Raw genomic sequence first — 72,089 nt, 5'->3', positions numbered from 1 at the left:
GCTGTGCTGAAGCTAATATGCTTAAGTGACAAACCGCACAATGCTGAAGAGATATGGACAGCTCTGAAAGAGTCAGGCAGATCTGTGGCTGACACCGCTGAACCTACAGCCATACATGGTCATGTCTGACAATGGCCGGAAGCTGGTGGTGGCTCTGAGGCAAGCTCACACATGTACCATGCCAGGCCCATGTGCTTAACCTTGTTGTTCAACGGTTTCTCAAAAGCTACCCTGAGCTTCCGGATCTGTTTGTGAAAGTATGCCACCTGTGTGCCCATTTTTGAAAGTCAGCTACAGCTTCAGCAGCCCTTGCTGTGTTTCAGCAGCATTTGCAGCTCCCGGCTCACTGACTGTTGTGTGATATCCCCATGCATTGGAACTCTACACTGCAGATGTTGAAAATGATTTGTGAGCAGAAGAGGGCAGTTGTTGACTACCAGTATCAACAAGGCCGTAGGCATGCAGTTCAAATGCAACACATAAGACCTCAGGAGTGGACATGGATGTCATACATATGTACCATCCTCCAAAATTTTGAGGACTCCACCAAGATGGTAAGCGGCGATGGCACTATAATTAGCATCACCATCCTGCTTCTCTGTGTTATGAAACACTCTCTGCTCACAATCAAAAAGGATTCATTGCAGGCGGAGCATGATGAAATGGAGCAAGGGACCATACATGATGATTACACACAGCCCAACCTCATCTCATCCCAATGTGGATTAGGTGGTAATGAGGAATAGGAGGAGGAAGAAGAACAGGAGATAGTTTAGATGGTACTACAAGTGTTATGACCCCAATGGCGAGGGTCTCAGAGGAACGTGGAAGTCTGCAGAATACAAAAATCCAGCTCATAGGGCAGTGGTAACTGGGTTGACCATATATCTACTCCTAACGCCAACACTAGAAGTAGCTGGGGATCATTCCTACGTTGATTCTAGATGACACGCGCCAGCCGGAGAATCTAGCTACCCCTAGTAGAGGAAAACAAAGACCTTTCTTGCCTCCAGAGAAGGGGACCCCAAAGCTGGATAGAAGCCCCCCACAAATAATGACGGTGAGGTAAGAGGAAATGACAAACACAGAAATGAACCAGGTTTAGCACAGAGAGGCCCGCTTACTGATAGCAGAATAAAGAAAGGTAACTTATATGGTCAACAAAAACCCTATCAAAATCCACACTGGAAATTCAAGAACCCCCGAACCGTCTAACGGTCCGGGGGGAGAACACCAGCCCCCCTAGAGCTTCCAGCAAAGGTCAGGATATAGTTTTGGAACAAGCTGGACAAAAATACAAAACCAAAACAAATAGCAAAAAGCAAAAGGCAGACTTAGCTGATATAACTGGAACCAGGATCAGTAGACAAGAGCACAGCAGACTAGCTCTGATAACTACGTTGCCAGGCATTGAACTGAAGGTCCAGGGAGCTTATATAGCAACACCCCTAACTAACGACCCAGGTGCGGATAAAAGGAATGACAGAAAAACCAGAGTCAAAAAACTAGTAACCACTAGAGGGAGCAAAAAGCAAATTCACAACAGTACCCCCCCCCTTAGTGAGGGGTCACCGAACCCTCACCACGACCACCAGGGCGATCAGGATGAGCGGCATGAAAGGCACGAACTAAATCGGCCGCATGAACATCAGAGGCGACCACCCAGGAATTATCCTCCTGACCATAGCCCTTCCACTTGACCAGGTACTGAAGCCTCCGCCTGGAGAGGCGAGAATCCAAGATCTTCTCCACCACGAACTCCAACTCGCCCTCAACCAACACCGGAGCAGGAGGCTCAGCAGAAGGAACTACAGGCACAATGTACCGCCGCAACAAGGACCTATGAAATACATTGTGAATAGCAAACGACACAGGAAGATCCAGACGAAAAGATACAGGATTAAGGATTTCCAATATCTTGTAAGGCCCAATAAAACGAGGTTTAAATTTGGGAGAGGAGACCTTCATAGGAACAAAGCGGGAAGAAAGCCATACCAAATCCCCAACGCGTAGTCGGGGACCCACACAGCGGCGGCGGTTGGCAAAGCGCTGAGCCTTCTCCTGTGACAACTTCAAGTTGTCCACCACATGATTCCAGATCTGCTGCAACCTATCCACCACAGAATCCACCCCAGGACAGTCAGAAGGCTCCACATGACCCGAAGAAAAGCGAGGATGGAAACCAGCGTTGCAGAAAAAAGGTGAAACCAAGGTGGCGGAACTAGCCCGATTATTAAGGGCAAACTCAGCCAACGGCAAGAATGTCACCCAATCGTCCTGATCAGCAGAGACAAAACACCTCAAATAAGCCTCCAAAGTCTGATTGGTTCGCTCCGTCTGTCCATTAGTCTGAGGATGGAAAGCAGACGAAAACGACAAATCAATGCCCATCCTACTACAAAAGGATCGCCAGAACCTGGAAACGAACTGGGATCCTCTGTCAGACACAATATTCTCAGGGATGCCGTGCAAACGAACCACGTTCTGGAAAAACACAGGAACCAGATCGGAAGAGGAAGGCAGCTTAGGCAAAGGAACCAAATGGACCATCTTGGAGAAGCGATCACATATCACCCAGATAACGGACATGCCCTGAGATAGCGGAAGATCAGAAATGAAATCCATGGAGATATGTGTCCAAGGTCTCTTCGGGACAGGCAAGGGCAAGAGCAAACCGCTGGCACGAGAACAGCAAGGCTTAGCTCGAGCACAAGTCCCACAGGACTGCACAAATGACCGCACATCCCTTGACAAGGAAGGCCACCAAAAGGACCTGGCCACCAGATCTCTGGTGCCAAAAATTCCCGGGTGACCTGCCAACACCGAGGAATGAACCTCGGAAATGACTCTGCTGGTCCACTTATCCGGGACAAACAGTCTGTCAGGTGGACAAGACTCAGGCCTATCAGCCTGAAATCTCTGCAACACACGTCGCAGATCCGGAGAAATAGCTGACAAGATAACTCCATCTTTAAGAATACCAACAGGATCAGCGACTCCAGGAGCATCAGGCACAAAGCTCCTAGAAAGAGCATCGGCCTTCACATTCTTTGAACCAGGTAAATACGAGACAACAAAATCAAAGCGGGAGAAAAACAATGACCAGCGGGCCTGTCTCGGATTAAGGCGTTTAGCAGACTCGAGATACATCAGATTTTTGTGATCAGTCAAGACCACCACACGATGCTTAGCACCCTCGAGCCAATGACGCCACTCCTCAAATGCCCATTTCATGGCCAACAACTCCCGATTGCCCACATCATAATTTCGCTCGGCAGGCGAAAACTTCCTAGAGAAAAAGGCACAAGGTTTCATAACAGAGCAACCAGGGCCTCTCTGCGACAAAACGGCCCCTGCCCCAATCTCCGAAGCATCCACCTCAACCTGAAAGGGAAGTGAGACGTCAGGCTGGCACAAAACAGGCGCCGAAGTAAACCGGCGTTTCAACTCCTGGAAAGCCTCCACGGCAGCAGGAGCCCAGTTAGCTACATCGGAGCCCTTCTTGGTCATATCCGTCAAAGGTTTCACAATGCTAGAAAAATTAGCGATAAAACGACGGTAGAAGTTAGCGAAGCCCAAGAACTTCTGAAGACTCTTAACTGACGAGGGCTGAGTCCAATCAAGAATAGCTCGGACCTTGACTGGGTCCATCTCCACAGCAGAAGGGGAAAAAATGAACCCCAAAAAGGGAACCTTCTGTACACCAAAGAGACACTTTGAGCCCTTGACAAACAAAGAATTTTCATGCAAAATTTTAAAGACCAACCTGACCTGCTCCACATGCGAATCCCAATTATCAGAAAAAACCAAAATATCATCCAGATAAACAATCAAAAATTTATCCAGATACTTCCGGAAAATGTCATGCATAAAGGACTGAAAAACTGAAGGCGCATTGGAGAGACCAAAAGGCATCACCAAGTACTCAAAATGACCTTCGGGCGTATTGAATGCGGTTTTCCATTCATCACCTTGCTTAATGCGCACAAGGTTGTACGCACCACGAAGGTCTATCTTGGTGAACCACTTGACACCCTTAATCCGGGCAAACAAGTCAGACAACAGCGGTAAAGGATACTGAAATTTGACAGTGATCTTATTTAAAAGCCGATAATCAATACAAGGTCTCAAAGATCCGTCCTTTTTTGCCACAAAAAAGAATCCCGCACCAAGAGGGGAAGAAGACGGACGAATATGTCCTTTCTCCAGAGACTCCTTGATATATGAACGCATAGCGGTATGTTCAGGTACCGACAGATTAAACAGTCTTCCCTTAGGAAATTTACTGCCTGGGATCAAATCTATAGCACAGTCACAGTCCCTATGAGGAGGCAGTGCACTGGACTCAGACTCACTGAAGACGTCCTGATAATCAGACAAATACTCCGGAACTTCCGAAGGCGTAGAAGAAGCAATAGACACAGGCAGGGAATCCCCATGAATCCCACGACAGCCCCAACTTGAGACTGACATAGCCTTCCAGTCCAGGACTGGATTATGGGTCTGTAACCATGGCAGCCCTAAAACAACCAAATCATGCATTTTATGTAAAACCAGGAAACGTATCACCTCGCGGTGTTCAGGAGTCATGCACATGGTAACCTGTGTCCAATACTGCGGTTTATTTGCAGCCAATGGTGTAGCATCAATACCCCTAAGAGGAATAGGATTTTCTAATGGTTCAAGAGTAAAACCACAGCGCTTAGCAAATGAGAGATCCATGAGACTCAAGGGCAGCACCTGAATCTACAAACGCCATGACAGGATAAGATGACAGTGAGCAAATCAAAGTTACAGACAGAATAAACTTAGGTTGCAAATTACCAACGGTGACAGGACTAACAACCTTAGCTATACGTTTAGAGCATGCTGAGATAACATGTGTAGAATCACCACAGTAGTAGCACAAGCCATTCCGGCGTCTATGAATTTTCCTCTCATTTCTATTCAGGATTCTATCACATTGCATTAAATCAGGTGTCTGTTCAGACAACACCATGAGGGAATTTGCGGTTTTTCTATCACATTGCACCGAATTAGGTGTCTGTTCAGACAACACCATGAGGGAATTTGCGGTTTTGCGCTCCCGCAACCGCCGGTCAATTTGAATAGCCAGTGCCATAGTATCATTCAGACCTGTGGGAATGGGAAAACCCACCATAACATTCTTAATGGCTTCAGAAAGGCCATTTCTAAAATTAGCGGCCAGTGCACACTCGTTCCAATGTGTCAGCACGGACCATTTCCGAAATTTTTGGCAATACACTTCAGCCTCGTCCTGCCCCTGAGACATAGCCAGCAAGGCCTTTTCTGCCTGAATCTCAAGATTGGGTTCCTCATAAAGTAAACCGAGCGCCAGAAAAAACGCATCAAGATCAGCCAATGCCGGATCTCCTGGCGCCAGCGAAAAAGCCCAATCCTGAGGGTCGCCCCGTAAGAACGAAATAACAATTTTTACTTGCTGAGCAGAATCTCCAGATGAACAGGGTCTCAGGGACAAAAACAATTTACAATTATTCACGAAATTCCTAAACTTAAACCTGTCTCCGGAAAACAGTTCAGGAATCGGTATTTTAGGTTCTGACCTAGGATTTCTGATAACATAGTCTTGTATGCCCTGCACACGAGTAGCCAGCTGGTCCACACTTGTAATCAAGGTCTGGACATTCATGTCTGCAGCAAGCATAGCCACTCTGAGGTAAAGGGGAAGAAGAAAAAAAAAAAAAAAAAACTCAGAATCTTCTTTCTTATAATCCCTCTTCTGCAATGCATTAAACATTTAATACTGGCCTGGCAAACTGTTATGACCCTAATGGCGAGGGTCTCAGAGGAACGTGGAAGTCTGCAGAATACAAAAATCCAGCTCATAGGGCAGTGGTAACTGGGTTGACCATATATCTACTCCTAACGCCAACACTAGAAGTAGCCGGGGATCATTCCTACGTTGATTCTAGATGACACGCGCCAGCCGGAGAATCTAGCTACCCCTAGTAGAGGAAAACAAAGACCTTTCTTGCCTCCAGAGAAGGGGACCCCAAAGCTGGATAGAAGCCCCCCACAAATAATGACGGTGAGGTAAGAGGAAATGACAAACACAGAAATGAACCAGGTTTAGCACAGAGAGGCCCGCTTACTGATAGCAGAATAAAGAAAGGTAACTTATATGGTCAACAAAAACCCTATCAAAATCCACACTGGAAATTCAAGAACCCCCGAACCGTCTAACGGTCCGGGGGGAGAACACCAGCCCCCCTAGAGCTTCCAGCAAAGGTCAGGATATAGTTTTGGAACAAGCTGGACAAAAATACAAAACCAAAACAAATAGCAAAAAGCAAAAGGCAGACTTAGCTGATATAACTGGAACCAGGATCAGTAGACAAGAGCACAGCAGACTAGCTCTGATAACTACGTTGCCAGGCATTGAACTGAAGGTCCAGGGAGCTTATATAGCAACACCCCTAACTAACGACCCAGGTGCGGATAAAAGGAATGACAGAAAAACCAGAGTCAAAAAACTAGTAACCACTAGAGGGAGCAAAAAGCAAATTCACAACATACAAGCACATCTGTCATGCAGTCTGTTTTGCGTGGATGACCTGAGGACAGGGAGGAGGAAGAGAACATGGTCAGTTGTCCTCTTGGTGAGAACACAGGAGCCTTACCTGTTAACAGTCTGGCACGCATGGCTGAGTTTATTTTATGCTGCCTTTCCCGTGACCCTCGCATTCTCAAAATTTTGGGTAACAGACATTACTGGTTGGTGGCACTTCTAAAACCACGCTACAAGGAGAACTTTCTCTCTCTTATTCCAGAGGCAGACAGGTGTTCGAAAATGGTGCAGTAGCAGGGGGCCATTGCTGCGGATTTATTAAAAAAATTCCCATCTGAAAACGCTGGTGGCAGAGGTCACATTTCGTTGGACAACCAAGGAATATAGACGAGAGCGACTCAACTCCAAACCAGCAGAGGCAGGGGAACACTGGCAAAGTTCTGGGAGAGTTTTTACTGACCTACCTATCGCACAGGCCCTGAGGTGCGGTGTGCCCTCAAAAGGACTGCTAAGTTTTGGAAGATGCTGAAGAAGTACCTTGCTGTCTGTACCAACATCCTTGGAGATCCTGGCTTGCCTTGCGGTAGCGTTTTGTCAGAGTGGGTATTTAGTGCCACTGGTGGAATTATAACTGATAAGTGCATCTGACTGTCAACTGAAAATGCTGACAGGCTAACTCTTATAAAAATGGACAAGGGTTGGATTTGGCCAGACTTCTCAACACCAGCGAATGATAGCAGTGTAACATAAACTCAAATCCAGTGTCTCTTTTGGAAGGTCTATTACCTTTCAGTTTTTCACACATACACATGGGTATATGCTTCCTGATTTGGCCTATTTGCTGATTTCCTCCTCCTTCTCCTTATCCTCATCATCCACCGCCACTAGATCACCAGGGTGACCATGGTCCATGATGCAATACCCACATTAGTGTTGTAAAGGGTGTTTATGATGCCTGTCAACTAAATTTTTAGAGAGTATGTTGCTGTATACCCCCATGGGTAAATGTTTGCCAGCCCATACACTTAGTGTATGAGCATTAAAAGTATAGGAGACCTACTCCTTTGTAATTGGAGCAGATTTTTTGGAGGCCCTCCACCATATCTGTTCCTAGGGGTATTGGGGTGCATCCAAATTTGGGGCAGGTCTTGCATTCAATGCATAAGCAAACAGTATGGGAGACCCACTTCCTAATAATGTGAACTTTGTTGGTTTGTCAGCTTCGACAATACAATTCTCCACTGGTAGTTCTTTATCCTCAACACTGCAATGCTCCACTGCCGGGGGTTCAGCCTCAACACTGCAATGCTACAATGCAGGTTCTTCAGGTTCAACACTGCAATGCTCCACTGCCAGTTCTTCATCCTCAACACTGCAATGCTCCATTGCCGGGTGTTTAGCCTCAACATTGAAATTCTCCACTGCTGGTTCTTCAGGCTCACCACTGCAATTCACCAATGCAGGTTCTTCAGCCTCTACACTGAAATTATCCGCTGCAGATTTTCCAGCCTCAACGCTGACATTCTCCACTGCTGGCTCTTCATCATCAACAATGCAATTCTCCACTGCATTTTCTTTAGCCTCAATGCTGCAATGCTCCACTGACAGGTGTTCAGCCTCAACACTGCAATGCTCTACTGTCGGGTCTTCATCCTGAACACCGACATTCTCCAATGCAGGTTCTTCTGGCTCAACAATTCACTGCATATCCCAACAGTATGGGAGTAGGGTTGAGCGAAACGGGTCGATCATTTTCAAAAGTCGCCGACTTTTGGCTAAGTCGGCGTCTCATGAAACCCGATCCGACCCCTGTGCTTGTCGGCCATGCGGTACGCGACTTTCGCGCCAAAGTCGCGTTTCAATGACGCGAAAAGCGCCATTTCTCAGCCAATGAAGGTGAACGCAGAGTGTGGGCAGCGTGATGACATAGATCCTGGTCCCCACCATCTTAGAGAAGGGCATTGCAGTGATTGGCTTGCTGTCTGCGGCGTCACAGGGGCTATAAAGGGGCGTTCCCGCCGACCGCCATCTTACTGCTGCTGATCTGAGCTTAGGGACAGGTTGCTGCCGCTTCATCAGAAGCAGGGAGAGCGTTAGGCAGGGTCCACTAACCACCAAACCGCTTGTGCTGCAGCGATTTCCACTGTCCAACACCACCTTCGGTGTGCAGGGACTGTGGAAGCTATTTTTTTTTTTTTTTCCCCTCAGCGCTGTAGCTCATTGGGCTGCCCTAGAAGGCTCCGTGATAGCTGTATTGCTGTGTGTACGCCACTGTGGAAACCAACTGCTTTTTTCAAAGCACATATCCTCTTGTTCCTTCCTTTCTGCACAGCTATCTTTTCTGTTTTTCCACACTTTTTATTTAATTTGTGCATCAGTCCACTCCTATTGCTGCCTGCCATACCTGGCTTACATTACTGCAGGGAGATAGTAATTGTAGGACAGTTTTTTTTTTTTTTTTGTTTTTTTTTTTTGTGGGAGATTAAGATTGGCATTTCTGCTACAGTGCCATCCCTGTGTGTGCCATCTCTCACTGAGTGGGCCATAGAAAGCCTATTTATTTTTTCCGTGATTTGTGTTCTAAAATCTACCTCAACACAAAAACAGTACATCAATCAGTGGGAGAAAAATATTGGCCTCAGTCAGGGCTTGTGTGCCACTGCTGTGTGTGCTATCTCTCATTCAGTGGGCTATAGCAAGCCTATTTTTTTTTTTTTTTTTTAATATTATTTGGTTTCTAATTCTCCCTGAAAAAAAAAAAAAAAACCTAAAAAAACAGTGGGAGAATAATATTGCCCTTTCAGCTTGTGTGCCAGTCTTGACTCCTGGGTGTGCCACCTCTCTCCCTCTCATTCAGTGGGCCATAGAAAGCCTATTTATTTTTTTTTTTAAATATTATTGGGTTTCTAAAGTCTCCCTGAAAAAACAAAAAATACATAAAAAAACAGTGGGAGAGTAATATTGCCCTTTCAGCTTGTGTGCCAGTCTTGACTCCTGGGTGTGCCACCTCTCTCCCTTTCATTCAGTGGGCCATAGAAAGCCTATTTATTTTTTCCGTGATTTGTGTTCTAAAATCTACCTCAACACAAAAACACTACATCAATCAGTGGGAGAAAAATATTGGCCTCAGTCAGGGCTTGTGTGCCACTGCTGTGTGTGCTATCTCTCATTCAGTGGGCTATAGCAAGCCTATTTTTTTTTTTTTTTTTTTTTTTTAATATTATTTGGTTTCTAAAGTCTCCCTGAAAAAAAAAAAAAAACATAAAAAAACAGTGGGAGAGTAATATTGCCCTTTCAGCTTGTGTGCCAGTCTTGACTCCTGGGTGTGCCACCTCTCTCCCTTTCATTCAGTGGGCCATAGAAAGCCTATTTATTTTTTGGTTTTTTTAATATTATTTGGTTTCTAAAGTCTCCCTGAAAATAAAAAAAAAAAATACATAAAAAAACAGTGGGAGAGTAATATTGCCATTTCAGCTTGTGTGCCAGTCTTGACTCCTGGGTGTGCCACCTCTCTCCCTCTCATTCAGTGGGCCATAGAAAGCCTTGTTTTTTTTTTTTTTTTTTAATATTATTTGGTTTCTAAAGTCTCCCTGAAAATAAAAAAAAAAAACATAAAAAAACAGTGGGAGAGTAATATTGCCATTTCAGCTTGTGTGCCAGTCTTGACTCCTGGGTGTGCCACCTCTCTCTCTAATTGTGGGCCATAGAAAGCCTATTTATTTTTTGGTTTTTTTAATATTATTTGGTTTCTAAAGTCTCCCTGAAAATAAAAAAAAAAAATACATAAAAAAACAGTGGGAGAGTAATATTGCCCTTTCAGCTTGTGTGCCAGTCTTGACTCCTGGGTGTGCCACCTCTCTCCCTTTCATTCAGTGGGCCATAGAAAGCCTATTTATTTTTTGGTTTTTTTAATATTATTTGGTTTCTAAAGTCTCCCTGAAAATAAAAAAAAAAAATACATAAAAAAACAGTGGGAGAGTAATATTGCCATTTCAGCTTGTGTGCCAGTCTTGACTCCTGGGTGTGCCACCTCTCTCCCTCTCATTCAGTGGGCCATAGAAAGCCTTGTTTTTTTGTTTTTTTTTTAATATTATTTGGTTTCTAAAGTCTCCCTGAAAATAAAAAAAAAAAACATAAAAAAACAGTGGGAGAGTAATATTGCCATTTCAGCTTGTGTGCCAGTCTTGACTCCTGGGTGTGCCACCTCTCTCTCTAATTGTGGGCCATAGAAAGCCTATTTATTTTTTGGTTTTTTTAATATTATTTGGTTTCTAAAGTCTCCCTGAAAATAAAAAAAAAAAATACATAAAAAAACAGTGGGAGAGTAATATTGCCCTTTCAGCTTGTGTGCCAGTCTTGACTCCTGGGTGTGCCACCTCTCTCCCTTTCATTCAGTGGGCCATAGAAAGCCTATTTATTTTTTGGTTTTTTTAATATTATTTGGTTTCTAAAGTCTCCCTGAAAATAAAAAAAAAAAATACATAAAAAAACAGTGGGAGAGTAATATTGCCATTTCAGCTTGTGTGCCAGTCTTGACTCCTGGGTGTGCCACCTCTCTCCCTCTCATTCAGTGGGCCATAGAAAGCCTTGTTTTTTTGTTTTTTTTTAATATTATTTGGTTTCTAAAGTCTCCCTGAAAATAAAAAAAAAAAACATAAAAAAACAGTGGGAGAGTAATATTGCCATTTCAGCTTGTGTGCCAGTCTTGACTCCTGGGTGTGCCACCTCTCTCTCTAATTGTGGGCCATAGAAAGCCTATTTATTTTTTGGTTTTTTTAATATTATTTGGTTTCTAAAGTCTCCCTGAAAATAAAAAAAAAAAATACATAAAAAAACAGTGGGAGAGTAATATTGCCCTTTCAGCTTGTGTGCCAGTCTTGACTCCTGGGTGTGCCACCTCTCTCCCTTTCATTCAGTGGGCCATAGAAAGCCTATTTATTTTTTGGTTTTTTTAATATTATTTGGTTTCTAAAGTCTCCCTGAAAATAAAAAAAAAATACATAAAAAAACAGTGGGAGAGTAATATTGCCATTTCAGCTTGTGTGCCAGTCTTGACTCCTGGGTGTGCCACCTCTCTCTCTAATTGTGGGCCATAGAAAGCCTTTTTATTTTTTTCCTTCATTTGTGTTTTAAAATCAACCTCAACACAAAAACACTACATCAATCAGTGGGAGAAAAATATTGGCCTCAGTCAGGGCTTGTGTGCCACTCCTGTGCGTGCCATCTCTCATTCAGTGGGCCATAGAAAGCCTTGTTTTTTTGTTTTTTTTTTAAATATTATTTGGTTTCTAAAGTCTCACAGAGAAAAAAAAAAAAATAAATTAGGTGGGAGATTAATATTGACATTAGTGCTTGAGTGACAGTCCTGCGTGTGTGTCATCTCTGTGATTTGGTGTCACAGAAAACAGAGTGTGTAACATTGTGCCTGATTTTCCTTGTGGTCTCACCAACCTGTTAAGGGATATTGAAATCATACTGAAGTTATAGCTCACCGTGTAAGTTGTTTGACAGCAACAAATAAAGTTAGTTTGGTTACGATTTTTAAACAATGAGGAAGTCTGGTGCAAGAGGTCGTCGTGGGCGTTCATTGTCAGCTGGTAATGATGGTAGTGGTAGTGGAGCATCAGGTGGTCGTGGGGATAAAAATATTCCACCTAAGTCTGGAGCTGTGGAGCCAGTTTCGTCGTCAGGCTACACAAGGCCTCGAACGCTCTCTTTTCTGGGAGTAGGAAAACCGCTTTTAAAGGCTGAGCAGCAACAGCAAGTTTTGGCTTACATTGCAGACTCAGCCTCTAGCTCTTTTGCCTCCTCTTCCGAAACTGGTAAATGTAAAAGCAGCGCGTCGCTTGTGGATGTTCACGGTCAGGGACAAGTCGCTTCCTTGTCCTCCTCAGCAAAAACTACAACAAGAGAGAAGGATGCAGCAGGCGACACAACGGGTCACTCCATGGAGCTCTTTACACATACCGTCCCTGGCTTAGAAAGTGAAACATTTAACAGGCCATGCCCATTACAAGTAGATTCTGACATGGAGTGCACTGATGCACAGCCACAGCCAGAGTACTATGCTGCTCCTTTGACTCAGACCACCACATTGCCCTCTCAGGGTACAGATCCACAATCAGACCCTGATGAGACTATGTTGCCCCGCCACGAACGCTATACCACCGACCGACACAGTGACACAGACGAAGTTGCACACGAGCTCGAAGAGGAGGTAATAGATGACCCAGTTATTGACCCCGATTGGCAGCCATTGGGGGAACAGGGTGCAGGCGGCAGTAGTTCAGAAGCGGAGGTGGAGGAGGGGCCGCAGCAGGCATCAACATCGCAACAGGTTCCATCTGCCGGGCCCGTATCTGGCCCAAAACGCGTGTCAAAGCCAAAACCTGTTGGAGGACAGCGTGGCCATCCGGTTAAAGCTCAGTCTGCAATCCCTGAAAAGGGATCCGAGTCTAGGAAGAGTGCAGTCTGGCATTTTTTTAAACAACATCCAACTGATCAGCGCAAAGTCATCTGTCAAAAATGTTCAACTAGCTTAAGCAGAGGTCAGAATCTGAAAAGTCTAAATACTAGTTGCATGCATAGACACTTAACCACCATGCATTTTCAAGCCTGGACTAACTACCAAACGTCCCTTAAGGTTGTAGCACCCTCGGCCAATGAAGCTAGTCAGCAACGCAACATCCCTTCCGTCACTGTAAGGCCACCATTTTCCGCACCACCGGCAGTATCTGTGCAGGTTTCTTTGCCAGCCAAAAGCAGTCAGGGTCAGGGAATCACCAGTTTAGTAGGAGGAAATATTGCATCTAGGGCACCGGCGGAAACAATACCGTCTCCAACCGTCTCTCAGTCTGCCATGTACACCGGCACACCCGAAAGTTCCACGATCTCCTGCTCTCCAGTCCAGCTCACCCTACATGAGACTCTGGTTAGAAAAAGGAAGTACTTATCCTCGCATCCGCGTACACAGGGTTTTAACGCCCACATAGCTAGACTAATCTCGTTAGAGATGATGCCCTACCGTTTAGTTGAAAGCGAAGCTTTTAAAGCCCTGATGGAGTACGCTGAACCACGATACGAGCTACCTAGTCGACACTTTTTTTCCAGAAAAGCCATCCCAGCCCTGCACCAGCATGTTAAACAGCGCATCGTCCATGCACTTAGGCAATCTGTGAGTACAAAGGTGCACCTGACTACAGATGCATGGACCAGTAGGCATGGCCAGGGACGTTATGTGTCCATCACGGCACACTGGGTGAATGTGGTGGATGCAGGGTCCACAGGCGACATCAATTTAGGGACAGTTGTGCCTAGCCCACGGTCTAGGAAACAGTTGGCTGTAGGCGTTCGCACCCCCTCCTCCTCCTCCTCGTCCTCCTGCAGAAGCTACAGCTCTTCCACAGAACGCAGTCGGCCAACCACTCCATCGGCAGATGACACTGTTGCACACCAGTTGTCCCATTATGGGCCAGCTACTGCCAAGCGTCAGCAGGCTGTATTGGCTATGAAGTGTTTGGGCGACAACAGACACACCGCGGAAGTTCTGTCCGAGTTCTTGCAACAAGAAACGCAGTCGTGGCTGGGCACAGTAGATCTTGAGGCAGGCAAGGTAGTGAGTGATAACGGAAGGAATTTCATGGCTGCCATCTCCCTTTCCCAACTGAAACACATTCCTTGCCTGGCTCACACCTTAAACCTGGTGGTGCAGTGCTTATTGAAAACTTATCCTGGGTTCTCCGACCTGCTCCTCAAAGTGCGTGCACTTTGCTCACATATCCGACGTTCGCCTGTACACGCCAGCCGTATGCAGACCTATCAGCGGTCTTTGAACCTTCCCCAGCATCGCCTAATCATAGACGTTGCAACAAGGTGGAACTCAACACTGCACATGCTTCAGAGACTGTGCGAACAGAGGCGTGCTGTTATTTATTTGTGGGAGGATACACGGGCAGGCAGTAGGATGGCAGACATGGAGTTGTCAGGTGTGCAGTGGTCGAAGATACAAGACATGTGTCAAGTCCTTCAGTGTTTTGAGGAATGCACACGGCTGGTTAGTGCAGACAACGCCGTAATAAGCATGAGCATCCCCCTAATGCGTCTGCTGATGCAAAGTTTGACGCACATAAAGGAGCAGGCGTCTGCACCAGAGGAAGAGGGAAGCCTTGATGACAGTCAGCCATTGTCTGGTCAGGGCAGTGTACAGGACGAGGTAGCGGGCGAAGAGGAGGTGGAGGACGAGGAGGATGATGGGGATGAGTATATTTTTAATGCGGAAACTTTCACGGGGGCACAGGAAATTGGTTGCGTGTCACGGCCGGGTTCTGGTTTTTTGAGGGACACAAGTGACGTAGATTTGCCTGCAACTGCCCCTCAACCAATCACAACCGGAGATTTGACAACTGGAACTTTGGCCCACATGGCGGATTATGCCTTACGTATCCTAAAAAGGGACACACGCATTACGAAAATGATGAACGATGACGATTACTGGTTGGCCTGCCTCCTTGATCCACGCTATAAAGGCAAATTGCAAAATATTATGCCACATGAGAACTTGGAACTAATATTAGCAACCAAACAATCAACTCTTGTTGACCGTTTGCTTCAGGCATTCCCAGCACACAGCGCACGTGATCGTTCTCACACAAGCTCCAGGGGGCAGCAGACTAGGAGTGTTAGGGGTGCACACATCAGAAGTGGCGTTGGACAGAGGGGTTTTCTGACCAGGTTGTGGAGTGATTTTGCTATGACCGCAGACAGGACAGGTACTGCTGCATCAATTGAAAGTGACAGGAGACAACATTTGTCCAGTATGGTTACTAACTATTTTTCATCCCTTATCGATGTTCTCCCTCAACCGTCATTCCCATTTGATTACTGGGCCTCCAAATTAGACACCTGGCCAGAATTGGCAGAATATGCATTGCAGGAGCTTGCTTGCCCGGCAGCAAGTGTCCTATCAGAAAGAGTATTCAGTGCTGCAGGTTCAATATTAACCGAAAAAAGGACTCGTCTGGCTACCCAAAATGTTGACGATCTAACATTCATTAAAATGAACCACAACTGGATTTCGAAATCTTTTGCCCCACCTTGCCCGGCCGACACCTAGCTTTCCTATGAAAAGCTCTTGCCTGTGAATTACTTTTCTAATGTCTAATTTGCTGCAGCTGATTGTACAGCATACGACATGTTTACACCTCCCTAAATGGCAAAACTCCCCACACGGGGCCGTGGTATCGCGACTTGGCGCAAGCACCCGTGAGACTGCTGTTTGTCTGAAGAGGTGGGTGTGCTCGCTTTTGGTTGACGGCATTGCTACTGGGTCCCTCATAGTACAATGTAGTGTCTCTGGCGGTGGTGGTGCGCACCCAACGTCAGACACACCGTTGTAACATGAGGGGCCCTGGGGCGGTCCCGCCGGCCTCAAGAGAGTTCCCCCCTACCCCAGCTCAAAATGTGCTCTACCACGTGCAAAATTATGTCGCACAGCTCCACCAATCTTTAGTCTATTCGCTGACATCATTCAATGTCTGGCACTGACAATACAAATTTGTAGACATCTATGATGCAACTTAAAGTAGTCTGTGTCTGTGTCCTATATTGGCACCATTAAATAGTTACTGCCAAATTACAATGTCAGAAACTCAGTAGATGAGCCCACCCCTGTACCTAAGTATGCCACCTTTTTTTTTTGTTTTGGTTGTTTTGCGAGACATTAACATCTATTTATATTTTGGGAGTACTGGGACAGACACTCCTTGCACTACTCCTCCACTCACCACCAAGCTGCCTGTGTATCCATGTAACCGCTGTAAAACTGCCATGAGCCTATTGTTTGTTATTTTAGGCCTTTGATAGCCTGTCTGCGGTCCCTACTTTAAATACTCCTCCACTGACCACCAAGCTGCCTGCCCGTGTATCCATGTAACCGCTGTGAAACTGCCATGAGCCTATTGTTTGTTATGTTAGGCCTTTGATAGCCTGTCTGCGGTCCCTACTTTAAATACTCCTCCACTGACCAGACCACTGCTGCCCGTGTACCCCTGGAACCAATTATAAAGTGCCTACAGCCAGCCCATTTTCTTATGTTAGGCCTTTGAAGCCTGTCTGCGGTCCCTACTTTAAATACTCCTCCACTGACCAGACCACTGCTGCCCGTGTACCCCTGGAACCAATTATAAAGTGCCTACAGCCAGCCCATTTTCTTATGTTAGGCCTTTGAAGCCTTTCTGCGGTCCCTACTTTAAATACTCCTCCACTCACCACCACCAAGCTGCCTGCCCGTGTATCCATGTAACCGCTGTGAAACTGCCATGAGCCTATTGTTTGTTATTTTAGGCCTTTGATAGCCTGTCTGCGGTCCCTACTTTAAATACTCCTCCACTCACCACCAAGCTGCCTGTGTATCCATGTAACCGCTGTAAAACTGCCATGAGCCTATTGTTTGTTATTTTAGGCCTTTGATAGCCTGTCTGCGGTCCCTACTTTAAATACTCCTCCACTGACCAGACCACTGCTGCCCGTGTACCCCTGGAACCAATTATAAAGTGCCTACAGCCAGCCCATTTTCTTATGTTAGGCCTTTGAAGCCTGTCTGCGGTCCCTACTTTAAATACTCCTCCACTCACCACCACCAAGCTGCCTGCCCGTGTATCCATGTAACCGCTGTGAAACTGCCATGAGCCTATTGTTTGTTATTTTAGGCCTTTGATAGCCTGTGTGCGGTCCCTACTTTAAATACTCCTCCACTCACCACCAAGCTGCCTGCCCGTGTATCCATGTAACCGCTGTGAAACTGCCATGAGCCTATTGTTTGTTATTTTAGGCCTTTGATAGCCTGTGTGCGGTCCCTACTTTAAATACTCCTCCACTCACCACCAAGCTGCCTGCCCGTGTATCCATGTAACCGCTGTGAAACTGCCATGAGCCTATTGTTTGTTATGTTAGGCCTTTGATAGCCTGTCTGCGGTCCCTACTTTAAATACTCCTCCACTGACCAGACCACTGCTGCCCGTGTACCCCTGGAACCAATTATAAAGTGCCTACAGCCAGCCCATTTTCTTATGTTAGGCCTTTGATAGCCTGTCTGCGGTCCCTACTTTAAATACTCCTCCACTCACCACCAAGCTGCCTGCCCGTGTATCCATGTAACCGCTGTGAAACTGCCATCATGAGCCTATTGTTTGTTATGTTAGGCCTTTGATAGCCTGTCTGCGGTCCCTACTTTAAATACTCCTCCACTGACCAGACCACTGCTGCCCGTGTACCCCTGGAACCAATTATAAAGTGCCTACAGCCAGCCCATTTTCTTATGTTAGGCCTTTGAAGCCTGTCTGCGGTCCCTACTTTAAATACTCCTCCACTCACCACCACCAAGCTGCCTGCCCGTGTATCCATGTAACCGCTGTGAAACTGCCATGAGCCTATTGTTTGTTATTTTAGGCCTTTGATAGCCTGTGTGCGGTCCCTACTTTAAATACTCCTCCACTCACCACCAAGCTGCCTGCCCGTGTATCCATGTAACCGCTGTGAAACTGCCATGAGCCTATTGTTTGTTATTTTAGGCCTTTGATAGCCTGTGTGCGGTCCCTACTTTAAATACTCCTCCACTCACCACCAAGCTGCCTGCCCGTGTATCCATGTAACCGCTGTGAAACTGCCATGAGCCTATTGTTTGTTATGTTAGGCCTTTGATAGCCTGTCTGCGGTCCCTACTTTAAATACTCCTCCACTGACCAGACCACTGCTGCCCGTGTACCCCTGGAACCAATTATAAAGTGCCTACAGCCAGCCCATTTTCTTATGTTAGGCCTTTGAAGCCTGTCTGCGGTCCCTACTTTAAATACTCCTCCACTGACCAGACCACTGCTGCCCGTGTACCCCTGGAACCAATTATAAAGTGCCTACAGCCAGCCCATTTTCTTATGTTAGGCCTTTGAAGCCTGTCTGCGGTCCCTACTTTAAATACTCCTCCACTGACCAGACCACTGCTGCCCGTGTACCCCTGGAACCAATTATAAAGTGCCTACAGCCAGCCCATTTTCTTATGTTAGGCCTTTGAAGCCTGTCTGCGGTCCCTACTTTAAATACTCCTCCACTGACCAGACCACTGCTGCCCGTGTACCCCTGGAACCAATTATAAAGTGCCTACAGCCAGCCCATTTTCTTATGTTAGGCCTTTGAAGCCTGTCTGCGGTCCCTACTTTAAATACTCCTCCACTCACCACCACCAAGCTGCCTGCCCGTCTATCCATGTAACCGCTGTAAAACTGCAATGAGCCTATTGTTTGTTATTTTAGGCCTTTGATAGCCTGTCTGCGGCCCCTACTTGCAATACTCCTCCACTGACCACAATGCTGCCTGGAGTGCCTGCCTGTGTATCCATGTAACCGATGTAAAACTGCCATGACTGCCTACTGTTTGTTATTTTAGGCCTTTGATAGCCTGTCTGCAGCCCCTACTTGCAATACTCCTCCACTGACCACACCAATGCTGCCCGTGTACCCCTGGAACCTATTTAAAAGTTCATAGAGCCTAGTTATATATTTTATTTACTATTAATAAGGCCATGATGGACTACGCTGTACCACGCTACAAGCTAACCAGTCGACACTTCTTTTGCGAGAAAAGCCATCCCAACCCTCCACCAGCATGTAGAAGACCGCATTGTCCATGCACTCTGGCAATCTGTGAGTACAAAGGTGCACCTGACAACAGACGCATGGACCTGTAGGCATGGCCACGGAAGATTACGTGTCCATTACGGCGCAATGGGTTAATGTGGTGGATGCATGGTCCACAGGGGACAGCCTACTAAGTCTGTCTGCAGTCCCTAATTCAAATTGTGCTCCACTGTCTAAATCGGAACTTCCACCTTCTGGCTTTCGGCCTATAGTATCAGAAATTAAACTGCATTTGGCCTTCAACTTTGGTTAGGGCCTACTAACGGCTTCTGCCCCTCCCTGGTGTTGCCCTCAACTAAATAAAGCTGAGCTTCAACCTTCTGCTCCAAATTACCATTTTGAAAAATGCAATAGGCTTTTCAGGCCTACTAAAGGAGTCTGTCTGTGTGCCCCTCCCTGGTGTTGTCCTCAACTAAATAAAGCTGAGCTTCAACCTTCCGGCTCTCATTATGTGGTTTTAAAAAAAAAAAAGGTGGTTAGGGCCTACTAACGGCTTCTGCCCCTCCCTGGTGTTGTCCTCAACTAAATAAAGCTGAGCTTCAACCTTCCGGCTCTCATTATGTGGTTTTAAAAAAAAAAATGGTGGTTAGGGCCTACTAACGGCTTCTGCCCCTCCCTGGTGTTGTCCTCAACTAAATAAAGCTGAGCTTCAACCTTCCGGCTCTCATTATGTGGTTTTAAAAAAAAAAAAGGTGGTTAGGGCCTACTAACGGCTTCTGCCCCTCCCTGGTGTTGTCCTCAACTAAATAAAGCTGAGCTTCAACCTTCCGGCTCTCATTATGTGGTTTTAAAAAAAAAAAGGTGGTTAGGGCCTACTAACGGCTTCTGCCCCTCCCTGGTGTTGTCCTCAACTAAATAAAGCTGAGCTTCAACCTTCCGGCTCTCATTATGTGGTTTTAAAAAAAAAAAATGGTGGTTAGGGCCTACTAACGGCTTCTGCCCCTCCCTGGTGTTGTCCTCAACTAAATAAAGCTGAGCTTCAACCTTCCGGCTCTCATTATGTGGTTTTAAAAAAAAAAAAGGTGGTTAGGGCCTACTAACGGCTTCTGCCCCTCCCTGGTGTTGTCCTCAACTAAATAAAGCTGAGCTTCAACCTTCCGGCTCTCATTATGTGGTTTTAAAAAAAAAAAAGGTGGTTAGGGCCTACTAACGGCTTCTGCCCCTCCCTGGTGTTGTCCTCAACTAAATAAAGCTGAGCTTCAACCTTCCGGCTCTCATTATGTGGTTTTAAAAAAAAAAAAGGTGGTTAGGGCCTACTAACGGCTTCTGCCCCTCCCTGGTGTTGTCCTCAACTAAATAAAGCTGAGCTTCAACCTTCCGGCTCTCATTATGTGGTTTAAAAAAAAAAAAAGGTGGTTAGGGCCTACTAACGGCTTCTGCCCCTCCCTGGTGTTGTCCTCAACTAAATAAAGCTGAGCTTCAACCTTCCGGCTCTCATTATGTGGTTTTAAAAAAAAAAATGGTGGTTAGGGCCTACTAACGGCTTCTGCCCCTCCCTGGTGTTGTCCTCAACTAAATAAAGCTGAGCTTCAACCTTCCGGCTCTCATTATGTGGTTTTAAAAAAAAAAAAGGTGGTTAGGGCCTACTAACGGCTTCTGCCCCTCCCTGGTGTTGTCCTCAACTAAATAAAGCTGAGCTTCAACCTTCCGGCTCTCATTATGTGGTTTTAAAAAAAAAAAGGTGGTTAGGGCCTACTAACGGCTTCTGCCCCTCCCTGGTGTTGTCCTCAACTAAATAAAGCTGAGCTTCAACCTTCCGGCTCTCATTATGTGGTTTTAAAAAAAAAAAATGGTGGTTAGGGCCTACTAACGGCTTCTGCCCCTCCCTGGTGTTGTCCTCAACTAAATAAAGCTGAGCTTCAACCTTCCGGCTCTCATTAAGTGGTTTTAAAAAAAAAATGGTGGTTAGGGCCTACTAACGGCTTCTGCCCCTCCCTGGTGTTGCCCTCAACTAAATAAAGCTGAGCTTCAACCTTCTGCTCCAAATTACCATTTTAAAAAATGCAATAGGCTTTTCCGGCCTACTAAAGGTGTCTGCCCCTCCCTGGTGTTGTCCTCAACTGAACAAAGCTGAGCTTCCACATTCTGGCTTTCGCCCTATACTATCAGATATTAAACTGCATTTGGCCTACTAGTGTGGTTAGGCCCTTGAAACAGTGTCTGCTGCTCTTGGGTTTGCTACTCCACTGAACAAAGCAATGCCGCCTGTTTAGTCCTGTTACCAATTTTGAACTGCATGTAGCCTACTTTATTCTTTGGCCCTATATCTGTTTCCTCCTCATCCTGCCCATTGCCCAGCCACTGCTAAATGAGTCTGCTGGTACATTGACCGAGACCACTACATTCCCCTTGTACTCTACACAGCCAGAATCTGTCCCTGCTGAAAGTAAGGTTCCCCTTCCCGCATGTTATACCACCTTACACAGGGACAAAGAGGAAGGTGCAGATGAAAGTGCAGGTTCCTTCATCAGGTGGGGGGGCATACTCGTTGGCGACGTCACTGGCACAGGGCCCCTCAGAGTACGCAAAAGTGTCGCTGCTGGTGGGAGGCGCCCCCGCCATGCAAACACACCGCCGTACTTTGAGGGGCCCTGTGCCAGTGGCAATGCGAACGAGTGGGCCCCCCCCCTGCTTGCTCAGGATCACAGCACTTGCAACTTTTAAATAATTACCTTTCCCTGCAACACCGCCGTGACGTAGTCCGCATTTCCTGGGCCCACGAAAAACTTGAGCCGGCCCTACTCCCCCCACAACTTTTGCCAAATGACCCCCAATTCCCTATGCCCAACTATTATTATAAAGTTAATTAAGATTGACAAGCTTCAGAAACAAGAATGGATGTTTTTGGCATTAAAATGGGCACTGTAGGTGTTTTCCTGGCCTCCACTCACTGCCGACTATGCTTCCCCATTGACTTGCATTGGGTTTCGTGTTTCGGTCGATCCCCGACTTTTAGCGATAATCGGCCGACTGCACTCGACTCGACTCTGGACAAAATCGGGTTTCCCAAAACCCTACTCGATCTTAAAAAAATGAAAGTCGCTCAACCCTATATGGGAGTACCAAATTACAAATAATGGGAACAATGCTTTCAGGTGGTCATCCAGGAAGTCTGTTCAAAGGTTTTTTGGGGTGCGTTTAACTTTGGGGCAGGACATGTCTTGCATTAAATACATAGGTAAACTATATGGGAGTACAAAAATCATAATAATGGGAACTTTGGTTTCATGTGGACATCCAGCATGTCTGCTTTTTTGGGTTATTGGGGTGTGTCCAAATTTGGAGCAGGCCTTGCATTCACTTGATGTGCAAACTTTATGGGAGTAAAAAAAATTATAATAATGGGTACTTTTTTTATGTGGCCATCCAGGATGTCTGTTCAAAGGGTTTTTGTGGTGCGGTAAACTTTGTGGCAGGTCAGGCCTTCCATTAAATTCATTGGCAAACAGTATGGGACTACCAAATTTATAATAATGGTAACTTTGGTTTCATGTGGCCAGTCAGGACGTCTGTTCAATGAGCTATTGGGGTGGATCCAAATTTGGAGCAGGCCTTGTATTTACTTCAAGGGCAAACTTTGTGGGAGTAAAAAAGTCATAATAATGGGAACTTTCGTTTCATGTTGTTAGGGCTAGTGGAACCAAATAATATAAAGGGAGATATGAAGTGTGTTCATAGCCCGGGGTCCACCGTGCAGAGATGGAACTTGCTGCTGATTAATGGCGGATAAACGCTTGCTCACACATGGGTTATACCTCACCCAGTGTGAATGTAAGTGAACTATATTGCTTCACAGAGTCGCTTAAATGAACGCTGTGCCCTGTTAATAATCACAGGGTGCATCTGGTGGATGCTGGTGGGATTCACCCCCTCTATGCTGGTGATTGGACTCGCTCTGACCCTCGGTGGTGATGGGACTCGCTCTGACCCTCGGTGGCTTTTGAGCCTGCGCCTGAGGACGCCCTGAGTCAGATGCTGTGTCTAAGTGGGAGTTCACACCCTACACTGACCGGTTGTCAGGACTAACAAAAGATTTACCGCACAGAATGCATACAAAGCCGCTCTGTCGGACGCCACTAGCCACACTACCTGGGGCTAGGAAAGCGCACTGGTTGCACATTGCACCACAGTGGTGGTGGCTGCTAATTGATGCAGTAATTTGGGTCTAGTGCTGGATGGCACAATCTGGCGCTAGGTAGCTCAATCACCCAATTACTTTCAACAACACTAGGGATTGGAATGATTAAGGAGTAGTGTTGAGCGATACCGTCCGATACTTGAAAGTATCGGTATCGGAAAGTATCGGCCGATACCGGCAAAGTATCGGATCCAATCCGATACCGATACCCGATACCAATACAAGTCAATGGGACTCAAGTATCGGACGGTATTCCTGATGGTTCCCAGGGTCTGAAGGAGAGGAAACTCACCTTCAGGCCCTGGGATCCATATTAATGTGTAAAATAAAGAATTAAAATAAAAAATATTGCTATACTCACCTGTCCGACGCAGCCTGGACCTCAGCGAGGGAACCGGCAGCGTTGTTTGTTTAAAATTCGCGCTTTTACTTGGTTACATGAAGTCCCGGCTTGTGATTGGTCAGGGCGGCCATGTTGCCGGGACGCGTGTTGTGAATTTGCTTTTTGCTCCCTCTAGTGGTTACTAGTTTTTTGACTCTGGTTTTTCTGTCATTCCTTTTATCCGCACCTGGGTCGTTAGTTAGGGGTGTTGCTATATAAGCTCCCTGGACCTTCAGTTCTATGCCTGGCAACGTAGTTATCAGAGCTAGTCTGCTGTGCTCTTGTCTACTGATCCTGGTTCCAGTTATATCAGCTAAGTCTGCCTTTTGCTTTTTGCTATTTGTTTTGGTTTTGTATTTTTGTCCAGCTTGTTCCAAATCTATATCCTGACCTTTGCTGGAAGCTCTAGGGGGGCTGGTGTTCTCCCCCCGGACCGTTAGACGGTTCGGGGGTTCTTGAATTTCCAGTGTGGATTTTGATAGGGTTTTTGTTGACCATATAAGTTACCTTTCTTTATTCTGCTATTAGTAAGCAGGCCTCTCTGTGCTAAACCTGGTTCATTTCTGTGTTTGTCATTTCCTCTTACCTCACCGTCATTATTTGTGGGGGGCTTCTATCCAGCTTTGGGGTCCCCTTCTCTGGAGGCAAGAAAGGTCTTTGTTTTCCTCTACTAGGGGTAGCTAGATTCTCCGGCTGGCGCGTGTCATCTAGAATCAACGTAGGAATGATCCCCGGCTACTTCTAGTGTTGGCGTTAGGAGTAGATATATGGTCAACCCAGTTACCACTGCCCTATGAGCTGGATTTTTGTATTCTGCAGACTTCCACGTTCCTCTGAGACCCTCGCCATTGGGGTCATAACAGTTATATGGTCAACCCAGTTACCACTGCCCTATGAGCTGGATTTTTGTATTCTGCAGACTTCCACGTTCCTCTGAGACCCTCGCCATTGGGGTCATAACAGTTTGCCAGGCCAGTATTAAATGTTTAATGCATTGCAGAAGAGGGATTATAAGAAAGAAGATTCTGAGGTTTTTTTTTTCTTTTTCCCCTTTACCTCAGAGTGGCTATGCTTGCTGCAGACATGAATGTCCAGACCTTGATTACAAGTGTGGACCAGCTGGCTACTCGTGTGCAGGGCATACAAGATTATGTTATCAGAAATCCTAGGTCAGAACCTAAAATACCGATTCCTGAACTGTTTTCCGGAGACAGGTTTAAGTTTAGGAATTTCGTGAATAATTGTAAATTGTTTTTGTCCCTGAGACCCTGTTCATCTGGAGATTCTGCTCAGCAAGTAAAAATTGTTATTTCGTTCTTACGGGGCGACCCTCAGGATTGGGCTTTTTCGCTGGCGCCAGGAGATCCGGCATTGGCTGATCTTGATGCGTTTTTTCTGGCGCTCGGTTTACTTTATGAGGAACCCAATCTTGAGATTCAGGCAGAAAAGGCCTTGCTGGCTATGTCTCAGGGGCAGGACGAGGCTGAAGTGTATTGCCAAAAATTTCGGAAATGGTCCGTGCTGACACATTGGAACGAGTGTGCACTGGCCGCTAATTTTAGAAATGGCCTTTCTGAAGCCATTAAGAATGTTATGGTGGGTTTTCCCATTCCCACAGGTCTGAATGATACTATGGCACTGGCTATTCAAATTGACCGGCGGTTGCGGGAGCGCAAAACCGCAAATTCCCTCATGGTGTTGTCTGAACAGACACCTGATTTAATGCAATGTGATAGTATCCTGACTAGAAATGAGCGGAAAATTCATAGACGCCGGAATGGCTTGTGCTACTACTGTGGTGATTCTACACATGTTATCTCAGCATGCTCTAAACGTATAGCTAAGGTTGTTAGTCCTGTCACCGTTGGTAATTTGCAACCTAAGTTTATTCTGTCTGTAACTTTGATTTGCTCACTGTCATCTTATCCTGTCATGGCGTTTGTAGATTCAGGTGCTGCCCTGAGTCTCATGGATCTCTCATTTGCTAAGCGCTGTGGTTTTACTCTTGAACCATTAGAAAATCCTATTCCTCTTAGGGGTATTGATGCTACACCATTGGCAGCAAATAAACCGCAGTATTGGACACAGGTTACCATGTGCATGACTCCTGAACACCGCGAGGTGATACGTTTCCTGGTTTTACATAAAATGCATGATTTGGTTGTTTTAGGGCTGCCATGGTTACAGACCCATAATCCAGTCCTGGACTGGAAGGCTATGTCAGTGTCTAGTTGGGGCTGTCGTGGTATTCATGAGGATTCCCTGCCTGTGTCTATTGCTTCCTCTACGCCTTCGGAAGTTCCGGAGTATTTGTCTGATTATCAGGATGTCTTCAGTGAGTCTGAGTCCAGTGCACTGCCTCCTCATAGGGACTGTGACTGTGCTATAGATTTGATCCCAGGCAGTAAATTTCCTAAGGGAAGACTGTTTAATCTGTCGGTGCCTGAACATACCGCTATGCGTTCATATATCAAGGAGTCTCTGGAGAAAGGACATATTCGTCCGTCTTCTTCCCCTCTTGGTGCGGGATTCTTTTTTGTGGCAAAAAAGGACGGATCTTTGAGACCTTGTATTGATTATCGGCTTTTAAATAAGATCACTGTCAAGTTTCAGTATCCTTTACCGCTGTTGTCTGACTTGTTTGCCCGGATTAAGGGTGCCAAGTGGTTCACCAAGATAGACCTTCGTGGTGCGTACAACCTTGTGCGCATTAAGCAAGGTGATGAATGGAAAACCGCATTCAATACGCCCGAAGGTCATTTTGAGTACTTGGTGATGCCTTTTGGGCTCTCCAATGCGCCTTCAGTTTTTCAGTCCTTTATGCATGACATTTTCCGGAAGTATCTGGATAAATTTTTGATTGTTTATCTGGATGATATTTTGGTTTTTTCTGATAATTGGGATTCGCATGTGGAGCAGGTCAGGTTGGTCTTTAAAATTTTGCGTGAAAATTCTTTGTTTGTCAAGGGCTCAAAGTGTCTCTTTGGTGTACAGAAGGTTCCCTTTTTGGGGTTCATTTTTTCCCCTTCTGCTGTGGAGATGGACCCAGTCAAGGTCCGAGCTATTCTTGATTGGACTCAGCCCTCGTCAGTTAAGAGTCTTCAGAAGTTCTTGGGCTTCGCTAACTTCTACCGTCGTTTTATCGCTAATTTTTCTAGCATTGTGAAACCTTTGACGGATATGACCAAGAAGGGCTCCGATGTAGCTAACTGGGCTCCTGCTGCCGTGGAGGCTTTCCAGGAGTTGAAACGCCGGTTTACTTCGGCGCCTGTTTTGTGCCAGCCTGACGTCTCACTTCCCTTTCAGGTTGAGGTGGATGCTTCGGAGATTGGGGCAGGGGCCGTTTTGTCGCAGAGAGGCCCTGGTTGCTCTGTTATGAAACCTTGTGCCTTTTTCTCTAGGAAGTTTTCGCCTGCCGAGCGAAATTATGATGTGGGCAATCGGGAGTTGTTGGCCATGAAATGGGCATTTGAGGAGTGGCGTCATTGGCTCGAGGGTGCTAAGCATCGTGTGGTGGTCTTGACTGATCACAAAAATCTGATGTATCTCGAGTCTGCTAAACGCCTTAATCCGAGACAGGCCCGCTGGTCATTGTTTTTCTCCCGCTTTGATTTTGTTGTCTCGTATTTACCAGGTTCAAAGAATGTGAAGGCCGATGCTCTTTCTAGGAGCTTTGTGCCTGATGCTCCTGGAGTCGCTGATCCTGTTAGTATTCTTAAAGATGGAGTTATCTTGTCAGCTATTTCTCCGGATCTGCGACGTGTGTTGCAGAGATTTCAGGCTGATAGGCCTGAGTCTTGTCCACCTGATAGACTGTTTGTCCCGGATAAGTGGACCAGCAGAGTCATTTCCGAGGTTCATTCCTCGGTGTTGGCAGGTCACCCGGGAATTTTTGGCACCAGAGATCTGGTGGCCAGGTCCTTTTGGTGGCCTTCCTTGTCAAGGGATGTGCGGTCATTTGTGCAGTCCTGTGGGACTTGTGCTCGAGCTAAGCCTTGCTGTTCTCGTGCCAGCGGTTTGCTCTTGCCCTTGCCTGTCCCGAAGAGACCTTGGACACATATCTCCATGGATTTCATTTCTGATCTTCCGCTATCTCAGGGCATGTCCGTTATCTGGGTGATATGTGATCGCTTTTCCAAGATGGTCCATTTAGTTCCTTTGCCTAAGCTGCCTTCCTCTTCCGATCTGGTTCCTGTGTTTTTTCAGAACGTGGTTCGTTTGCACGGCATCCCTGAGAATATTGTGTCAGACAGAGGATCCCAGTTCGTTTCCAGGTTCTGGCGATCCTTTTGTAGTAGGATGGGCATTTATTTGTCGTTTTCGTCTGCTTTCCATCCTCAGACTAATGGACAGACGGAGCGAACTAATCAGACTTTGGAGGCTTATTTGAGGTGTTTTGTCTCTGCTGATCAGGACGATTGGGTGACATTCTTGCCGTTGGCTGAGTTTGCCCTTAATAATCGGGCTAGTTCCGCCACCTTGGTTTCGCCTTTTTTCTGCATCTCTGGTTTCCATCCTCGTTTTTCTTCGGGTCATGTGGAGCCTTCTGACTGTCCTGGGGTGGATTCTGTGGTGGATAGGTTGCAGCAGATCTGGAATCATGTGGTGGACAACTTGAAGTTGTCACAGGAGAAGGCTCAGCGCTTTGCCAACCGCCGCCGCGGTGTGGGTCCCCGACTACGCGTTGGGGATTTGGTATGGCTTTCTTCCCGCTTTGTTCCTATGAAGGTCTCCTCTCCCAAATTTAAACCTCGTTTTATTGGGCCTTACAAGATATTGGAAATCCTTAATCCTGTATCTTTTCGTCTGGATCTTCCTGTGTCGTTTGCTATTCACAATGTATTTCATAGGTCCTTGTTGCGGCGGTACATTGTGCCTGTAGTTCCTTCTGCTGAGCCTCCTGCTCCGGTGTTGGTTGAGGGCGAGTTGGAGTACGTGGTGGAGAAGATCTTGGATTCTCGCCTCTCCAGGCGGAGGCTTCAGTACCTGGTCAAGTGGAAGGGCTATGGTCAGGAGGATAATTCCTGGGTGGTCGCCTCTGATGTTCATGCGGCCGATTTAGTTCGTGCCTTTCATGCTGCTCATCCTGATCGCCCTGGTGGTCGTGGTGAGGGTTCGGTGACCCCTCACTAAGGGGGGGGTACTGTTGTGAATTTGCTTTTTGCTCCCTCTAGTGGTTACTAGTTTTTTGACTCTGGTTTTTCTGTCATTCCTTTTATCCGCACCTGGGTCGTTAGTTAGGGGTGTTGCTATATAAGCTCCCTGGACCTTCAGTTCTATGCCTGGCAACGTAGTTATCAGAGCTAGTCTGCTGTGCTCTTGTCTACTGATCCTGGTTCCAGTTATATCAGCTAAGTCTGCCTTTTGCTTTTTGCTATTTGTTTTGGTTTTGTATTTTTGTCCAGCTTGTTCCAAATCTATATCCTGACCTTTGCTGGAAGCTCTAGGGGGGCTGGTGTTCTCCCCCCGGACCGTTAGACGGTTCGGGGGTTCTTGAATTTCCAGTGTGGATTTTGATAGGGTTTTTGTTGACCATATAAGTTACCTTTCTTTATTCTGCTATTAGTAAGCGGGCCTCTCTGTGCTAAACCTGGTTCATTTCTGTGTTTGTCATTTCCTCTTACCTCACCGTCATTATTTGTGGGGGGCTTCTATCCAGCTTTGGGGTCCCCTTCTCTGGAGGCAAGAAAGGTCTTTGTTTTCCTCTACTAGGGGTAGCTAGATTCTCCGGCTGGCGCGTGTCATCTAGAATCAACGTAGGAATGATCCCCGGCTACTTCTAGTGTTGGCGTTAGGAGTAGATATATGGTCAACCCAGTTACCACTGCCCTATGAGCTGGATTTTTGTATTCTGCAGACTTCCACGTTCCTCTGAGACCCTCGCCATTGGGGTCATAACAGTTATATGGTCAACCCAGTTACCACTGCCCTATGAGCTGGATTTTTGTATTCTGCAGACTTCCACGTTCCTCTGAGACCCTCGCCATTGGGGTCATAACAGACGCGGACCAATCACAGCAAGCCGTGACGAAATTACGTCACGGCTTGCTGTGATTGGTCCGCGTCCCGGCAACATGGCCGCCATTAACCAATCACAAGCCGTGACGTCACGGGAGGCTGGACACGCGCGCTTTTTAAAATACGCGCATGTCCAGCCTCCCGTGACGTCACGGCTTGTGATTTGTTAATGGCGGCCATGTTGCCGGGACGCGGACCAATCACAGCAAGCCGTGATGTAATTTCGTCACGGCTTGCTGTGATTGGTCCGCGTCCCGGCAACATGGCCGCCCTGACCAATCACAAGCCGGGACTTCACGTAACCAAGTAAAAGCGCGAAATTTAAACAAACAACGCTGCCAGTTCCCTCGCTGAGGTCCAGGCTGCGTCGGAGAGGTGAGTATAGCAATATTTTTTATTTTAATTCTCTCTTTTACACATTATTACATTAATGTTGTTGCGATACCCGATACCCGATACCACAAAAGTATCGGATCTCGGTATCGGAAATTCCGATACAGCAAATATCGGCCGATACCCGATACTTGCAGTATCGGAATGCTCAACACTATTAAGGAGCTTTCACCAGTTTCAGTCATATATCCACACAAACACGATTTCAGATTTATACTAGCGCATGGCCAAGTGGCCATGCGGGCCTTTTATTGATGTAGCCTTCCGGGACCTTCCTAGTGGTCCAGTCGGAGCCGCTACAGGACCTGAGTATGTGACCTCCATCCTCCACAGAGGTTGTCCCACGGGCATGCTCAGTAGATGAAAAGCAGGACTTAGTCCCTGGAATGTCTGCTTGCCACTGATCAATGCTGGCTACAAAGGCTGAACCTGGGGCGGCAGCTGTAACCAGATGCGCAGTGTCAGCTTAAGCAAGACGCTGGGACAGATGTCTCTGCTGAGCAGACTCCACTGCAGCTCGGGAAGAATGGGACACCGCAGAGGACATGGATCGAGATTCCCCTTGTGCAGCGACGGGAAATCGTCACTTAACACATGTGGCCATCAAGGACATCTGTTTTTTTGAGTTATTGGGGTGCATCCTAATTTGGAGCAGACCTTGCATTCACTTCATGGGCAAACTTTCTGGGAGTACAAAAATCATAATAATTAGTGATGAGCGAGCACTAAAATGCTCTAGTGCTCATTGCTCGGGTCAAGCAGATTGGTATACTCGGGTACTCGGCCAGAACAACAAGCACAATGTAAGTCTATGGGAGACGTGAGTATTTTTACAATGATCCCCCGGGGGTCCTTTTAAGGTTTAAAAACTAGAGTTGAGCGACTTTTACTTTTTTAGGATCGAGTCGGGTGAAATCGGCCGATTATTGCGAAAAGTCGGGGGCCGACTGAAACACGAAACCCAATGCAAGTCAATGGGGAATCAAAGTCGGCAGAAAGTGGAGGACAGGAAAACACCTACAGTGCCCATTTTAATGCCAAAAACATCAATTCTTATTACTGAAGCTTGTCAATCTTAATTTACTTTATAATAATAGTTAGGCATTGAAAACTGGGGGTCATTTGGCTAAAGTTGTGGGGGGTAGGGCTGGCTCAAGTTTTTCGTGGGCCTAGGAAACACGGAATACGTCACAGCGGTGGAGCAGGGAGAGGTAAGTATTTCAACTTTGGAAGTGATGTAATCCTGAGCAAGCAGTGGGGTCCCACTCGTTGGCATTGGCACTGGCACAGGGCCCCTCATAGTACAGCAGAGTGTTTGACGGCGGGTGGCGCCTCCCACTGGCAGAGACACTTTTGCGTACTATGAGGGGCCCTGTGCCAGTGATGTCACCAACGAGTATGCCCCCCCACCTGATGAAGGAACCTGCACTTTCATCTGCACCTTCCGCTTTGTCCCCGTGTAAGGTGATGTATAGTATGCGGGAAGGGTCAGATTCTGGCTGTGTAGAGTGCAAGGGGAATGTAGTGGTCTGGGTTAATGTACCAGCAGACTCATCTAGCAGTGGCTGGGCAATGGGCAGGATGAGGAGGAAATACAGATATAGGCCAAAATAATAAAGTCTAAATGCAGTTCAAAATTGGTAACAGGACTAAACTGGCGGCATTGCTTTGTTCAGCGGAAGACAATTGGAAGGAGTGGCTGACACATTTAGTAGGCCCAAATAAGTAAGTAGGCTAAAAGCAGTTCAAAATTGGTAACAGGACTAAACTGGTGGCATTGCTTTGTTCAGCGGAGGACAATTGTAAGGAGTGGCTGACACAGTGAGTAGGCCCAAATAAGTAAGTAGGCTAAAAGCAGTTCAAAATTGGTAACAGGAATAAACAGGCGGCATTGATTTGTTCAGCAGAGGACAACTGTAAGGAGTGGCTGACACAGTGAGTAGGCCCAGGCACAGGGCCCCTCATACTACGACGGTGTGTCTGATGTTGGTTGTGCACCACCACCATCAGAGACACTTCATTGTACTATGAGGGACCCTGTGCCAGTGCCGTCGCCCAAGAGTGGGCCCACCCACCTGTCCAGGCAAATGGCACTCGCACGGGTGCTTGCGCCAGGTGGTGACCACGGCCCTGTGGGGGGAGTCAGCCCATTTAGGGAGGTATAAAAATGGCCTATGGTGGACATTCAGCAGCTGCAAATGGAGGAATTGGAGAAGTCAGTAAGAGGAGGCCAAAAGCAAGGCACTTTTGATGCAAGCTACGTGTCAGCAGGGGAAGGTGGGGCCAAATAATTTGAAATTCATTATTGGTTCATTTTAATGAAGGTTAGATCATCAACATTTCGGGTAGCCAGACGTGTCCTTTTTTCGGTCAGTATTGAACCAGCACCACTGAATACTCTTTCTAATAGCACACAAGCAGCAGGACAAGCAAACTCCTGTAATGCATATTCTGCCAATTCAGGCTAGGTGTCTACTTTAGATGCCCAGTAATCAAAGGAGAATGACCTGTGAGGGAGAACATCGATAAGGGTGGAAAAGTAGTTTGTAACCATACTGGAAAAATGCTGTCTCCTGTCACTTTGAATCGATGCAGCAGTACCTGTCGTGTCAGCGGTCATTGCGAAATCACTCCACAACCTGGTCATAAAACCCCTCTGTCCAACGCCACTTTGGATTTGTGCACCTCTAAGGGTACCGTCTCACAGTGGCACTTTGGTCGCTACGACGGCATGATCCGTGACGCTCCAGGGTCGCTCCATTATCGCTCCAGCATCGTAGACTTCAGTCACACTTCGCAATGCACGGCGCTGGAGCGATAATTTCATGACGTATTTGCGATGTAGAAGTTGTACGGGACAGTCGTATGGGCATGTCACACAGGAGGTGCTCTCACATTTCAGAGCACATTTTGCATAATCTATGAGTGAAGTTGTTCACGAGGGGCGTGTTGTGCTGCTATCTAACTACACCTGTAATGTGCTGATTGGCTGTTGGTTACTGTGCGCGCATTGGTTGGAGAGAAAAGAATACAGCGCTCGAGAGCCGCAGTTTTATCGGCCGAGAACAATAGTACCACGTCTGTCAAATGAGCGCACAGTATTGTACTGCCCATTCAGCACACAGGAGGTGGAGAATTTGGCGCTCCTACGTATCAAGCTCCTCCACCCATTACATCGTATACAATATCGTGCACACCTTTGTTACACGATGCGATCATGCCGCCACAGCGGGACACTTGACGACGAAAGAAAGTTTCAAACGATCTGCTACGACGTATGATTCTCAGCGGGGTCCCTGATCGCAGTAGCTTGTCAGACACAGCGAGATCGTAAGTATATCGCTGGAACATCACGGATCATGCCGTCATAGCGACCAAAGTGCCACTGTGAGACGGTACCCTAACACCTCTGCCATGTTGCCCCCTACGGCTCATGTGAGAACCACCACCGCTGCTGTGTGCTGGGAATGCCTGAACCAAACGGTCTACAAGAGTTGCTTGTTTGGTAGCCAATATTTGCTCAAGGTTCTCATGTGGCATAATATTTTGTAATTTTCCTTTATATCGTGGATCCAGGAGGCAGGCCAACCAGTAATTTTCATTGGTCATCATTTTGATACTGTGGGGGTCCCTTTTTAGGATACACAAGGCATACTCAGCCATGTGGGCCAATGTTCCAGGTGTCAATTCACTGCTTGTGCTGGGTTGAGGAGCACTTTCTTGAAAATCAACATCACTTGTGTCCTGCAAAAACCCTGTACCTGACCTTGCAATGCCACCAGTTTCTATTGCCCCCTGAGAAGCATCCTCCTCCCATAAATATTCATCCCCATCATCCTCCTCCTCCTCCTCTTCATCCGCCACCTCGTCCAGGAGAGTTCCCTGAGCAGACAATGGCTGACTGTCATCAAGGCTTCTCTCCTCCTTGGCTGCAGATGCCTGCTCCTTAATGTGCGTCAAACTTTGCATCAGCACACGCATTAGTGGGATGCTCATGCTTATGATGGCATCATCTGCACTTACCAGCCATGTGCATTCCTCAAAACACTGAAGGACTTGACAGAGGTCTTGTAGCTTCGACCACTGCACACCAGACAACTCCATGTCTGCCATTCAAGTGCCTGCCCGTGTAAGTGTATCCTCCCACAAATAAATTACAGTATGCTTCTGTTCGCACAGCCTCTGAAGCATGTGCAGCGTGGAGTTCCACCTTGTTGCAACGTCAATTATTAGGTGGCGCTGGGGAAGATTCAGCGATCGCTGATGATTCAGTGATCGCTGATGGTTAAGCACACGGCTGGAGTGTACGGGCGACCGGCAGATGTGCGAGCAAAGTCTTCACACCTTCAGGAGCAGGGCTGGTAACCCTGGATAATTTTTCAGGAAGCACTGCACCCCCAGGTTCAAGGTGTGAGCCAGGCAAGGCATGTGTTTTAGTTCTGAAAGGGCTATGGCAGCCATGAAATTCCTTCTGTTATCACTGACTACCTTGCCTGCCTCAAGATGTACACTGCCCAGCCATGACTGAGTTTCTTGCTGCAAGTACTCGGCCAGTACTTCCGCGGTGTGTCTGTTGTCGCCCAAACACTTCATTTCCAACACAGCCTGCTGACGCTTACCACTAGCTGTTCCATAATGGGACACCTCGTGATCAACACTGGCAGCTGCGGATGGAGTGCTCGTGCAACTGCGCTCTGTGGATGAGCTTTCACTTCTGGAGGAGGAGGAGGAGGGGTGGCGAACGCCTACAGCCAACTGTTTCCTAGACCGTGGGCTAGGCAGAACTGTCCCACTATGGCTGTCCCCAGTGGACCCTGCATCCACCACATTAACCCAGTGCGCCATGATGGACATGTAATTCCCTGGCCATGCCAACTGGTCCATGCATCTGTTGTGAGGTGCACCTTTCCACTGACTGCCTCAGTGCATGGACAATGCGGTCTTTGACATGCTGGTGGAGGGCTGGGTTGGCTTTTCTCGCAAAGAAGTGAGTACTTTCTTTTCCTAACGAGAGTCTCTTGTAGGGTGAGCTGGACTGGAGAGCTGCATATGGTGGAACTAGCAGTGGTGGTGGTGGACATGGTGGATTGAGAGAGGGTTGGTGATGGCATTCTTGATGTTGGCCTACATACAGTGTTTCCTACCAATAACCTTGTGATTCCCTGACTGCTTTGGCCTTGCGACAATACCTCCACATTTGCTGCTGGTGGTGTCCTAACCGGTGGGCTTACAGTGAGGGAAGCAATGTAGCATTGCTGACTACCTTCATTCCGAGCAGGTGCACCAACGGTACGGGACGTTTGGTAGTTAGTCCAGGCTTGCAAGTGCATGCTGGTTAAATGTCTACGCATGCACGTTGTATTTAAATTTTGAAGATTCTTCCCTCTGCTAAAGGTCTTTGAGCATTTCTTACAGATAACTTTTGACTGATCATTCGGATCTTGGTTAAAAAATTGCCACACTGCACACTTCCTACTATCGAATACCTTTTCAGGCATTGCACGCTGTGCTACTTTCACTGGATGGCCACGCTGTCCTAAAACTGTTTTTGTTTTTGACACACGTTTTTGGCCTGATACGGGCCTGCCAGATGACAGCTGTTGTGATGTAGATGGCTGCTGCGGATCACCCTCCTTCGCTTCTGAGCTACTGGCAGCGGCACCCTCTTCCCCCAATGGCTGCCAATCTGGGCACCATAGTCTCATCAGGGTCAGATTCTGGCTCAGTACACTGCGAGGGCAATGTAGTGATCTGAGTCAATGGAACAGCATAATAATCTAGCTGTGGCTGTGCATCAGTGCAATCCATGTCCGATTCATCTTGTAATGGGTAGTTAACAATTTCCCTTTCTAACCCAGGCACGGTATGTGTAAAGAGCTCCATGGAGTAACCTGTAGTGTCGCCTGACCCATCCTTCACTTTTGGTTTGGGTGAAGTACACAAGGAAACGTCTTGCCCCTGACCGGGAGCATCCACTGACGACTCGCTGCTTTTATATTTTGAACTTTCTGAAGAGGAGGCGAAACAGCTAGAGGCTGAGTCAGCAATGAAAGCCAAAACTTTTTCCTGCTGCTCCCGCTTTAAAAGCGGTTTTCCTACTCCAAGATAAGGGAGCCTTTGAGGCCTTGTGTAGCCAGACGATGACGCTGGCTCAACACCTCCAGCCTTAGGTGCTATTTTGCTTTTCCCACTACCACCAGATGCTCCACCACTACCACCACCATCAGTACCAGCTGGCAACGACCGCCCACGGCCTCTTCCAACAGACTTTCTCATTTTTGGGAAAATGTTACCAAAATAACAACCGTTATATGGTAATGTAAAACAAGGTAGAAGGTGTATATAAACTTGTTGAGAATTTAAATCTCCCTTTTTATTTTGGGGAGAATGAACCAAAACTCAGGCCCAGTGTATATCACAACACAATGTAAGTGGCAGAACGTGGCTGGCTGATATACGACAAACTAACAGAATTCATGTATATCCACTTTGTGACAATTTGAATCTCCCTTTTTTGGGGCGGAGACTGCACCACAACTCAGGCCCACTGTATATCACAACACAGTGTAAAGGTACCGTCACACTAGGCGATATCGCCAGCGATCCGTGACGTTGCAGCGACCTGGATAGCGATATCGCTGTATTTGACACGCAGCAGCGATCTGGATCCCGCTGTGAAATTGCTGGTCGCTGCTAGAAGGTCTGCACTTTATTTGGTCGCTAGGTCGCCGTGTATCGCCGTGTTTGACAGCAAAAGCAAGGATACCAGCGATATTTTACACTGGTAACCAGGGTAAACATCGGGTTACTAAGCGCAGGGCCGCGCTTAGTAACCCGATGTTTACCCTGGTTACCAGCGTAAAAGTTAAAAAAACAAACAGCACATACTCACCAGCGCGTCCCCCAGCCTCTGCTTCCTGACACTTACTGAGCGCCGGCCCTAAACTGAAAGTGAAAGCACAGCGGTGACGTCACCGCTGTGCTGTTAGGGCCGGAGCTCAGTCAGTGTCAGGAAGCAGAGGCTGGGGGACGCGCTGGTGAGTATGTACTGTTTGTTTTTTTAACTTTTACGCTGGTAACCAGGGTAAACATCGGGTTACTAAGCGCGGCCCTGCGCTTAGCAACCCGATGCTTACCCTGGTTACCCGGGGACCTCGGCATCGTTGGTCGCTGGAGAGCGGTCTGTGTGACAGCTCTCCAGCGACCAAACAGCGACGCTGCAGCGATCGGCATCGCTGTCGCTATCGCTGCAGCGTCGCTTAATGTGACGGTACCTTAAGTGGCAGAACATGGCGGGCTGATAAACGACAAACTTAGAGGACTGAGGTATATCCACTTCGTGAGAATTTCAATCTCACTTTTTTTTGGGACACAGAACCCAAACTCAGGCCCAGTGTATAAAACAATGCAATGTGAGTGGCAGCAAGTGGCTGGCTGATATACGACAAACTAAGAGGACTGAGGTATTTCGACTTTGTGAGAATTTCAATCTCAATTTTTTTGGGGGGAGTCTGAACACAAACTCAGGCCCAGTGTATAAAACAATGCAATGTGAGTGGCAGCAAGTGGCTGGCTGATATATGACAAGCTAAGAGGACTGAGGTATATCCACTTTGTGAGAATTTGAATCTCACTTTTTTTGGGGGGAGACTGAACACAAACTCAGGCCCAGTGTATAAAACAACGCAATGTGAGTGGCAGCATGTGGCTGGCTGATATACGACAAACTAAGTGGACTGAGATATATCCACACTGAGAATTTCAATCTCTCTTTTTTTTGGGGGGAGACTGAACCCAAACTCAGGCCCAGTGTATAAAACAATGCATTGTGAGTGGCAGCAAGTGGCTGGCTGATATACGACAAACTAAGAGGACTGAGGTATATCCACTTTGGGAGAATTTGAATCTCACTTTTTTTGGGGGGGAGACTGAACCCAAACTCAGGCCCAGTGTATAAAACAACGCAATGTGAGTGGCAGCATGTGGCTGGCTGATATGCGACAAACTAAGAGGACTGAGGTATAACCACTCTGTGAGATTTTCGATCTCTCTTTTTTTGGGGGGAGACTGAACACAAACTCAGGCCCAGTGTATAAAACAACGCAATGTGAGTGGCAGCAAGTGGCTGGCTGATATACGACAAACTAATTGGACTGAGGTACATGCACGTTGGGAGAATTTGAATCTCACCTTTTTTTGGGGGAGACTGAACACAAACTCAGGCCCAGTGTATAAAACAACACAATGTGAGTGGCAGCAAGTGGCTGGCTGATATACGACAAACTAAGAGGACTGAGGTATATCCACTTGTGAGAATTTCAATCTCACTTTTTTGGGGGGAGACTGAACCCAAACTCAGGCCCAGTGTATAAAACAATGCAATGTGAGTGGCAGCAAGTGGCTGGCTGATATACGACAAACTAAGTGGACTGAGGTATATCCACTTTGTGAGAATTTGAATCTCACTTTTTTTGGGGGGGAGAATGAACCCAAACTCAGGCCCAGTGTATAAAACAACGCAATGTGAGTGGCAGCAAGTGGCTGGCTGATATACGACAAACTAAGAGGACTTAGGTATATCCACTTTGGGAGAATTTCAATCTCACTTTATTTTTTGGACACAGAACACAAACTCAGGCCCAGTGTATAAATCAATGCAATGTGAGTGGCAGCAAGTGGCTGGCTGATATATGACAAACTAAGAGGACTGAGGTATATCCACTTTGTGAGAATTTCAATCTCACTTTTTTGGGGGGAGACTGAACCCAAACTCAGGCCAGTGTATAAAACAATGCAATGTGAGTGGCAGCAAGTGGCTGGCTGATACACGACAAACTAAGAGGACTGAGTTATAACCACTTTGTGACAATTTCAATCTCACTTTTTTGGGGGGAGACTGAACCCAAACTCAGGCCCAGTGTATAAAACAACGCAATGTGAGTGACAGCAAGTGGCTGGCTTATATACGACAAACTAAGAGGACTGAGGTATATCCACTGTGTGAGAATTTCAATCTCAATTTTTTTTGGGGGGAGACTGAACCCAAACTCAGGACCAGTGTATAAAACAACACAATGTGAGTGGCAGCCTGTGGCTGGCTGATATACGACAAACTAAGAGGACTGAGGTATATCCACTTTGTGAGAATTTCATTCTCACTTTTTTGGGGGGAGAGACTGAACCCAAACTCAGGCCCAGTGTATAAAACAATGCAATGTGAGTGGCAGCAAGTGGCTGGCTGATATATGACAAACTAAGTGGACTGAGGTATATCCACTTTGAGAGAATTTGAATCTCACTTTTTTGGGGGGGAGACTGAACACAAACTCAGGCCCAGTGTATAAAACAACACAATGTGAGTGGCAGCAAGTGGCTGGCTGATATACAACAAACTAAGAGGACTGAGGTATATCCACTTTGTGAGAATTTGAATCTCACTTTTTTTGGGGGGGAGAATGAACCCAAACTCAGGCCCAGTGTATAAAACAACGCAATGTGAGTGGCAGCAAGTGGCTGGCTGATATACGACAAACTAAGAGGACTTAGGTATATCCACTCTGTGAGAATTTCAATCTCACTTTTTTTTGGGGGGAGAATGAACCCAAACTCAGGACCAGTGTATAAAACAACGCAATGTGAGTGGCAGCATGTGGCTGGCTGATATACGACAAACTAAGAGGACTGAGGTATATCCACTCTGTGAGAATTTCGATCTCTCTTATTTTGGGGGGAGACTGAACACAAACTCAGGCCCAGTGTATAAAACAACGCAATGTGAGTGGCAGCAAGTGGCTGGCTGATATACGACAAACTAATTGGACTGAGGTATATTCACTTTGGGAGAATTTGAATCTCACTTTTTTGAGGGGGAGACTGAACACAAACTCAGGACCAGTGTATAAAACAACACAATGTGAGTGGCAGCAAGTGGCTGGCTGATATACGACAAACTAAGAGGACTGAGGTATATCCACTTGTGAGAATTTCAATCTCACTTTTTTTGGGGGAGACTGAACCCAAACTCAGGCCCAGTGTATAAAACAACGCAATGTGAGTGGCAGCAAGTGGCTGGCTGATATACGACAAACTAAGTGGACTGAGGTATATCCACTTTGGGAGAATTTGAATCTCACTTTTTTTGGGGGGAGACTGAACACAAACTCAGGCCCAGTGTATAAAACAACACAATGTGAGTGGCAGCAAGTGGCTGGCTGATATACAACAAACTAAGAGGACTGAGGTATATCCACTTTGTGAGAATTTGAATCTCACTTTTTTTTGGGGGGAGAATGAACCCAAACTCAGGCCCAGTGTATAAAACAACGCAATGTGAGTGGCAGCAAGTGGCTGGCTGATATACGACAAACTAAGAGGACTGAGGTATATCCACTTTGGGAGAATTTCAATCTAACTTTTTTTTTGGACACAGAACCCAAACTCAGGCACAGTGTATAAAACAATGCAATGTGAGTGGCAGCAAGTGGCTGGCAGATATATGACAAACTAAGAGGACTGAGGTATATCCACTTTGTGAGAATTTCAATCTCACTTTTTGGGGGGAGAGACTGAACCCAAACTCAGGCCCAGTGTATAAAACAACACAATGTGAGTGGCAGCAAGTGGCTGGCTGATATACGACAAACTAAGAGGACTGAAATTTATCCACTCTGTGAGAATTTCAATCTCACTTTTTTTGGGGGGGAGACTGAACCCAATCTCAGGACCAGTGTATAAAACAACACAATGTGAGTGGCAGCATGTGGCTGGCTGATTTACGACAAACTAAGAGGACTGAGGTATATCCACTCTGTGAGAATTTCAATCTCACTTTTTTGGGTGGAGACTGAACCCAAACTCAGGCCCAGTGTTTATAACAACGCAATGTGAGTGGCAACAAGTGGCTGGCTGATATACGACAAACTAAGGGGACTGAGGTATAACCACTCTGTGAGAATTTGAATCTCACTTTTTTGGGTGGAGACTGAACCCAAACTCAGGCCTAGTGTATAAAACAATGCAATGTGAGTGGCAGCAAGTGGCTGGCTGATATACGACAAACTAAGAGGACTGAGGTATGTACACTTTGTGAGAATTTCAATCTCACTTTTTCGGGGGTTGACTGTACCCAAACTCAGGCCCAGTGTATAAAACAACACAATGTGAGTGGCAGCAAGTAGCTGGCTGATATACGACAAACTAAGAGGACTGAGGTATATCCACTCTGTGAGAATTTCAATCTCTCTTTTTTGGGGGGGAGACTGAACACAAACTCAGGCCCAGTGTATAAAACAATGCAATGTGAGTGGCAGCAAGTGGCTAGCTGATATACGACAAACTAAGAGGACTGAGGTATATCCACTTTCTGAGAATTTCAATCTCACTTTTTCGGGGGGAGACTGTACCCAAACTCAGGCCCAGTGTATAAAACAACACAATGTGAGTGGCAGCAAGTGGCTGGCTGATATACGACAAACTAAGAGGACTGAGGTATATCCACTCTGTGAGAATTTCAATCTCACTTTTTGGGGGGGAGACTGAACCCAAACTCAGGCCCAGTGTATAAAACAATGCAATGTGAGTGGCAGCAAGTGGCTGGCTGATATACGACAAACTATGAGGACTGAGGTACAGTATATCCACTTTGTGAGAACTTGAATCTCACTTTTTTTGGGGGGGAGACTGAACACAAACTCAGGCACAGAGCATAAAACAACGCAATGTGAGTGGCAGCAAGTGGCTGGCTGATATACGACAAACTAAGAGGACTGAGGTATATGCACTTTGTGAGAATTTGAATCTCACTTTTTTGGGGTGGAGACTGAACCCAAACTCAGGCCCAGTGTATAAAACAATGCAATGTGAGTGGCAGCAAGTGGCTGGCTGATATACGACAAACTAAGAGGACTTAGGTATATCCACTTTGGGAGAATTTCAATCTCACTTTTTTTTTGGGACACAGAACCCAAACTCAGGCCCAGTGTATAATACAATGCAATGTGAGTGGCAGCATGTGGCTGGCTGATATATGACAAACTAAGAGGACTGAGGTATATCCACTTTGTGAGAATTTCAATCTCACTTTTTCGGGGGGAGACTGAACCCAAACTCAGGCCAGAGTATAAAACAATGCAATGTGAGTGGCAGCAAGTGGCTGGCTGATATACAACAAGCTAAGAGGACTGAGGTATATCCACTTTGTGAGAATTTCAATCTCACTTTTTTGGGGGGGAGACTGAACCCAAACTCAGGCCCAGTGTATAAAACAACGCAATGTGAGTGGCAGCATGTGGCTGGCTGATATACGACAAACTAAGAGGACTGAGGTATATCCACTCTGTGAGAATTTCAGTCTCTCTTTTTTTGGGGGGAGACTGAACACAAACTCAGGCCCAGTGTATAAAACAACGCAATGTGAGTGGCAGCAAGTGGCTGGCTTATATACGACAAACTAAGTGGACTGAGGTATATCCTCTTTGGGAGAATTTGAATCTCACTTTTTTTGGGGGGAGACTGAACACAAACTCAGGCCCAGTGTATAAAACAACACAATGTGAGTGGCAGCAAGTGGCTGGCTGATATACGACAAACTAAGAGGACTGAGGTATATCCACTTTGTGAGAATTTCAATCTCACTTTTTTGGGGTGGAGACTGAACCTAAACTCAGGCCCAGTGTATAAAACAATGCAATGTGAGTGGCAGCAAGTGGCTGGCTGATATACGACAAACTAAGAGGACTTAGGTATATCCACTTTGGGAGAATTTCAATCTCACTTTTTTTTTTGGACACAGAACCCAAACTCAGGCCCAGTGTATAAAACAACGCAATGTGAGTGACAGCAAGTGGCTGGCTGATATGCGACAAACTAATTGGACTGAGGTATATGCACGTTGGGAGAATTTGAATCTCACCTTTTTTGGGGGGAGACTGAACACAAACTCAGGCCCAGTGTATAAAACAACACAATGTGAGTGGCAGCAAGTGGCTGGCTGATATACGACAAACGAAGAGGACTGAGGTATATCCACTTGTGAGAATTTCAATCTCACTTTTTTGGGGGGAGACTGAACCCAAACTCAGGCCCAGTGTATAAAACAATGCAATGTGAGTGGCAGCAAGTGGCTGGCTGATATACGACAAACTAAGTGGACTGAGGTATATCCACTTTGGGAGAATTTGAATCTCACTTTTTTGGGGGGAGACTGAACACAAACTCAGGCTCAGTGTATAAAACAACACAATGTGAGTGGCAGCAAGTGGCTGGCTGATATACGACAAACTAAGAGGACTGAGGTATATCCACTTTGGGAGAATTTCAATCTAACTTTTTTTTTGGACACAGAACCCAAACTCAGGCCCAGTGTATAAAACAATGCAATGTGAGTGGCAGCAAGTGGCTGGCTGATATACGACAAACTAAGAGGACTGAGGTATATCCACTTGTGAGAATTTCAATCTCACTTTTTTGGGGGGAGACTGAACCAAAACTCAGGCCCAGTGTATAAAAAACGCAATGTGAGTGGCAGCAAGTGGCTGGCTCATATACGACAAACTAAGTGGACTGAGGTATATCCACTTTGTGAGAATTTGAATCTCACTTTTTTTGGGGGGGAGAATGAACCCAAACTCAGGCCCAGTGTATAAAACAACACAATGTGAGTGGCAGCAAGTGGCTGGCTGATATACGACAAACTAAGAGGACTTAGGTATATCCACTTTGGGAGAATTTCAATCTCACTTTTTTGGGGGGAGAGACTGAACCCAAACTCAGGCCCAGTGTATAAAACAATGCAATGTGAGTGGCAGCAAGTGGCTGGCTGATATACGACAAACTAAGAGGACTGAGGTATATCCACTTGTGAGAATTTCAATCTCACTTTTTTGGGGGGAGACTGAACCAAAACTCAGGCCCAGTGTATAAAAAACGCAATGTGAGTGGCAGCAAGTGGCTGGCTGATATACGACAAACTAAGTGGACTGAGGTATATCCACTTTGTGAGAATTTGAATCTCACTTTTTTTGGGGGGGAGAATGAACCCAAACTCAGGCCCAGTGTATAAAAGAACGCAATGTGAGTGGCAGCAAGTGGCTGGCTGATATACGACAAACTAAGAGGACTTAGGTATATCCACTTTGGGAGAATTTCAATCTCACTTTTTTTTTTGGACACAGAACACAAACTCAGGCCCAGTGTATAAAACAATGCAATGTGAGTGGCAGCATGTGGCTGGCTGATATATGACAAACTAAGAGGACTGAGGTATATCCACTTTGTGAGAATTTCAATCTCACTTTTTTGGGGGGAGACTGAACCCAAACTCAGGCCCAGTGTATAAAACAACGCAATGTGAGTGACAGCAAGTGGCTGGCTTATATACGACAAACTAAGAGGACTGAGGTATATCCACTCTGTGAGAATTTCAATCTCACTTTTTTGGGGGGGGAGACTGAACCCAAACTCAGGACCAGTGTATAAAACAACGCAGTGAGTGGCAGCATGTGGCTGGCTGATATACGACAAACTAAGAGGACTGAGGTATATCCACTTTGTGAGAATTTCAATCTCACTTTTTTGGGGGGAGAGACTGAACCCAAACTCAGGCCCAGTGTATAAAACAATGCAATGTGAGTGGCAGCAAGTGGCTGGCTGATATACGACAAACTAAGAGGACTGAGGTATATCCACTTGTGAGAATTTCAATCTCACTTTTTTGGGGGGAGACTGAACCAAAACTCAGGCCCAGTGTATAAAAAACGCAATGTGAGTGGCAGCAAGTGGCTGGCTGATATACAACAAACTAAGAGGACTGAGGTATATCCACTTTGTGAGAATTTGAATCTCACTTTTTTTTGGGGGGAGAATGAACCCAAACTCAGGCCCAGTGTATAAAACAACGCAATGTGAGTGGCAGCAAGTGGCTGGCTGATATACGACAAACTAAGAGGACTTAGGTATATCCACTTTGGGAGAATTTCAATCTCACTTTTTTTTTTGGACACAGAACCCAAACTCAGGCCCAGTGTATAAAACAATGCAATGTGAGTGGCAGCAAGTGGCTGGCTGATACACGACAAACTAAGAGGACTGAGTTATATCCACTTTGTGGCAATTTCAATCTCACTTTTTTGGGGGGAGACTGAACCCAAACTCAGGCCCAGTGTATAAAACAATGCAATGTGAGTGACAGCAAGTGGCTGGCTTATATACGACAAACTAAGAGGACTGAGGTATATCCACTCTGTGAGAATTTCAATCTCACTTTTTTTGGGGGGAAGACTGAACCCAAACTCAGGACCAGTGTATAAAACAACGCAATGTGAGTGGCAGCATGTGGCTGGCTGATATACGACAAACTAAGAGGACTGAGGTATATCCACTCTGTGAGAATTTCGATCTCTCTTTTTTTGGGGGGAGACTGAACACAAACTCAGGCCCAGTGTATAAAACAACGCAATGTGAGTGGCAGCAAGTGGCTGGCTGATATACGACAAACTAATTGGACTGAGGTATATTCACTTTGGGAGAATTTGAATCTCACTTTTTTTGAGGGGAGACTGAACACAAACTCAGGCCCAGTGTATAAAACAACACAATGTGAGTGGCAGCAAGTGGCTGGCTGATATACGACAAACTAAGAGGACTGAGGTATATCCACTTGTGAGAATTTCAATCTCACTTTTTTTGGGGGAGACTGAACACAAACTCAGGCCCAGTGTATAAAACAACGCAATGTGAGTGGCAGCAAGTGGCTGGCTGATATACGACAAACTAAGTGGACTGAGGTATATCCACTTTGGGAGAATTTGAATCTCACTTTTTTGGGGGGGAGACTGAACACAAACTCAGGCCCAGTGTATAAAACAACACAATGTGAGTGGCAGCAAGTGGCTGGCTGATATACAACAAACTAAGAGGACTGAGGTATATCCACTTTGTGAGAATTTCAATCTCACTTTTTTTTTTGGGGTGGAGACTGAAACCAAACTCAGGCCCAGTGTATAAAACAACACAATGTGAGTGGCAGCAAGTGGCTGGCTGCTATACGACAAACTAAGAGGACTTAGGTATATCCACTTTGGGAGAATTTGAATCTAACTTTTTTTTTGGACACAGAACCCAAACTCAGGCACAGTGTATAAAACAATGCAATGTGAGTGGCAGCAAGTGGCTGGCTGATATATGACAAACTAAGAGGACTGAGGTATATCCACTTTGTGAGAATTTCAATCTCACTTTTTCGGGGGAGACTGAACCCAAACTCAGGCCCAGTGTATAAAACAATGCAATGTGAGTGGCAGCAAGTGGCTGGCTGATATACAACAAACTAAGAGGACTGAGGTATATCCACTTTGTGAGAATTTCAATCTCACTTTTTTTTGGGGGGGGGAGACTGAACCCAAACTCAGGCCCAGTGTATAAAACAACGCAATATGAGTGGCAGCAAGTGGCTGGCTGATATACGACAAACTAAGAGGACTGAGGTATATCCACTTTGGGAGAATTTCAGTCTCACTTTTTTGGGGTGGAGACTGAAACCAAACTCAGGCCCAGTGTATAAAACAACACAATGTGAGTGGCAGCAAGTGGCTGGCTGATATACGACAAACTAAGAGGACTTAGGTATATCCACTTTGGGAGAATTTGAATCTAACTTTTTTTTTGGACACAGAACCCAAACTCAGGCACAGTGTATAAAACAATGCAATGTGAGTGGCAGCAAGTGGCTGGCTGATATATGACAAACTAAGAGGACTGAGGTATATCCACTTTGTGAGAATTTCAATCTCACTTTTTCGGGGGAGACTGAACCCAAACTCAGGCCCAGTGTATAAAACAATGCAATGTGAGTGGCAGCAAGGGGCTGGCTGATATACGACAAACTAAGAGGACTGAGGTATATCCACTTTGTGAGAATTTCAATCTCACTTTTTTGGGGGGAGAGACTGAACCCAAACTCAGGCCCAGTGTATAAAACAACACAATGTGAGTGGCAGCAAGTGGCTGGCTGATATACGACAAACTAAGTGGACTGAGGTATATCCACTTTGGGAGAATTTGAATCTCACTTTTTTGGGGGGGAGACTGAACACAAACTCAGGCCCAGTGTATAAAACAACACAATGTGAGTGGCAGCAAGTGGCTGGCTGATATACAACAAACTAAGAGGACTGAGGTATATCCACTTTGTGAGAATTTGAATCTCACTTTTTTTGGGGGGGAGAATGAACCCAAACTCAGGCCCAGTGTATAAAACAACGCAATGTGAGTGGCAGCAAGTGGCTGGCTGATATACGACAAACTAAGAGGACTTAGGTATATCCACTTTGGGAGAATTTCAATCTCACTTTTTTTTTTGGACACAGAACCCAAACTCAGGCCCAGTGTATAAAACAATGCAATGTGAGTGGCAGCAAGTGGCTGGCTGATACACGACAAACTAAGAGGACTGAGTTATATCCACTTTGTGGCAATTTCAATCTCACTTTTTTGGGGGGAGACTGAACCCAAACTCAGGCCCAGTGTATAAAACAATGCAATGTGAGTGACAGCAAGTGGCTGGCTTATATACGACAAACTAAGAGGACTGAGGTATATCCACTCTGTGAGAATTTCAATCTCACTTTTCTTGGGGGGAAGACTGAACCCAAACTCAGGACCAGTGTATAAAACAACGCAATGTGAGTGGCAGCATGTGGCTGGCTGATATACGACAAACTAAGAGGACTGAGGTATATCCACTCTGTGAGAATTTCGATCTCTCTTTTTTTGGGGGGAGACTGAACCCAAACTCAGGCCCAGTGTATAAAACAACGCAATGTGAGTGGCAGCAAGTGGCTGGCTGATATACGACAAACTAATTGGACTGAGGTATATTCACTTTGGGAGAATTTGAATCTCACTTTTTTTGGGGGGAGACTGAACACAAACTCAGGCCCAGTGTATAAAACAACACAATGTGAGTGGCAGCAAGTGGCTGGCTGATATACGACAAACTAAGAGGACTGAGGTATATCCACTTGTGAGAATTTCAATCTCACTTTTTTGGGGGGAGACTGAACACAAACTCAGGCCCAGTGTATAAAACAACGCAATGTGAGTGGCAGCAAGTGGCTGGCTGATATACGACAAACTAAGTGGACTGAGGTATATCCACTTTGGGAGAATTTGAATCTCACTTTTTTGGGGGGGAGACTGAACACAAACTCAGGCCCAGTGTATAAAACAACACAATGTGAGTGGCAGCAAGTGGCTGGCTGATATACAACAAACTAAGAGGACTGAGGTATATCCACTTTGTGAGAATTTCAATCTCACTTTTTTTTTGGGGGGGGAGACTGAACCCAAACTCAGGCCCAGTGTATAAAACAACGCAATGTGAGTGGCAGCAAGTGGCTGGCTGATATACGACAAACTAAGAGGACTGAGGTATATCCACTTTGGGAGAATTTCAGTCTCACTTTTTTGGGGTGGAGACTGAAACCAAACTCAGGCCCAGTGTATAAAACAACACAATGTGAGTGGCAGCAAGTGGCTGGCTGATATACGACAAACTAAGAGGACTTAGGTATATCCACTTTGGGAGAATTTGAATCTAACTTTTTTTTTGGACACAGAACCCAAACTCAGGCACAGTGTATAAAACAATGCAATGTGAGTGGCAGCAAGTGGCTGGCTGATATATGACAAACTAAGAGGACTGAGGTATATCCACTTTGTGAGAATTTCAATCTCACTTTTTCGGGGGAGACTGAACCCAAACTCAGGCCCAGTGTATAAAACAATGCAATGTGAGTGGCAGCAAGTGGCTGGCTGATATACGACAAACTAAGAGGACTGAGGTATATCCACTTTGTGAGAATTTCAATCTCACTTTTTTGGGGGAGAGACTGAACCCAAACTCAGGCCCAGTGTATAAAACAACACAATGTGAGTGGCAGCAAGTGGCTGGCTGATATACGACAAACTAAGTGGACTGAGGTATATCCACTTTGGGAGAATTTGAATCTCACTTTTTTGGGGGGGAGACTGAACACAAACTCAGGCCCAGTGTATAAAACAACACAATGTGAGTGGCAGCAAGTGGCTGGCTGATATACAACAAACTAAGAGGACTGAGGTATATCCACTTTGTGAGAATTTGAATCTCACTTTTTTTGGGGGGGAGAATGAACCCAAACTCAGGCCCAGTGTATAAAACAACGCAATGTGAGTGGCAGCAAGTGGCTGGCTGATATACGACAAACTAAGAGGACTGAGGTATATCCACTTTGGGAGAAATTCAATCTAACTTTTTTTTTGGACACAGAACCCAAACTCAGGCCCAGTGTATAAAACAATGCAATGTGAGTGGCAGCAAGTGGCTGGCTGATATATGACAAACTAAGAGGACTGAGGTATATCCACTTTGTGAGAATTTCAATCTCACTTTTTCGGGGGGAGACTGAACCCAAACTCAGGCCCAGTGTATAAAACAATGCAATGTGAGTGGCAGCAAGTGGCTGGCTGATATACGACAAACTAAGAGGACTGAAATTTATCCACTCTGTGAGAATTTCAATCTCACTTTTTTTGGGGGGGAGACTGAACCCAAACTCAGGACCAGTGTATAAAACAACACAATGTGAGTGGCAGCATGTGGCTGGCTGATTTACGACAAACTAAGAGGACTGAGGTATATCCACTCTGTGAGAATTTCAATCTCACTTTTTTGGGTGGAGACTGAACCCAAACTGAGGCCCAGTGTTTATAACAACGCAATGTGAGTGGCAACAAGTGGCTGGCTGATATACAACAAATTAAGGGGACTGAGGTATATCCACTTTGTGAGAATTTCAATCTCACTTTTTTTTTGGGACACAGAACACAAACTCAGGGCCAGTGTATAAAACAATGCAATGTGATTGGCAGCAAGTGGCTGGCTGATATACGACAAACTAAGAGGACTGAGGTATGTCCACTTTGTGAGAATTTCAATCTCACTTTTTCGGGGGGAGACTGAACCCAAACTCAGGCCCAGTGTATAAAACAACACAATGTGAGTGGCAGCAAGTAGCTGGCTGATATACGACAAACTAAGAGGACTGAGGTATATCCACTCTGTGAGAATTTCAATCTCTCTTTTTTGGGGGGGAGACTGAACACAAACTCAGGCCCAGTGTATAAAACAATGCAATGTGAGTGGCAGCAAGTGGCTAGCTGATATACGACAAACTAAGAGGACTGAGGTATATCCACTTTGTGAGAATTTCAATCTCACTTTTTCGGGGGGAGACTGTACCCAAACTCAGGCCCAGTGTATAAAACAACACAATGTGAGTGGCAGCAAGTGGCTGGCTGATATACGACAAACTAAGAGGACTGAGGTATATCCACTCTGTGAGAATTTCAATCTCACTTTTTGGGGGGGAGACTGAACCCAAACTCAGGCCCAGTGTATAAAACAATGCAATGTGAGTGGCAGCAAGTGGCTGGCTGATATACGACAAACTAAGAGGACTGAGGTATATCCACTTTGTCAGAATTTCAATCTCACTTTTTGGGGGGAGAGACTGAACCCAAACTCAGGCCCAGTGTATAAAACAACACAATGTGAGTGGCAGCAAGTGGCTGGCTGATATACGACAAACTAAGAGGACTGAAATTTATCCACTCTGTGAGAATTTCAATCTCACTTTTTTGGGGGGGGAGACTGAACCCAAACTCAGGACCAGTGTATAAAACAACACAATGTGAGTCGCAGCATGTGGCTGGCTGATTTACGACAAACTAAGAGGACTGAGGTATATCCACTCTGTGAGAATTTCAATCTCACTTTTTTGGGTGGAGACTGAACCCAAACTGAGGCCCAGTGTTTATAACAACGCAATGTGAGTGGCAACAAGTGGCTGGCTGATATACAACAAATTAAGGGGACTGAGGTATATCCACTTTGTGAGAATTTCAATCTCACTTTTTTTTTGGGACACAGAACACAAACTCAGGGCCAGTGTATAAAACAATGCAATGTGATTGGCAGCAAGTGGCTGGCTGATATACGACAAACTAAGAGGACTGAGGTATGTCCACTTTGTGAGAATTTCAATCTCACTTTTTCGGGGGGAGACTGAACCCAAACTCAGGCCCAGTGTATAAAACAACACAATGTGAGTGGCAGCAAGTAGCTGGCTGATATACGACAAACTAAGAGGACTGAGGTATATCCACTCTGTGAGAATTTCAATCTCTCTTTTTTGGGGGGGAGACTGAACACAAACTCAGGCCCAGTGTATAAAACAATGCAATGTGAGTGGCAGCAAGTGGCTAGCTGATATACGACAAACTAAGAGGACTGAGGTATATCCACTTTGTGAGAATTTCAATCTCACTTTTTCGGGGGGAGACTGTACCCAAACTCAGGCCCAGTGTATAAAACAACACAATGTGAGTGGCAGCAAGTGGCTGGCTGATATACGACAAACTAAGAGGACTGAGGTATATCCACTCTGTGAGAATTTCAATCTCACTTTTTGGGGGGGAGACTGAACCCAAACTCAGGCCCAGTGTATAAAACAATGCAATGTGAGTGGCAGCAAGTGGCTGGCTGATATACGACAAACTATGAGGACTGAGGTACAGTATATCCACTTTGTGAGAACTTGAATCTCCCTTTTTTGGGGGGGGAGACTGAACACAAACTCAGGCACAGAGCATAAAACAACGCAATGTGAGTGGCAGCAAGTGGCTGGCTGATATACGACAAACTAAGAGGACTGAGGTATATGCACTTTGTGAGAATTTGAATCTCACTTTTTTGGGGTGGAGACTGAACCCAAACTCAGGCCCAGTGTATAAAACAATGCAATTTGAGTGGCAGCAAGTGGCTGGCTGATATACGACAAACTAAGAGGACTTAGGTATATCCACTTTGGGAGAATTTCAATCTCACTTTATTTTTTGGACACAGAACCCAAACTCAGGCCCAGTGTATAATACAATGCAATGTGAGTGGCAGCATGTGGCTGGCTGATATATGACAAACTAAGAGGACTGAGGTATATCCACTTTGTGAGAATTTCAATCTCACTTTTTCGGGGGGAGACTGAACCCAACTCAGGCCAGAGTATAAAACAATGCAATGTGAGTGGCAGCATGTGGCTGGCTGATATATGACAAACTAAGAGGACTGAGGTATATCCACTTTGTGAGAATTTCAATCTCACTTTTTTTGGGGGGAGACTGAACCCAAACTCAGGCCTTGTGTATAAAACAATGCAATGTGAGTGGCAGCAAGTGGCTGGCTGATATACGACAAACTAAGAGGACTGAGGTATATCCACTCTGTGAGAATTTCAATCTCTCTTTTTTAGGGGGGAGACTGAACCCAAACTCAGGCCCAGTGTATAAAACAATGCAATGTGAGTGGCAGCAAGTGGCTGGCTGATATACGACAAACTAAGAGGACTGAGGTATATCCACTTTGTGAGAATTTCAATCTCACTTTTTCGGGGGGAGACTGTACCCAAACTCAGGCCCAGTGTATAAAACAACACAATGTGAGTGGCAGCAAGTGGCTGGCTGATATACGACAAACTAAGAGGACTGAGGTATATCCACTCTGTGAGAATTTCAATCTCACTTTTTTGGGGGGAGACTGAACCCAAACTCAGGCCCAGTGTATAAAACAATGCAATGTGAGTGGCAGCAAGTGGCTGGATAATATACGACAAACTATGTGGACTGAGGTACAGTATATCCACTTTGTGAGAACTTGAATCTCACTTTTTTTTGGGGGGACACTGAACACAAACTCAGGCCCAGAGCATAAAACAACGCAATGTGAGTGGCAGCAAGTGGCTGGCTTATATACGACAAACTAAGAGGACTGAGGTATATCCACTCTGTGAGAATTTCAATCTCACTTTTTTGGGGGGGGAGACTGAACCCAAACTCAGGACCAGTGTATAAAACAACGCAGTGAGTGGCAGCATGTGGCTGGCTGATATACGACAAACTAAGAGGACTGAGGTATATCCACTTTGTGAGAATTTCAATCTCACTTTTTTGGGGGGAGAGACTGAACCCAAACTCAGGCCCAGTGTATAAAACAATGCAATGTGAGTGGCAGCAAGTGGCTGGCTGATATACGACAAACTAAGAGGACTGAGGTATATCCACTTGTGAGAATTTCAATCTCACTTTTTTGGGGGGAGACTGAACCAAAACTCAGGCCCAGTGTATAAAAAACGCAATGTGAGTGGCAGCAAGTGGCTGGCTGATATACAACAAACTAAGAGGACTGAGGTATATCCACTTTGTGAGAATTTGAATCTCACTTTTTTTTGGGGGGAGAATGAACCCAAACTCAGGCCCAGTGTATAAAACAACGCAATGTGAGTGGCAGCAAGTGGCTGGCTGATATACGACAAACTAAGAGGACTTAGGTATATCCACTTTGGGAGAATTTCAATCTCACTTTTTTTTTTGGACACAGAACCCAAACTCAGGCCCAGTGTATAAAACAATGCAATGTGAGTGGCAGCAAGTGGCTGGCTGATACACGACAAACTAAGAGGACTGAGTTATATCCACTTTGTGGCAATTTCAATCTCACTTTTTTGGGGGGAGACTGAACCCAAACTCAGGCCCAGTGTATAAAACAATGCAATGTGAGTGACAGCAAGTGGCTGGCTTATATACGACAAACTAAGAGGACTGAGGTATATCCACTCTGTGAGAATTTCAATCTCACTTTTTTTGGGGGGAAGACTGAACCCAAACTCAGGACCAGTGTATAAAACAACGCAATGTGAGTGGCAGCATGTGGCTGGCTGATATACGACAAACTAAGAGGACTGAGGTATATCCACTCTGTGAGAATTTCGATCTCTCTTTTTTTGGGGGGAGACTGAACACAAACTCAGGCCCAGTGTATAAAACAACGCAATGTGAGTGGCAGCAAGTGGCTGGCTGATATACGACAAACTAATTGGACTGAGGTATATTCACTTTGGGAGAATTTGAATCTCACTTTTTTTGAGGGGAGACTGAACACAAACTCAGGCCCAGTGTATAAAACAACACAATGTGAGTGGCAGCAAGTGGCTGGCTGATATACGACAAACTAAGAGGACTGAGGTATATCCACTTGTGAGAATTTCAATCTCACTTTTTTTGGGGGAGACTGAACACAAACTCAGGCCCAGTGTATAAAACAACGCAATGTGAGTGGCAGCAAGTGGCTGGCTGATATACGACAAACTAAGTGGACTGAGGTATATCCACTTTGGGAGAATTTGAATCTCACTTTTTTGGGGGGGAGACTGAACACAAACTCAGGCCCAGTGTATAAAACAACACAATGTGAGTGGCAGCAAGTGGCTGGCTGATATACAACAAACTAAGAGGACTGAGGTATATCCACTTTGTGAGAATTTCAATCTCACTTTTTTTTTTGGGGTGGAGACTGAAACCAAACTCAGGCCCAGTGTATAAAACAACACAATGTGAGTGGCAGCAAGTGGCTGGCTGCTATACGACAAACTAAGAGGACTTAGGTATATCCACTTTGGGAGAATTTGAATCTAACTTTTTTTTTGGACACAGAACCCAAACTCAGGCACAGTGTATAAAACAATGCAATGTGAGTGGCAGCAAGTGGCTGGCTGATATATGACAAACTAAGAGGACTGAGGTATATCCACTTTGTGAGAATTTCAATCTCACTTTTTCGGGGGAGACTGAACCCAAACTCAGGCCCAGTGTATAAAACAATGCAATGTGAGTGGCAGCAAGTGGCTGGCTGATATACAACAAACTAAGAGGACTGAGGTATATCCACTTTGTGAGAATTTCAATCTCACTTTTTTTTGGGGGGGGGAGACTGAACCCAAACTCAGGCCCAGTGTATAAAACAACGCAATATGAGTGGCAGCAAGTGGCTGGCTGATATACGACAAACTAAGAGGACTGAGGTATATCCACTTTGGGAGAATTTCAGTCTCACTTTTTTGGGGTGGAGACTGAAACCAAACTCAGGCCCAGTGTATAAAACAACACAATGTGAGTGGCAGCAAGTGGCTGGCTGATATACGACAAACTAAGAGGACTTAGGTATATCCACTTTGGGAGAATTTGAATCTAACTTTTTTTTTGGACACAGAACCCAAACTCAGGCACAGTGTATAAAACAATGCAATGTGAGTGGCAGCAAGTGGCTGGCTGATATATGACAAACTAAGAGGACTGAGGTATATCCACTTTGTGAGAATTTCAATCTCACTTTTTCGGGGGAGACTGAACCCAAACTCAGGCCCAGTGTATAAAACAATGCAATGTGAGTGGCAGCAAGGGGCTGGCTGATATACGACAAACTAAGAGGACTGAGGTATATCCACTTTGTGAGAATTTCAATCTCACTTTTTTGGGGGGAGAGACTGAACCCAAACTCAGGCCCAGTGTATAAAACAACACAATGTGAGTGGCAGCAAGTGGCTGGCTGATATACGACAAACTAAGTGGACTGAGGTATATCCACTTTGGGAGAATTTGAATCTCACTTTTTTGGGGGGGAGACTGAACACAAACTCAGGCCCAGTGTATAAAACAACACAATGTGAGTGGCAGCAAGTGGCTGGCTGATATACAACAAACTAAGAGGACTGAGGTATATCCACTTTGTGAGAATTTGAATCTCACTTTTTTTGGGGGGGAGAATGAACCCAAACTCAGGCCCAGTGTATAAAACAACGCAATGTGAGTGGCAGCAAGTGGCTGGCTGATATACGACAAACTAAGAGGACTTAGGTATATCCACTTTGGGAGAATTTCAATCTCACTTTTTTTTTTGGACACAGAACCCAAACTCAGGCCCAGTGTATAAAACAATGCAATGTGAGTGGCAGCAAGTGGCTGGCTGATACACGACAAACTAAGAGGACTGAGTTATATCCACTTTGTGGCAATTTCAATCTCACTTTTTTGGGGGGAGACTGAACCCAAACTCAGGCCCAGTGTATAAAACAATGCAATGTGAGTGACAGCAAGTGGCTGGCTTATATACGACAAACTAAGAGGACTGAGGTATATCCACTCTGTGAGAATTTCAATCTCACTTTTCTTGGGGGGAAGACTGAACCCAAACTCAGGACCAGTGTATAAAACAACGCAATGTGAGTGGCAGCATGTGGCTGGCTGATATACGACAAACTAAGAGGACTGAGGTATATCCACTCTGTGAGAATTTCGATCTCTCTTTTTTTGGGGGGAGACTGAACCCAAACTCAGGCCCAGTGTATAAAACAACGCAATGTGAGTGGCAGCAAGTGGCTGGCTGATATACGACAAACTAATTGGACTGAGGTATATTCACTTTGGGAGAATTTGAATCTCACTTTTTTTGGGGGGAGACTGAACACAAACTCAGGCCCAGTGTATAAAACAACACAATGTGAGTGGCAGCAAGTGGCTGGCTGATATACGACAAACTAAGAGGACTGAGGTATATCCACTTGTGAGAATTTCAATCTCACTTTTTTGGGGGGAGACTGAACACAAACTCAGGCCCAGTGTATAAAACAACGCAATGTGAGTGGCAGCAAGTGGCTGGCTGATATACGACAAACTAAGTGGACTGAGGTATATCCACTTTGGGAGAATTTGAATCTCACTTTTTTGGGGGGGAGACTGAACACAAACTCAGGCCCAGTGTATAAAACAACACAATGTGAGTGGCAGCAAGTGGCTGGCTGATATACAACAAACTAAGAGGACTGAGGTATATCCACTTTGTGAGAATTTCAATCTCACTTTTTTTTTGGGGGGGGAGACTGAACCCAAACTCAGGCCCAGTGTATAAAACAACGCAATGTGAGTGGCAGCAAGTGGCTGGCTGATATACGACAAACTAAGAGGACTGAGGTATATCCACTTTGGGAGAATTTCAGTCTCACTTTTTTGGGGTGGAGACTGAAACCAAACTCAGGCCCAGTGTATAAAACAACACAATGTGAGTGGCAGCAAGTGGCTGGCTGATATACGACAAACTAAGAGGACTTAGGTATATCCACTTTGGGAGAATTTGAATCTAACTTTTTTTTTGGACACAGAACCCAAACTCAGGCACAGTGTATAAAACAATGCAATGTGAGTGGCAGCAAGTGGCTGGCTGATATATGACAAACTAAGAGGACTGAGGTATATCCACTTTGTGAGAATTTCAATCTCACTTTTTCGGGGGAGACTGAACCCAAACTCAGGCCCAGTGTATAAAACAATGCAATGTGAGTGGCAGCAAGTGGCTGGCTGATATACGACAAACTAAGAGGACTGAGGTATATCCACTTTGTGAGAATTTCAATCTCACTTTTTTGGGGGGAGAGACTGAACCCAAACTCAGGCCCAGTGTATAAAACAACACAATGTGAGTGGCAGCAAGTGGCTGGCTGATATACGACAAACTAAGTGGACTGAGGTATATCCACTTTGGGAGAATTTGAATCTCACTTTTTTGGGGGGGAGACTGAACACAAACTCAGGCCCAGTGTATAAAACAACACAATGTGAGTGGCAGCAAGTGGCTGGCTGATATACAACAAACTAAGAGGACTGAGGTATATCCACTTTGTGAGAATTTGAATCTCACTTTTTTTGGGGGGGAGAATGAACCCAAACTCAGGCCCAGTGTATAAAACAACGCAATGTGAGTGGCAGCAAGTGGCTGGCTGATATACGACAAACTAAGAGGACTGAGGTATATCCACTTTGGGAGAAATTCAATCTAACTTTTTTTTTGGACACAGAACCCAAACTCAGGCCCAGTGTATAAAACAATGCAATGTGAGTGGCAGCAAGTGGCTGGCTGATATATGACAAACTAAGAGGACTGAGGTATATCCACTTTGTGAGAATTTCAATCTCACTTTTTCGGGGGGAGACTGAACCCAAACTCAGGCCCAGTGTATAAAACAATGCAATGTGAGTGGCAGCAAGTGGCTGGCTGATATACGACAAACTAAGAGGACTGAAATTTATCCACTCTGTGAGAATTTCAATCTCACTTTTTTTGGGGGGGAGACTGAACCCAAACTCAGGACCAGTGTATAAAACAACACAATGTGAGTGGCAGCATGTGGCTGGCTGATTTACGACAAACTAAGAGGACTGAGGTATATCCACTCTGTGAGAATTTCAATCTCACTTTTTTGGGTGGAGACTGAACCCAAACTGAGGCCCAGTGTTTATAACAACGCAATGTGAGTGGCAACAAGTGGCTGGCTGATATACAACAAATTAAGGGGACTGAGGTATATCCACTTTGTGAGAATTTCAATCTCACTTTTTTTTTGGGACACAGAACACAAACTCAGGGCCAGTGTATAAAACAATGCAATGTGATTGGCAGCAAGTGGCTGGCTGATATACGACAAACTAAGAGGACTGAGGTATGTCCACTTTGTGAGAATTTCAATCTCACTTTTTCGGGGGGAGACTGAACCCAAACTCAGGCCCAGTGTATAAAACAACACAATGTGAGTGGCAGCAAGTAGCTGGCTGATATACGACAAACTAAGAGGACTGAGGTATATCCACTCTGTGAGAATTTCAATCTCTCTTTTTTGGGGGGGAGACTGAACACAAACTCAGGCCCAGTGTATAAAACAATGCAATGTGAGTGGCAGCAAGTGGCTAGCTGATATACGACAAACTAAGAGGACTGAGGTATATCCACTTTGTGAGAATTTCAATCTCACTTTTTCGGGGGGAGACTGTACCCAAACTCAGGCCCAGTGTATAAAACAACACAATGTGAGTGGCAGCAAGTGGCTGGCTGATATACGACAAACTAAGAGGACTGAGGTATATCCACTCTGTGAGAATTTCAATCTCACTTTTTGGGGGGGAGACTGAACCCAAACTCAGGCCCAGTGTATAAAACAATGCAATGTGAGTGGCAGCAAGTGGCTGGCTGATATACGACAAACTAAGAGGACTGAGGTATATCCACTTTGTCAGAATTTCAATCTCACTTTTTGGGGGGAGAGACTGAACCCAAACTCAGGCCCAGTGTATAAAACAACACAATGTGAGTGGCAGCAAGTGGCTGGCTGATATACGACAAACTAAGAGGACTGAAATTTATCCACTCTGTGAGAATTTCAATCTCACTTTTTTGGGGGGGGAGACTGAACCCAAACTCAGGACCAGTGTATAAAACAACACAATGTGAGTCGCAGCATGTGGCTGGCTGATTTACGACAAACTAAGAGGACTGAGGTATATCCACTCTGTGAGAATTTCAATCTCACTTTTTTGGGTGGAGACTGAACCCAAACTGAGGCCCAGTGTTTATAACAACGCAATGTGAGTGGCAACAAGTGGCTGGCTGATATACAACAAATTAAGGGGACTGAGGTATATCCACTTTGTGAGAATTTCAATCTCACTTTTTTTTTGGGACACAGAACACAAACTCAGGGCCAGTGTATAAAACAATGCAATGTGATTGGCAGCAAGTGGCTGGCTGATATACGACAAACTAAGAGGACTGAGGTATGTCCACTTTGTGAGAATTTCAATCTCACTTTTTCGGGGGGAGACTGAACCCAAACTCAGGCCCAGTGTATAAAACAACACAATGTGAGTGGCAGCAAGTAGCTGGCTGATATACGACAAACTAAGAGGACTGAGGTATATCCACTCTGTGAGAATTTCAATCTCTCTTTTTTGGGGGGGAGACTGAACACAAACTCAGGCCCAGTGTATAAAACAATGCAATGTGAGTGGCAGCAAGTGGCTAGCTGATATACGACAAACTAAGAGGACTGAGGTATATCCACTTTGTGAGAATTTCAATCTCACTTTTTCGGGGGGAGACTGTACCCAAACTCAGGCCCAGTGTATAAAACAACACAATGTGAGTGGCAGCAAGTGGCTGGCTGATATACGACAAACTAAGAGGACTGAGGTATATCCACTCTGTGAGAATTTCAATCTCACTTTTTGGGGGGGAGACTGAACCCAAACTCAGGCCCAGTGTATAAAACAATGCAATGTGAGTGGCAGCAAGTGGCTGGCTGATATACGACAAACTATGAGGACTGAGGTACAGTATATCCACTTTGTGAGAACTTGAATCTCCCTTTTTTGGGGGGGGAGACTGAACACAAACTCAGGCACAGAGCATAAAACAACGCAATGTGAGTGGCAGCAAGTGGCTGGCTGATATACGACAAACTAAGAGGACTGAGGTATATGCACTTTGTGAGAATTTGAATCTCACTTTTTTGGGGTGGAGACTGAACCCAAACTCAGGCCCAGTGTATAAAACAATGCAATTTGAGTGGCAGCAAGTGGCTGGCTGATATACGACAAACTAAGAGGACTTAGGTATATCCACTTTGGGAGAATTTCAATCTCACTTTATTTTTTGGACACAGAACCCAAACTCAGGCCCAGTGTATAATACAATGCAATGTGAGTGGCAGCATGTGGCTGGCTGATATATGACAAACTAAGAGGACTGAGGTATATCCACTTTGTGAGAATTTCAATCTCACTTTTTCGGGGGGAGACTGAACCCAACTCAGGCCAGAGTATAAAACAATGCAATGTGAGTGGCAGCATGTGGCTGGCTGATATATGACAAACTAAGAGGACTGAGGTATATCCACTTTGTGAGAATTTCAATCTCACTTTTTTTGGGGGGAGACTGAACCCAAACTCAGGCCTTGTGTATAAAACAATGCAATGTGAGTGGCAGCAAGTGGCTGGCTGATATACGACAAACTAAGAGGACTGAGGTATATCCACTCTGTGAGAATTTCAATCTCTCTTTTTTAGGGGGGAGACTGAACCCAAACTCAGGCCCAGTGTATAAAACAATGCAATGTGAGTGGCAGCAAGTGGCTGGCTGATATACGACAAACTAAGAGGACTGAGGTATATCCACTTTGTGAGAATTTCAATCTCACTTTTTCGGGGGGAGACTGTACCCAAACTCAGGCCCAGTGTATAAAACAACACAATGTGAGTGGCAGCAAGTGGCTGGCTGATATACGACAAACTAAGAGGACTGAGGTATATCCACTCTGTGAGAATTTCAATCTCACTTTTTTGGGGGGAGACTGAACCCAAACTCAGGCCCAGTGTATAAAACAATGCAATGTGAGTGGCAGCAAGTGGCTGGATAATATACGACAAACTATGTGGACTGAGGTACAGTATATCCACTTTGTGAGAACTTGAATCTCACTTTTTTTTGGGGGGACACTGAACACAAACTCAGGCCCAGAGCATAAAACAACGCAATGTGAGTGGCAGCAAGTGGCTGGCTGATATACGACAAACTAACAGGACTGAAGTATATCCACTTTGGGAGAATTTCAATCTCACTTTTTTTTTTGGACACAGAACCCAAACTCAGGCCCAGTGTATAATACAATGCAATGTGAGTGGCAGCATGTGGCGGGCTGATATATGACAAACTAAGAGGACTGAGGTATATCCACTTTGTGAGAATTTTAATCTCACTTTTTCGGGGGGAGACTGAACCCAAACTCAGGCCAGAGTATAAAACAATGCAATGTGAGTGGCAGAAAGTGCCTGGCTGATATACGACAAACTAAGAGGACCAGAGGCGTAGCTAAGGGTTCAGCTCAGGGGGGGCGAACCTTCTGAGTGGGCCCTAACCCTTGATTACAACTATGGTGGCACACTTTAATCATGGGTATAGGGGGAACCTCAGTAGATGATCCTGCTGTAATCGAAAAAGTATAATGGCCCCCGCTTTAGCCCCCACGTTGTATCTTTCTTGGATCCTGGACTCTGTCCCTTTCTGTGGGCTGCAAATTGCAGAAAATAAAAACAACCAGTAAATGCGTATAGAGTCCATCATATGGGAATAGGTCCCTGAATGAAACCAGGTAACCCTAAGGGTATGTGTCCACGTTCAGGATTGCATCAGGATTTGGTCAGGATTTTTCATCAGTATTTGTAAGCCAAAACCAGGAGTGGGTGATAAATGCAGAAGTGGTGCATATGTTTCTGTTATACTTTTCCTCTAATTGTTCCACTCCTGGTTTTGGCTTACAAATACTGATGTAAAATCCTGACCAAATCCTGATGCAATCCTGAACGTGGACATACCCTAAGGGTATGACTCCACGGTACGGATGGCCGGCGGTATCGCCGCAGCCGCTCGGCGCTAAGCCCCGCCCCCTTAATGGGACGCGATCATGCCGGATGTGTTAACTCTTCACATCCGGGATGATCGCTCTCTCCCATAGCGCCCTGTGATATGCCTTGCGGGGACGCTGCGTCCCCGCAAGGTGTACGGGCATGCTGCGATCTGAAAAGACGCGCAGCATGTCCGTAGTCGCAGGGCCGCCGCGTGCGGGTTTCCACGCATAGTGGAGACGGGATTTCATCAAATCCCCTCCACTATGCTGGAACATCTGGACGCTGCTTGTTTGACGCTGCAGCGCTGCGCAGCGTCAAACAAGCAGCGTTTCCTGACCGTGGAAACATACCCTTAAGAGGTGAATGGAAAGCAAGAGGAAAGCAGAAGAAAGGGGGGGGGGGGGGGAGGTAAAATATCACACAATGAAAGAAGAAAGTGCGCCCCCTGTATGTCATCTCTTCTTTTTTTCCCTTCTCCCCATTTGCGGGCCATGTTATTCAGACTGAGTATACATATGCATCTATATGTGATTGTAATTATCTATACTCACCTACTGACTGTTCCCATTTTTATTCTATTTGGTTTTTCATCATATATATTTATACTCAACTTTATGGGGATTTTTATGATGTTTGTTACCTTGTATTTACTGATATGAGATGATACACACTGGACTGATAGGACCCTGACCCCAGCTGCAGGACCACATTACAAGAGATAGAGAGAGACTGAGAGACAGACAGAGAGAGATAGACAGAGAGACTGAGACAGAGAGAGCGAGACCTAGACTGAGACAGAGAGACTGAGAGAGACAGACAAAGAGACACTGAAGAGAGACTGACAGAGACGGAGAGAGACTGACAGAGAGACAGACAGAGATTGAGAGACAGAATGAGAGACAGAGAGACTGACAGAGACTGAGAGCGAGACAGAGAGTGAGACAGAGACAAACAGAGTGAGACAAAGACTGAGCCAGAGAGAGACTGCCAGAGAGTGACAGAGAGAGACTGACAGAGACCGAGATTGACAGAGAGACACAGAGAGAGCGCTAGACAAAGACTGAGAGAGACAGAGACTGACAGAGAGACTGAGAGAGTGACAGAGTGACTGACCCTGAGAGACAGAGACTCAGAGAGACTGAGAGAGAGCGAGACAGAGCGAGACAGAGACAGAGCGAGACAGAGAGAGCGAGACAGACAGAGAGCGAGACAGAGTGAGCAAGACAGAGACTGAGAGAGAGACAGAGAGAGAGCGAGACAGAGTGAGTGAGACAGAGAGCGAGCGAGACAGAGAGCGAGCGAGACAGAGCGAGCGAGACAGAGTGAGCGAGACAGAGCGAGCGAGACAGAGAGTGAGAGCGAGACAGAGCGTGAGTGAGACAGAGAGAGCGAGACAGAGTGAGAGGGAGACAGAGCGTGAGTGAGACAGAAAGAGCGAGACAGAGTGAGAGGGAGACAGAGAGCAAGACTGACAGAGCGAGAGAGACAGAGCGAGACAGAGCAAGACAGAGAGCGAGACTGACAGAGAGCGAGAGAGACAGAGAGCGAGACAGAGAGAGACTGACAGAGAGACACTGACAGAGACAGAGCAAAACGGATGCAAGAAATCTCAGGGACTTGTCAGGACTCAGGAGGGGAACAGTGTCCTGCCTCTTCCTCACTGCACAGTGCAGTCACCTCCAGCCCCCTGCAGCTTGAGCTCCTACGTCGTCCTGTCTCCTGTCCTGCTCCTCTGTGCAGGGCTCAGAGAGGGGAAGAAGCAGCGTCCTGAAGTCTCTTCAGCTGCAGCCACCACACAGCCGGCTATGTGTGCTGTCTGCAGTATGCTGGAGGCAGCAGATACAGTGCCGGCACCCAGCGTCCCCAGGTACATGCTCCTCTACAGGACAGACCGCAGCAGTGCAGGGAGATTCTGTCCCTGCTCTGCTGCAGAGGCTAGCTCAACTATATTGGCGTGCAAGTAGGCTAATATAGTTAAGGGTAGCGTAGCTCCAGGTGGGCCCCCTCTGAGCTCGGGGCCCGGGGCGACCGCACCCTCTGCCCCCCTGGTAGCTACGCTACTGAAGAGGACTGAGGTATATCCACTTTGTGAGAATTTCAATCTCAGTTTTTTGGAAGGAGAGACTGAACCCAAACTCAGGCCCAGTGTATAAAACAACGCAATGTGAGTGGAAGCATGTAGCTGGCTGATATACGACAAACTAAGAGGACTGAGGTATATCCACTCTGTGAGAATTTCAATCTCTCTTTTTTGGGGGGGAGACTGAACACAAACTCAGGCCCAGTGTATAAAACAATGCAATGTGAGTGGCAGCAAGTGGCTGGCTGATATACGACAAACTAATTGGACTGAGGTATATGCACTTTGGGAGAATTTGAATCTCAATTTTTTGGGGGGAGACTGAACCCAAACTCAGGCCCAGTGTATAAAACAACGCAATGTGAGTGGCAGCAAGTGGCTGGCTGATATACGACAAACTAAGAGGACTGAGGTATATCCACTTGTGAGAATTTCAATCTCACTTTTTTGGGGGGAGACTGAACCCAAACTCAGGCCCAGTGTATAAAACAACGCAATGTGAGTGGCAGCAAGTGGCTGGCTGATATACGACAAACTAAGTGGACTGAGGTATATCCACTTTGGGAGAATTTGAATCTCACTTTTTTGGGGGGGAGACTGAACGCAAACTCAGTCCCAGTGTATAAAACAACGCAATGTGAGTGGCAGCAAGTGGCTGGCTGATATACGACAAACTAAGAGGACTGAGGTATATCCACTTTGTAAGAATTTGAATCTCACTTTTTTTGGGAAGAAACTGAACCCAAACTCAGGCCCAGTGTATAAAACAACACAATGTGAGTGGCAGCATGTGGCTGGCTGATATATGACAAACTAAGTGGACTGAGGTATATCCACTCTGTGAGAATTTCAATCTCTCTTTTTTTGGGGGGAGACTGAACCCAAACTCAGGCCCAGTGTATAAAACAATGCAATGTGAGTGGCAGGAAGTGGCTGGCTGATATACGACAAACTAAGAGGACTGAGGTATATCCACTTTGTGAGAATTTGAGTCTCACTTTTTTGGGGTGGAGACTGAAACCAAACTCAGGCCCAGTGTATAAAACAACGCAATGTGAGTGGCAGCTAGTGGCTGGCTGATATACGACAAACTAAGAGGACTTAGGTATATCCACTTTGGGAGAATTTCAATCTAACTTTTTTTTTGGACACAGAACCCAAACTCAGGCCCAGTGTATAAAACAATGCAATGTGAGTGGCAGCAAGTGGCTGGCTGATATATGACAAACTAAGAGGACTGAGGTATATCCACTTTGTGAGAATTTCAATCTCACTTTTTCGGGGGAGACTGAACCCAAACTCAGGCCCAGTGTATAAAACAGTGCAATGTGAGTGGCAGCAAGTGGCTGGCTGATATACGACAAACTAAGAGGACCGAGGTATATCCACTTTGTGAGAATTTCAATCTCACTTTTTTGGGGGGAGAGACTGAACCCAAACTCAGGCCCAGTGTATAAAACAACGCAATGTGAGTGGCAGCAAGTGGCTGGCTGATATACGACAAACTAAGTGGACTGAGGTATATCCACTTTGGGAGAATTTGAATCTCACTTTTTTTGGGGGGAGACTGAACACAAACTCAGGCCCAGTGTATAAAACAACACAACGTGAGTGGCAGCAAGTGGCTGGCTGATATAAGACAAACTAAGAGGACTGAGGTATATCCACTTTGGGAGAATTTCAATCTAACTTTTTTTTTGGACACAGAACCCAAACTCAGGCCCAGTGTATAAAACAATGCAATGTGAGTGGCAGCAAGTGGCTGGCTGATATATGACAAACTAAGAGGACTGAGGTATATCCACTTTGTGAGAATTTCAATCTCACTTTTTCGGGGGGAGACTGAACCCAAACTCAGGCCCAGTGTATAAAACAATGCAATGTGAGTGGCAGCAAGTGGCTGGCTGATATACGACAAACTAAGAGGACTGAGGTATATCCACTTTGTGAGAATTTCAATCTCACTTTTTGGGGGGAGAGACTGAACCCAAACTCAGGCCCAGTGTATAAAACAACACAATGTGAGTGGCAGCAAGTGGCTGGCTGATATACGACAAACTAAGAGGAATGAAATTTATCCACTCTGTGAGAATTTCAATCTCACTTTTTTTGGGGGGGAGACTGAACCCAAACTCAGGACCAGTGTATAAAACAACACAATGTGAGTGGCAGCATGTGGCTGGCTGATATACGACAAACTAAGAGGACTGAGGTATATCCACTCTGTGAGAATTTCAATCTCTCTTTTTTTGGGGGGGAGACTGAACACAAACTCAGGCCCAGTGTTTACAACAACGCAATGTGAGTGGCAACAAGTGGCTGGCTGATATACAACAAACTAAGGGGACTGAGGTATATCCACTCTGTGAGAATTTGAATCTCACTTTTTTGGGTGGAGACTGAACCCAAACTCAGGCCCAGTGTATAAAACAATGCAATGTGAGTGGCAGCAAGTGGCTGGCTGATATACGACAAACTAAGAGGACTGAGGTATATCCACTCTGTGAGAATTTCAATCTCTCTTTTTTGGGGGGGAGACTGAACACAAACTCAGGCCCAGTGTATAAAACAACGCAATGTGAGTGGCAGCAAGTGGCTAGCTGATATACGACAAACTAAGAGGACTGAGGTATATCCACTTTGTGAGAATTTCAATCTCACTTTTTCGGGGGGAGACTGTACCCAAACTCAGGCCCAGTGTATAAAACAACACAATGTGAGTGGCAGCAAGTGGCTGGCTGATATACGACAAACTAAGAGGACTGAGGTATATCCACTCTGTGAGAATTTCAATCTCACTTTTTTGGGGGGAGACTGAACCCAAACTCAGGCCCAGTGTATAAAACAATGCAATGTGAGTGGCAGCAAGTGGCTGGCTGATATACGACAAACTATGAGGACTGAGGTACAGTATATCCACTTTGTGAGAACTTGAATCTCACTTTTTTTTGGGGGGAGACTGAAAACAAACTCAGGCCCAGAGCATAAAACAACGCAATGTGAGTGGCAGCAAGTGGCTGGCTGATATACGACAAACTAAGAGGACTGAGGTATATCCACTTTGTGAGAATTTGAATCTCACTTTTTTGGGGTGGAGACTGAACCCAAACTCAGGCCCAGTGTATAAAACAATGCAATGTGAGTGGCAGCAAGTGGCTGGCTGATATACGACAAACTAAGAGGACTTAGGTATATCCACTTTGGGTGAATTTCAATCTCACTTTTTTTTTTGGACACAGAACCCAAACTCAGGCCCAGTGTATAATACAATGCAATGTGAGTGGCAGCATGTGGCTGGCTGATATATGACAAACTAAGAGGACTGAGGTATATCCACTTTGTGAGAATTTCAATCTCACTTTTTTGGGGGGATACTGAACCCAAACTCAGGCCAGAGTATAAAACAATGCAATGTGAGTGGCAGCAAGTGGCTGGCTGATATACGACAAACTAAGAGGACTGAGGTATATCCACTTTGTGAGAATTTCAATCTCAGTTTTTTTGGGGGAGAGACTGAACCCAAACTCAGGCCCAGTGTATAAAACAACGCAATGTGAGTGGAAGCATGTGGCTGGCTGATATACGACAAACTAAGAGGACTGAGGTATATCCACTCTGTGAGAATTTCAATCTCTCTTTTTTGGGGGGGAGACTGAACACAAACTCAGGCCCAGTGTATAAAACAACGCAATGTGAGTGGCAGCAAGTGGCTGGCTGATATACGACAAACTAATTGGACTGAGGTATATGCACTTTAGGAGAATTTGAATCTCAATTTTTGGGGGGGAGACTGAACACAAACTCAGGCCCAGTGTATAAAACAACGCAATGTGAGTGGCAGCAAGTGGCTGGCTGATATACGACAAACTAAGAGGACTGAGGTATATCCACTTGTGAAAATTTCAATCACACTTTTTTGGGGGGAGACTGAACCCAAACTCAGGCCCAGTGCATAAAACAACGCAATGTGAGTGGCAGCAAGTGGCTGGCTGATATACGACAAACTAAGTGGACTGAGGTATATCCACTTTGGGAGAATTTGAATCTTACTTTTTTTGGGGGGAGACTGAACGCAAACTCAGTCCCAGTGTATAAAAAAACGCAATGTGAGTGGCAGCAAGTGGCTGGCTGATATACGACAAACTAAGAGGACTGAGGTATATCCACTTTGTAAGAATTTGAATCTCACTTTTTTTGGGAAGAGACTGAAAACAAACTCAGGCCCAGAGTATAAAACAACGCAATGTGAGTGGCAGCAAGTGGAAGGCTGATATACGACAAACTAAGACGACTGAGGTATATCCACTTTGGGAGAATTTGAATCTCACTTTTTTGTGGGGGAGACTGAACACAAACTCAGGCCCAGTGTATAAAACAACACAATATGAGTGGCAGCAAGTGGCTGGCTGATATACGACAAACTAAGAGGACTGAGGTATATCCACTTTGTGAGAATTTCAATCTCACTTTTTTGGGGGGAGACTGAACCCAAACTCAGGCCCAGTGTATAAAACAATGCATTGTGAGTGGCAGCAAGTGGCTGGCTGATATACGACAAACTAAGAGGACTGAGGTATATCCACTTGTGAGAATTTCAATCTCTCTTTTTTGGGGTGGGGGAGACTGAACACAAACTCAAGCCCAGTGTATAAAACAACACAATGTGAGTGGCAGCAAGTGGCTGGCTGATATATGACAAACTAAGTGGACTGAGGTATATCCACTTGTGAGAATTTCAATCTCACTTTTTTTTTTTGGACACAGAACCCAAACTCAGGCCCAGTGTATAAAACAATGCAATGTGAGTGGCAGCATGTGGCTGGCTGATATACGACAAACTAAGAGGACTGAGGTATATCCACTTGTGAGAATTTCAATCTCACTTTTTTTTTGGGGGGAGACTGAACACAAACTCAAGCCCAGTGTATAAAACAACACAATGTGAGTGGCAGCAAGTGGCTGGCTGATATACGACAAACTAAGAGGACTGAGGCATATCCACTTGTGAGAATTTCAATCTCACTTTTTTTGGGGGAGACTGAACCCAAACTCAGGCCCAGTGTATAAAACAACGCAATGTGAGTGGCAGCAAGTGGCTGGCTGATATACGACAAACTAAGTGGACTGAGGTATATCCACTTTGGGAGAATTTGAATCTCACTTTTTTTGGGGGGAGAATGAACACAAACTCAGGCCCAGTGTATAAAACAACACAATGTGAGTGGCAGCAAGTGGCTGGCTGATATACGACAAACTAAGAGGACTGAGGTATATCCACTTTGGGAGAATTTGAATCTCACTATTTTGGGGTGGAGACTGAACCCAAACTCAGGCCCAGTGTATAAAACAAGGCAATGTGAGTGGCAGAAAGTGGCTGGCTGATATACGACAAACTAAGAGGACTGAGGTATATCCACTTTGTGAGAATTTGAATCTCACTTTTTTGGGGTGGAGACTGAACCCAAACTCAGGCCCAGTGTATAAGACAATGCAATGTGAGTGGCAGCAAGTGGCTGGCTGATGTATGACAAACTAAGAGGACTGAGGTATATCCACTTTGTGAGAATTTCAATCTCACTTTTTCGGGGGGAGACTGAACCCAAACTCAGGCCCAGTGTATAAAACAATGCAATGTGAGTGGCAGCAAGTGGCTGGCTGATATACGACAAACTAAGAGGACTGAGGTATATCCACTCTGTGAGAATTTCAATCTCACTTTTTTTGGGGGGGAGACTGAACCCAAACTCAGGACCAGTGTATAAAACAACGCAATGTGAGTGGAAGCATGTGGCTGGCTGATATACGACAAACTAAGAGGACTGAGGTATATCCACTCTGTGAGAATTTCAATCTCTCTTTTTTTGGGGGGAGACTGAACACAAACTCAGGCCCAGTGTATAAAACAACGCAATGTGAGTGGCAGCAAGTGGCTGGCTGATATACGACAAACTAAGTGGACTGAGGTATATGCACTTTGGGAGAATTTGAATCTCAATTTTTTGGGGGGAGACTGAACTCAAACTCAGGCCCAGTGTATAAAACAACGCAATGTGAGTGGCAGCAAGTGGCTGGCTGATATACGACAAACTAAGAGGACTGAGGTATATCCACTTGTGAGAGTTTCAATCTCACTTTTTTGGGGGGAGACTGAACCCAAACTCAGGCCCAGTGCATAAAACAACGCAATGTGAGTGGCAGCAAGTGGCTGGCTGATATACGACAAACTAAGTGGACTGAGGTATATCCACTTTGGGAGAATTTGAATCTTACTTTTTTTGGGAAGAGACTGAACCCAAACTCAGGCCCAGTGTATAAAACAACACAATGTGAGTGGCAGCATGTGGCTGGCTGATATATGACAAACTAAGTGGACTGAGGTATATCCACTCTGTGAGAATTTCAATCTCTCTTTTTTTGGGGGGGGGACTGAACACAAACTCAGGCCCAGTGTATAAAACAACGCAATGTGAGTGGCAGCAAGTGGAAGGCTGATATACGACAAACTAAGACGACTGAGGTATATCCACTTTGGGAGAATTTGAATCTCACTTTTTTGTGGGGGAGACTGAACACAAACTCAGGCCCAGTGTATAAAACAATGCATTGTGAGTGGCAGCAAGTGGCTGGCTGATATACGACAAACTAAGAGGACTGAGGTATATCCACTTTGTGAGAATTTCAATCTCACTTTTTTGGGGGGAGACTGAACCCAAACTCAGGCCCAGTGTATAAAACAATGCATTGTGAGTGGCAGCAAGTGGCTGGCTGATATACGACAAACTAAGAGGACTGAGGTATATGCACTCTGTGAGAATTTCAATCTCTCCTTTTTGGGGGGGGGGGAGACTGAACACAAACTCAGGCCCAGTGTATAAAACAACGCAATGTGAGTGGCAGCAAGTGGCTGGCTGATATACGACAAAATAAGTGGACTGAGGTATATCCACTTTGGGAGAATTTGAATCTCACTTTTTTTGGGGGGAGACTGAACACAAACTCAGGCCCAGTGTATAAAACAATACAATGTGAGTGGCAGCAAGTGGCTGGCTGATATACGACAAACTAAGAGGACTTAGGTATATCCACTTTGGGAGAATTTCAATCTCACTTTTTTTTTTGGACACAGAACCCAAACTCAGGCCCAGTGTATAAAACAATGCAATGTGAGTGGCAGCATGTGGCTGGCTGATATACGACAAACTAAGAGGACTGAGGTATATCCACTTGTGAGAATTTCAATCTCACTTTTTTTTGGGGGGGAGACTGAACACAAACTCAAGCCCAGTGTATAAAACAACACAATGTGAGTGGCAGCAAGTGGCTGGCTGATATACGACAAACTAAGAGGACTGAGGTATATCCACTTGTGAGAATTTCAATCTCACTTTTTTGGGGGGAGACTGAACCCAAACTCAGGCCCAGTGTATAAAACAACGCAATGTGAGTGGCAGCAAGTGGCTGGCTGATATACGACAAACTAAGTGGACTGAGGTATATCCACTTTGGGAGAATTTGAATCTCACTTTTTTTGGGGGGAGAATGAACACAAACTCAGGCCCAGTGTATAAAACAACACAATGTGAGTGGCAGCAAGTGGCTGGCTGATATACGACAAACTAAGAGGACTGAGGAATATCCACTTTGTGAGAATTTGAATCTCACTTTTTTGGGGTGGAGACTGAACCCAA

This window comes from Ranitomeya variabilis, chromosome 3 (genome assembly GCF_051348905.1).
Source record: "Ranitomeya variabilis isolate aRanVar5 chromosome 3, aRanVar5.hap1, whole genome shotgun sequence".
Classification (NCBI taxonomy): Eukaryota; Metazoa; Chordata; class Amphibia; order Anura; family Dendrobatidae; genus Ranitomeya; species Ranitomeya variabilis.
The sequence above is the reverse complement of the archived record's forward strand: the minus strand, read 5'-3'. Positions refer to the sequence as shown.